Genomic DNA, 70,881 nt, shown 5'->3' with positions numbered 1-70,881 from the left:
GCTTCCTCATGACATAGGATGTTGAGCATCTTTTCATGTTCTTATTTCCCATAAGTACGTAAGTCTTCTTTGGTGAAGTGTGTGTTCAGGTCATTTGCCCATTTTTAAATTGGGTTGCTTGTTTCTTATTGTTGAGTTTTGAAAGTTCTTTGTGTATTTTGGATACTAGCCCATTATCAGATACGTGTTTTGCAAGTATTTTCTCCCAGTCTGTGGCTTATTGTTTCATTCTCTGAACAGTATCTTTTGCAGAACAGAAGTTTTTCATTTTAATGAAGTCCAACTTATCATTTTTTCCTTTCATGGATTGTGCTTTTGGTATTGTATCTAAAAGTCATCACTGAACCCAAGATCACCTAGATTTTTCTCCTGCGTTGCCTTCTAGGACTTTTACAGTGTTGCATTCTACATTTGGGACGATGATCCATTTTCAGTTAATTTTTGTGAAGGGTACAAGGTCTGTGTCTAGATTTTTTTTTTATTTTTTATTTTTTTTTGCATGTGTATATCCAGATGTCCCAACACCATTTATTGAAAAGACTATCCTTCCACAGCTGAATTACATTTGCTCCTTTGTCAAAGACCTGTTGACTCTATATACCCAGAAACCTGGGTATTTGGGGGTAGTTACCTCCCACCCCCAGGTGATTCTAATATGTAGCCAGTGTGTGCATTGTTAATATAAGTTCCTCTGGGAAGGTAATGTAAGCCCTGTATATAAAAGGGCAGCGGCTTAAGAAGAATCCACCTGCTTTCTTAATTCTGGAGGGGACAGTGTCACCAGCAGCTGCATGTCCTGTTAAAACCCCAGCTCCAAGGAAAAACCACCCCAAGGTGTGTTGCCTCTGCTCCTACATAAACTGCCTTCCTTGCTTTAAGAGGAAGATTCCTAATTAAATAGGTTGGGAATGTATAGTGTGTGTGTGTGTGTGTGTGTGTGTGTGTGTGTGTGTGTGTGTGTCTGCAGCCTCCTCCTTGCAATCCTTAAACACCTGAGATCGGCACAGGGGTTGAGTATGGCCAGGTGCTCTGCGGGGCATGTGGAAAGCTTAGGCTGGGAGCCAGAAGAGAAGGAGAGGAGGACACAACGTGGATGGAGGAGGGAGAGGATGCAAACTCTCCCAGACTAGAGAAAGTCCCCAGGGCTGTTTGCAGCTAAGGGCTTCATCAGTTCCTGTCAAATCCCCCCCCTTGGCAGGGATAACATGCAGAAGCAAGGCCCTGGTGGGGAGAATGAAGTCAGGGCTTCGAGCCTGGGAGGTTAGGAAGACAGAGCAGGAAGAACAGGGCTGGGGAAGCAAGGCAGCCTTGGTGCTGGTGGCAGAGCCGAGGGTCTGTAGCCGGAGGCCTGGTCCAGCCCTTGGGCCACCCAGGCAGGGAGGAGATTACACAGCAGAGAGGGAGCCAATGCCAGGGACTGGGCGAAACTGGGACCAAGGTAGGAGCCAGGTGGGAACCAAGAAAAACAGGTTGGTCCCTGGCGCCTGGGACACAGCTTTCAGTAAGTGTCTGTGGAAATAATGAGTGAAGAAGTGAATGACTTTGAAGATTTAATCACTTTAAATCACCCTTCCTGTGATCATCATCATATAATATCTCTCCTTTATGGGGTTCACATCCGTGCTAGCTGGTTGCCTATAGGGTAAATATTATTCCCATGTATTACGGGCTGAATCGTGTCCCCTCAAAAAGAGATGTTGATGTTCTAACCCCCAGGACCTCAGAATGTGAGCTGATTTGGAAACAGGGTCTTTGCAGAGGTCATCAAGTTAAAATGAGGTCATTAAGATGGGCCTTAATCCAATATGATTGGTGTCCTTGTAAAAAGAAGTTTGGTCACAGAAACTGATACACACAGAGGGAAGATGATGTGAAGACACACAGGCCATGTGAGTGGAGTGAAGCAGCTACAAGACAAGGAACCCCAAGGACAGCTAGCAACCTCCAGAAGCTGGGAGAGGCGAGGAAGGATTTTCCCTAGAGCCTTCGGAGGGAGCATCGCCCTGACACACCTTGATTTCAGACTTCCAGCCTCCAGAACTGTGAGACAATAAATTCTGTTGTCTTAAACCACCTACTTTTGGGTACTTTGTTACAGCAGCCCGCAGAAACTAATACACCATGTTAAGGTGAAAAAAATTGAGGTGGAGTGATATTCTGTAAATCGTCCAGGTTCACCCAGGCAGGAAGGGCCACTATTGCTATTTGAAATACAGTCTTATTTCTCCAAATCTTTCTTCCACTCTACTATGAAAGTGTGTTGTGGATCTCAAGAAAAAGATGTTTCCCAGCCATGTTTAACCAGGCCCATGTAGACCCACTTCATCATTCCCATCATGATTCTGCAGCCTAGCATAAAGAGGCCCTTCTCAGAGGTCAGTACCTCCATAGAGCTTATTCCCATCTGATGAGCCACTCCTTCCTGCTCATATAAAAGGAGATCTTCAGTATGACACTTGACCCAGTTTCATTTGGGAATGAAGTACAGAATCAGGACATTTACTGTAACAGTCATTCCAAGGGAATATTCTCTTAAAGACAAGGTCAAAATGGGGTTAAACTCAGAACTTAAAAACCAAGTCAACAATGTTCCCTGCAAATCACTAGCCTCCAGGGCCACCCCTAGGGGGACAAGCATGGAATTTGGTCCTAAAAAAGGGATTGACAAATACACACTACTACATGTAAAATAGATAACTAATAAGGACCTACTGTATAGCACAGGGAACTCTACTCAATACTCTGTAATGACCTATATGGGAAAAGAACCTTAAAAAAGTGGATATTTGAAAAAAAAAAAAAGTGGATATTTGTATAGGTACAACTGACTCACTTTGCTGTACAGCAGAAAGTAACACAACATTGTAACTCAACTATACTCCAATAAAAATTTTAAAAATAAATAAATAAATAAATGATAAAATACTCCTAAAGAAAAGAAGTAGAGCTGTGTACAGGAGCTCCCCTGAAGTGATGAGGAAGGGGCATGTCTAAAGAGTGAGCTCATGGGAAAGTGTTTTTTTTTCCAAATACAGAAACCAAGAGTGGGGTGAAATGAGGATAGAGTCAGGTGGAGTGGGGATTGGACTGGGACCCCACAAAGGCAAGGGCAGGAGGGTCCTCAGCCGTCCCTGCCAGCTGCTGGGCGTCTGCGCTGGCTTTAACAGCCATGCCCATGCTGGGTGGCTGCCCTGGGGGACAATCCCGGCGGCCACTTCCTCACCATCCAAGAGGACTTCCCTCTGGCAAGAGCTGTAAACACCTCCTCCCCATCTGTCCTCACCTGCCCTGACTTCCCTGCGGAGGGGAAGAGCACTGAGCAGGCAGGCGCACAGCAGGCATTCACTGAATGGATGATGGCGTGCAATTTGCAAACCATCTAGAATGCGAAAACCACAAAAGCACCAAAATGGCACATCCATCAACGGAGTCTTCCCAGGCTATGTTCCTTTTCACTTGAAGGTGTGAGCAGACAACCACTGTATCCAAAGGGAAAATGAATGAATGGTGAGCATCATGTAGAGTTTATTGATCAAGTAAAACATAACCAAGAAAATGGCATGTTGCCGCCTCTATATAAGTGTTATTATATTGCAGGGTGAATGAGCTGCAATGGTCAGTCATGCTCATAGATGACTTCTATTGGTAATGTTCTTACCCAGAACACCAAGTTTCAGAGTTTTGTTTGCTTGCTGTTCTGCATTACTTATAATTGACATCAATGATGACTCGTTTCTCTGTATTTCCCAGCTCTCATTTAATCAAATATCCGTAGCATCTTGAAGTAGAACTGGAAAATTAGAAGTGTTCTATTTGAGCGTCTACTTAACACAGAAAATTAAACCCCACAATACACACACACACACACACACACACACACACACACTGTCATCAAGCAGCTGCCACCAGCTCACTTCCCCCAGGTTAGATGCCCTAGGAGAGAGCCCAGATGTCAGAAACTCCAGGTCTCTGGCTGTGGGTACCTGCTCCCAAGGTCATGCTCACTTTATCTAGTTTCAGGACTAGAGTAAAACACAAGGATTCGAAATAGAGTCACAGATGTAGAAAACAAACTTATGGTTACCAGGGGGGGAAAGTGGGGAGGGGAGAGGGATAAATTGGGAGATTGGGATTGACATATACACAACACTACATATAAAATAGATTACTAATCAGGACCTACTGTATAGCACAGGGAACTCTACTCAGTACTCTGTAATGACCTGTATGGGAAAAGAATCTAAAACAGAGTGGATTATATGTATATGTATAACTGATTCACTTTGCTGTACACCCGGAACTAACACAACATTGTAAATCAACTATACGCCAATAAAAATTTTAAAAAACACACACAAGGATTCTCCAAAGATCTTATGTTTGGACCTGATTCCTAGATCTTCTTCTGGGAATTGGGGGTGGGAGGAGAGAGAGTAAAGGAAACAGTGGGGTGGGGCGGGGGGACGTGCATAGGGAAATGAGCGCTTCATGGTGGAAGCACTGAAGCACCACAAAAGGAGTTGCATCGATCCTGGAGAAATCCCCTCAAGTCCCCTCCAGGAAAACTTCAAAACTCAGGACTGTCGATTCAGCGCACCTGAAAAAAACAGAGCAGATGGACGTCAGGACCCCGTTGGGATCCTGCAGCTCCATGGCTGCGGCCCCAGCAGTTTTGAGGGCAAACAGCTCACTCCAGAGTTATTGATCCAGCCACAGCAAGGTGCAATCTGCTTAAAAAAAAAAAAAAGAAGTCTGTTTGAGAAATAGACCCACAGACACAGAAAAGAAAATTTCGGTTACCGAAGGGGAAAGGGTGAGGGGAGGGATAAATTAGGAGTGTGGGATTAACAGAGACACACAGATATATGATATATGTAAAATAGATGAACAACAGGGTCCTACTGTAGAGCACAGTATTACTGTGCTCAATATTACTCAATATCTTGCAATAAACGATAATGAAAAAGAATCTGGAAAAGAATATATATATGTATGTATGTATACGTATGTATGTGTGTATGCATAACTGAATCACTTTGATGTACACCTGAAACCACCAACAATGTAAATCAACCATTCTTCAGTTTAAAAAAATTTAAAAATAATTTTAAAGTCTGTGTATGTACAGCAACCCTACCCCGTCAAGCCGGGAAGACGAACAGCAGTTAAGTGTAGCCAGAGGCAACCCACCACATTGTCCCCAGCACGCAACTCCAGACATGGTCAGAAGCCTTTTACTGCCTGAGAGTTTTAGCACATGAGGGGGAAGCTTTTCAACTCAATTACCATTCAATGGTCCTGATGCTCAATCACAGGGATTAGCTGTGAAGTTACTAAAGCCATTACCAGGGGCTGGAGTCGCCAGTTGAGTTTGAAACGTCAGTGCCTTTCCCCTGACACCACCTCCCCTCTTCCCACTGTCCCTCCCAATCAGAGGTCCTGATAATTTGGTAACCTTTCACAACAGCAGGGAGTCATCCTTCAGTCTTGGGATCAGGGACTTTGAAATGCCCAAGGAGTCAATTACAGCTTGGCTCTGTCCCTGGGAAAAGAAAGCAGCATCCGAGAGGTGGAAGGAATTGGGGTCCTGGGCAACGCGGGCATGTGAGTTCCGAGGCGCCTTCTCCCAGATGGTGCCTGCATCCCACCAAAGCTTCCGAGGAGACCACAGCCTGTAGGGGTAGAAAGAAGAGCCTGGGAAGACCCAGCTCAAGGTTGCTCTAAGCAAAAGAGAATATGAATGGAGAATTGTCTCGAATTAGAGGAGGATTGCAGGAATGTAACCCTTTGTATTCTAAAGATCTGACAGTGAATTGGTAGGTAGGTAGGACCTTGGCTAGTTGTTAATCAATACCCATTGGCCCTTTCTCTTTGCTGCATCCAGATTCCCTTCGACAGCCCCCTTGCCTCTGGGTGGGGCCCTGGGACGAGCCCTGACCAGTGGACCATGCGCAGAAGTGGCTCTGTCCTCTCTGGGCAGAAGAGGCCAAGAGCGTGCGTGCCTTCTCCAAGCTCCCTGCTTCCAGCGCGGGGCTCTGAGGACCTGAGGAAGGTGACGCCACAATGTTGAAGGACCCTGAGTCCCTCACATCTGCAAAGAGCAGAGTCTCCCACTCCAACCCTAGCCAGTAAATCGAGCAAGAAAGAAAACTTGAACCTGTATGGATGAAGAATGTCGCCTGCCCTGTCAGTCAACAGAGTGTTGCAGCCGTCAGCCATCATCAGCCATGGCAGCCATCCCCGATGGTGCACCCGGAGGGGACTCAGGATGGAGAAAAGCAGGATGCTGGCTCTAGATAGTTCAAATGCACATCAAAGGAAGGATTCCAATGAGCCCAGACTCCTGCCTCTTCCCATACATAGAAGAATGCTACATTCATTAACTTGAGATGTCTGGTTTTTCTTTAATTAACAGTAATCTTTTCATGTTCCGACTACCTGGTTGTTTTGGGGTTTTATGTTTTGTTTTGTTTTGTTTTTGCAAAACTCCTATATGTCCTGGTTCCTCCCTTCCCTCTTCAGTGCAATCTCTCAGAGCGATCTGACACTTCCTCCCGGGCTTAAGTCCTCAGCAAGTCCACCAAAAAAAAGATGATTCTCAACTTTTAGTTGTGCATTTTTTTCAGTCAACACCTGCTAAGCCACTGAGGTTTTAGGTTGTTTGTTAGTACAGCTACCATCAATTATCCTGACTGACAAAATGACATAATCAGAATTACAAACAAAAATATCCACCATATATATATATATATAGATAGATAGATTTATATCTATATCTATATCTATATCTATATATATAGATATAGATATATATATATAAAAACAACAAAATAACTGAATTAACTGTCCAAAAAAGGGAGCTGGTTAAATAAAGGACGGTACACGATACAGCCATTAAGACACGTCTTTAAAATGATGCTAATGACATGGGGATACGATAAAAAGTGAACTTATTGTTTTTTATACTGCAGAGTAGTAACCAAAAAGTAATTGTAAAATCATTTAAGTACTTTGCTTAGAGTCTTTGAAGGGGATTTATGGATCACAGATTTTTTTTTTTAATTCTCCCTTTCCCGTCTTACCACAGCACTTGCTCCCACACTTCCTCCTTCAAATATTCTTGCACAAAATCCCCACCACTAGCCTACTTACCTCTAGCCTCCCCTTCGTTTTTTCCCCAATACTGTACCCCCAAAACTAAAGGACAGTCCACCATGCAGAAAAGGAAGAATAGGTGGAAGGAGGGCAAGACTACTAATAGTCACACATCAACAATGCTCACCCAGAACCTCTGGCAAAAGGAACTTCATTTTTCTACATCTTTCCAGAATCAGAATCTTGCTCACCTCTGGCCCAGGCTCAAAGGGAGCTCTTGTCATCAGAGAAAAATTAAGGAGTTCTCCACTGCCTGTGAAGGTAACTGAGGATGCTTTCTGCTACATTGCAGGCACGGAGAGAGAGCATGTTTAGCTTAGTCAAGGCCTCTTTCATGACATGGAAAGAAAAGAGGTCAAAGTTACATGAAAATGAAGAATCAAAGAGTTCTTTGATTTTTGAAAGAAATCATTAATTGCATGACTTTTGATCAGACTGCATGTCTTATCAAATCTGGAGCTCATACTTGCACGTGGATGAATAATACAAGAGTCCCCACAAGATCCCTCTTCCTCTGCAGCCCCATGTTTTTCTCCCTTTGGCTGGTGACAGTGGTTTTTTTCCTCTACGTGAGTTGGATGGGTTGGGAATGTGTCACTTTGAAAAGAAGATGCCCTAACACCTGTCCATAAAAAAGGCAGAGTTCTGGTTACCTCAGCCCTCCCGTCCATTCTGGGCACCCACTCAGGGCTCCAAAATGATCTTGTTGGCTGGGCCTCCACAGTAGATAGGTGTGAATTAAATGACGAAGCTCTGGGCTGCGTCAGACAGAGGGGGCAAATCATAGTGTCTGATAGGACAGGTATTTTGCCTGTTTTTAAATTTCTACACAATGGGGGATCCTTTTCTAGGCTGACCCATCTGGAAGTTGCTTCCCCCACCCCCGCCCAGGTATCAAATTTAGCCTCAACAGAACATGGGCCCTCAGAGATGCCACAAACATAGAGACCCCAGAATGAGAAAAAGGAGAGCGCTGTAAACCTGGATCTCAAGGAGGACAGAAACAGGCATTTTGCAGACAGCATGAAAGGAAAGCACAGAAAATGACTCCACTTAAAACAGAATTTTGAGCTACAACAGCTCCGGGGACTTGAATTCTCTCCAGTTAGTAAATACATAGTTTGCACCATCTTACCACAGAATAATCTGAGATAAGACGAGAGACAGGAGACTAAAGATCGACAAAACCTAGATTTTGAGTGAGGAGGACTCTGAAATGGGCAAGAATAGAGACATTTGCACTCAATACAAAAAGCTGAGAGTTTTGTCCACCCTTGTGAGGAAGGTGAGTATTAAGAACCTCAGTAAAGGGGCTTCCCTGGTGGCGCAGTGGTTGAGAATCTGCCTGCCAATGCAGGGGACACGGGTTCGAACCCTGGTCTGGGAAGATCCCACATGCCGCGGAGCAACTGGGCCCGTGAGCCACAACTACTGAGCCTGAGCGTCTGGAGCCTCTGCTCCGCAACAAGAGAGGCCGCGATAGTGAGAGGCCCGCGCACCGCGATGAAGAGTGGCCCCCACTCGCCGCAACTGGAGAAAGCCCTCACACAGAAACGAAGACCCAACACAGCCAAAAATAAAAATAATAAATAAATAATAAATAAAAAATTTTTTAAAAAACCAAAAACATACAATCTGGAAAAAAGTTGAACACCTATATATCCACTGCAAACTTTACAATTAGTATTTTGAAAAAAATAATAATAATAACCTCAGTAAAAATGACTTAGAGTCTTCAATTAATCCTTTTCTTAGTAAAAGTGGAGGGAGATAAACAACCTTAGTAATCGTTACGGATAATATCCGGACTATGGATGTGTCATTGGCAATGATATTATAACCATTCCTGGAGTATTACAATGGGCTGGTCATTGTCAAGGGCACTTTCAAATATTGTGCTGCTCTGCCCGAGCGCACTGCAGTGTAGATGTGATGAGTCCCACTTCACAGAACATAAACTGAGACTCCGAGAGGATATATGATGCTTTATAACACCAAATACAGAAAAATTTAAAGAAAAAAATGTCCCGTAGTCAAATCAGTACTGTTATTTTAATCACTTTTTCTGCACTTGTATTATTAAAATTTTAACAAAATGAAATACTCCATCTAGTATTTTGTGCCCTGCTTTTACACTACATCTTCCCACCATTAAATATTCTTGGAGAAAATCATTTTTAAGGAATGAACTGTTTTCCATCCTTTTTTTAAAAAAACATCTTTATTGGAGTATAATTGCTTTACAATGGTGTGTTAGTTTCTGCTTTATAACAATGTGAATCAGCTATACATACACATATATCCCCATATCTCCTGCCTCTTGCGTCTCCCTCCTACCCTCCTTATCCCACCCCTCTAGGTGGTCACAAAGCACCAAGCTGATCTCCCTGTGCTACGCGGCTGCTTCCCACTAGCTACCTATTTTACATTTGGTAGTATATATAAGTCCATGCCACTCTCTCACTTCGTCCCAGCTTCCCCTTCCCCTTCCCTGTGTCCTCAAGTCCACTTTCTACGTCTGCGTCTTTATTCTCCATTCTTAAGTTGGGCCATCCGTTATTTAACCAACCCCCTATTGTGGGATTTTTAGGTAGCTTCTAATATTTTGTCCATTACACTACTGGCTGAGATGAATATTCTTGAACATAAGTCTTGTACATAAATTTGACTTTCACCTTAGGATAAGATCCTAAAAGCAAAATTACTGGCTCAAAGTGTATGAACATTTTAAGGCTGTTGATACACAAATTGCCAAATTACCCTCCAGAGGGTTCGCACTCATTTCCATCCCCATCAGCAGCAACAGACGAAAACGGTCTTTTCCTTACATCCTTAGCAGCAAATTTTGTGCATTCTTAAAACTTTCTACCAATTAGATGAGCAAAAAAGAAATAGATTTATAACTTGCGTTTCTTTGTTAGGTAGTGAAGTTGAACATCTTTCCATATTTATTGGGGATAAGCTTCTGTTCTATGGTGAATGCCCTGTCGCATCTTCTACCCGTTTATCTATCACTGTGTTGGGAGATGCTGGGATGCAGAACCTTCTTCGGTGCCTGGCGTGGTTCTGCTCCTGCTGACACAGAGTCCTCTCTCAGTGGAAGACGGCTGCTCCTTAGCACTGAGAAAAGTCAGCACCCCTACAGCCTGCCATGGGCCTGGAAGGGATGTCTCAGTGGCTCTGGAGGAATTACATTCAGGTCTCTGGATTTAGCAACTCACCAGCAACCAGAACTGGTACTTCAGGACTAAATGACTCTGCAGTGTATCAGTTCTCATGAACTTGACCTTCTTCCCACCTTTTCACCCAGTGACTGAATCAGGCCAAGCTGCGGTGGAGACACAGCTTCGTCTCTCTTCTCCCGGGAGTGGGACTGAAAAGCCAGTACAGAGCAGATCATCCCTGCAGACACTCGCTGGGTGACCCTGGGGCACAGCAGGAGGAAAGAAGGGTGATCATCCTCACCCTTCTTGGAGGGTGGAGCCACGTTCCAAAAACAGATGCAGTAAGCACGAACCACACAACCACCCAGATGAACTTGAACTCAGCAGTTGGAATGAATACCCCCTCCTTTCTGCAAGTCACTGCTCACCCTGTGCCTCTCTCCATTGGTGAGTGGTTCCTTCTGGCTTGAAATCACTACTGGTGACTTACCACTGCTGGTGCTTTACATTGTTGTTTCCCCCACGAGAATGTCAAGTTCAGGGCATCCAGTTCCTCCGCGTGAAACCCTTTGTAGTTGCTATGGGTGAACGGACGAGTGAGAGATAAATGAACAAAACAATTTTTCCCTAGCACTTCCATGCTGTTTCTAAATGACAGATTTCCACAGCTCCCTCCCCCATACAACCACAGACTCTTTGAAGACATTTCTCTCTCTCCCCGCATGCCTGGCACAAAGGGGGATAAATGCTAATCGAGGGAATGAATGAACCAAACCTTATCTGGACCACAATAACGCCTACTTGAGCTCATCTTTCTTTTGTTTTTTTTTTTTGATGTTTTAGTTTAAATTTTATTTCCTGCCCCCAAACATCCATTAAGCGCCCAGGAGAAGGAAAAGGGGATGTGACTAGCAATAGAGAGAAATGTTCTTCACAACAATGGCCATGGCAAGCTTAGGCACTTTTGGTGAGATCTCTCTGGGAAGTACTGGCAGAGGAATAAAAGGCAAACTGACACAGAAGTATCGCTTGGTGTGCATTTCCAGGCTCTGCCTTCTTTCTCATCTCTTGGTGGCAGGCGGAGGAAGAGAAGAAAAGGTTAAATTTTTTTATAAACCGGCAGAATAAGCTTATCACATCCTCTCACTATCTCTGCATAGGTTCTAGTCTCTGCAGCATTATATAAGCTTTGCCCAAAGTAATGAACAGTTGAAAGTCAAATGTAATACTTCACCAAACAACTTAAAAATGCTTGCGCACCGGAAAGGATTAAGTTGCAGAGAACACAAATGGACCCAGAGCAACCTTTGCCAAAAGAGAATATTGTGCTAAGTGTACAGCCATAGCTCTTTTCCATATGAAGAAACAGTCAGAAGGATAAAAGAACTTGGTCAAAATCACACAAGTAAGTAGGACAGAATCTGGTCTGTCTGTCCCAAGGGTTGTGTTCTTTAACCACCAGGCTAGCTTTCCTCAAATCTGATTCATGCATAGAATAACTCTACCCCTCTGTTTGCCTTGACTATTCCCTGTTTATACGTATGCCTGCTGCAGTTTTTCACTATTGCCCACTTTGACTTCCAAAAGCAACCGAGAATACACAATACTTTGGTCACTCTATCCATGGACCACTGTGGTGGGACTGCCCAGGAAGCTTATTAAAAGTGCAGCTTCCAGAGCCCTACTCCAGATCTAGATAAGTTTTCTGAGGGTTGGCTCAAGAATCCAGGTACAAGTCTTTTGAAGTGGTTTTGTAGAACCCCCCAGGTGAGTCTCTCGCTCTCCTAAGTTAATAAACCATTTCTTCTGCCTCCCGCAGTTGCCCAGCCAGGTCCTGTTAAGGTAGGAGTCCCCGCACCACATCAGAGGGATGCTCCCAGCCAAGTCATCTCTGGAGCCTTGGAGAATCTGGATGGTCTCGTGCTGGCCCACCTGCCATGACAAACCTCCTCCAGAGCATTCCCCTTCCCATTTTACCTTCTACCACTCCCAAAGGCAGTCTGCTCCAGTGAGGCCTGACTTCGTCTGTCCTAACGTGCACCCGCTCATTCAAGCAGTTTAGGAATACAAGGTGCTGTGGTTCTCAACCAGGGTGGCCCAACCTCTAAAATAGTAGTCCAAGCAGTCTCTACCTCCTGGGCACATCCCCTCTGCAACAGCCCCAGTAAACGAATGTCCCATCCTTGCTTTTTCAAGGTCGGCAACAGGGAGTCCCCTCCTAAAGAAGGTTCTCTCGCATTGCCACACTCTCAAAGGCTGCCCCCAGTGTGCTTCCTTCCTGTGGGCCTGATCAGGCTAAGGGCAGAGTTGTCTCTTTCCTTCTCTGAGTCGGACCAAATCGTCTTAGTAACACCTCTTCACAGTGGTGACCGTGTGTTTCACGGGGGCTGCTGCTGAGCCTTTATCTCATCCTTTCATGGTGGAGAGAGGGAGGATTATAATGATTTTTACTTCTAGGGGAGAGGGGAGTGTAATGATTATGTTGTCATTTTGTATTATGTCCTTTGGTCATGAACTTGTTTTGAATTTCATATGAAAATGGGCCCACCATTCCCACTTTGTGAGGTCATTCAGCACCCTCATTTTGCACCTTTAACATCTCTCTCAGTATCCCTTGGAAATGTTTGAAATGGCATGAGCTTGTCCTCACATTCCTATCAGCTGTAAATCCGGAGCCCCAACATGAACCTAACCATTGAGCAGAACACCTCTCCACTACCTGTGTAACACTGGGTAGGCCCCTTCACCTCTTGCTTTTCTTCAGTCCTCAGTTGTGAAAATGTGAGGGTTCTATGAATTTATATTTGGGGCAGGACAAGGGCGAGGAGAGTGTGTCTTTGCTTTTATTCTTCCCAACTGGAACGTCTTCCCTCTCTTCCCCATGGGTCCAAATCTCACTTGTCCTTCAGGCCCACTGCCAAGGAGCCTTCCCTGATTCCCCAGTCCACACAAATCTCTGCCTCTTAGGGTCAGTGCCGTACAACCTAGCTGTCTCTTACGTTAATCTTGCCTCTCAAGCCAATCTCAGAATGTGGGTCTCTCTTGCCCTCCTGGGGCCCCTGGGGCTGTGCCAGCCCACCGGCACGCCCCACGTGGGATGTCTGCTAGACTAGGGCATGGGTGGGGAGGCCCAGGTGTGAGGGGCCAGGCAGAGTCCCTCTGCTCTCCCCCTGCTCTCCTGCACAAAACACTTTTAGAACCAGTGTCCCTTCTCTAGGGACTCATAGAGGCGATGGGCCAAGGCTGTGTTCTGGATGTCAAGTAGATTAAAGGTCTTCAGCCAGAAACTGGGAGAGACATGAGAGGGAAATTCTGGCAGGAGACTGTGTACAGCAGAAGTGACTGATCAGTTCTGATTTTCTTTGCAGCAGCAGTTCCTTTGGCCACGCCAGCAAAGGTGGAAGCAGAGAAGCCAGTCCCCAAACGTGCTCCCAAGAGAAAGCGCGCTCCGGAAGAGTCAGACAAAGATCTGGGTTGCCCCAGACCCAAAATCCGGCGATTGGAGCACGGTGCCAGGAGGTAGACCCCACAGAATCCTGCTGGCTGAGCCATTCTGAAGAGAGAGCAATGGTGTAACTGCCTAAGGCAGCGAATGCCTCTTCCTGCTGTGACCCACCCCGTCCCCCTACTGCCCACTGCCACAGATCACAACCTGCGGCGTTCTGTTTGAGCCTTCCTCAGCCAGGAGCCTCCTTCCACACTAAATGGCCATAAGCAAGGAGCCTCAGAAACTGACGTTTGAAATGAGAGTCTGCCCTGAACATCCCAGGGCTGAAGCTGGCCTGGAAGAAAACGTGACGTTCCTCTGCTCAATCTTCAGGGGCCCCTTTGTCAGCTGAAGACAGAAAAGTCTGCACTCTGCGAGCCGAGGAGGATGCAGGAGCAGAGACAGGGTGCAGAGAAGCCTTAGCAGTCTACAACATGGGCTCCTGCCCTGAGCCATTGTCAGCGGCCACCACCACAAACCAGGGGGGAGCTGGGTTTTTTGAACCTGAAAGCAGCAATCTGTGGCTTCCCAAAGAGCCTCCTGCCTGGGGTCTCAGGAGGCAGGATAGAGAGACCCAGGAAGACCTGCTCCCTGAAGCAAGAACAGGATGGAGAGTCAAGCAGCACGCACCCTGCCCCGAGGTTCACATGCTCCTTTATTCCCAGCCCTTTCTGCCCCAGGGGGGTCCCTTACTGCTCAATGTTTTTCTGTAACAGACTTCTAGGGTCGCCAGTGCTCACACTTAGGTCACTACCCCTGTGCTAGGCACTCCTGCTACCCAGGAAAGCTTCCAAAGGTGGAACAGCTCCAGGGGGTGCCAGGGATCAGAGCAAAAACTTGAGAGGCTGGGGATGAAGGATTTGGGGCACAGTCCCTAAAGCATCTCAGTGGTTGAGCTTCTGTGAGAAGGCACATCCCCTCTAGGTGTGTGTGTGTGTGTGTGTGTGTATGTTGGGGGGAGGGGGTCCCCAGAGGAGGCAGCTAGGGGGAGGGCCTGAGGCTGGAAATGAGGAATGGCGTGCGGCCTCTGAGCAAGCACAGGCACTTAGCCCTTGAGGTTTCTGGGAAAGCTAGAGCCACAAGGGCCACGAGATAAGGCAAGTGTAGCAGCAGAACCCAGGTGTCAGGTCTTTCCTCAGAACCTATACTTCTCCACGAGGCCAGGCCTTACATGCTGAGGTAGGAGGGATCCTGGCCAGAAGGTCGGCCAGCAGCTCTGGGAGGAAGGTTGCTGCGATGGGGGCTCTGCTGCCATGGAAATGACTTCATTTCCTTCCACTCAAATAGCCTACTGACTGGGTTCCTGCTCTGTTGAGGAAAAGGGTCGGTGACTCTCCCCAGAAGGTGTTCAGTTCACATCCCAAAAGTCCCTCTCTTCAGGCCCTGGGGAGGTGTAGCAGCTCCTGAGGGCGCTCTTTCCTGAGGCTGGCTGACAGAAGTGGGGGGGGTTCCTGAGAGTTCCCGGGTGCTGGTTGAAGTCCCCAGAGAATGGTCATGCAGGCTGGGGAGTCAAGTAGGTGGAGAGAGAAGGTCGGGGGCAGGGGGCCCCTTCCTGAATCCAGAGCTCACAAGGTTACCCCCCCATTTCCAGAAACTCTCTCTTCCCCCACACCAGCCCACAGGGCCCCGTACCGGGACACCGGGAGCCCAGAGCACGTGTGGCCGCAGAGATGCTCGCACGCAGCCCTCGGAGTGCGCGGGGCCGGCTGCAGGGAGATGGGGACGAGGTGTGCTCCCGGGAGGCCTCGGGCTGAGGGTGGTCCTCTGAGAGAAGCGGCCCAGCTTGGCCAGGAAGGTGAGAGGCGGGGGAGAGCAACCTAGGGCGCCCCCTCGGAGCAGCGGGAGTGGGAAGAGGCGCAGGGGCGGAGGGAACCCGCGACGGGAGGCGAGTGGGCTCTCAGCAGAGGCCAGCTTAGCCCGCGGGAGCTGCCTCTGCGCAGGGGGCGGGAGGGCAGTGCCGCCCCGGAGCTGCCGGGCTTCGCGGATCGCGGCTCTCCGCACACGGCTCGCAGGGCCCTGTGACTCTGTATCCCCTCCCTCACCCCGCCCCCCTCGCGAGGCCGCGCCGCTGGGTGGCCTGTGTCGACGGGCACAACCCCATCGCCCGCCCCTCTCACACCCGCCTCTGCCCACCTGCCTGGCCTTGCGCAGCTTGCGGCCCGGGGGCCTCGAAGGTCCCCGCGCACTCCGCCAGCGGCCTCTGCTGTGTCTGCTGCTGCGGCCGGGAACCCGCGTCCAGACCACGCCGGGCACCTCCAGCACCCCAAGTCCGCGGGAGCGCACGCGGGCCCTGAGGCGGGACTTCCCGCTTGTGGACAGGGGGCTGCAGTGTGTGCGGGCTGGTGGGGGCCGGTGGGGGCCTAGCCTGGCCCTGGGCAGGGGAGGAGGTCCAGAGCACGCAGAGCTAGTGGGGAGGCTCCCTCACACCACCCCTGGATGTCCTCTCCATCATCTCTGCATGCCCTTCCCCTTCTCTGTCATCCCCTCCCTGGTGGGAAGCCCTCAGCCCAGGCCTCAGCTGCTCCTAGTATAGTCTGTGTGACAGTGGGAGGTGGGGGACCCCCCGGCTGGCCCAGGCCAGGCAATGTGTCCTGCCTGATCCCAAGACCTAAGGAGCCCACCCATTTGCCTTGACCTCCCTCCAGCCACAACGACATGCCCCTGGTCCTGTGGCAGTTTTACCACAATGGGCTACAGGATGTTAATCTGTGCAATTTCAGCCATGGCCAGACCAGCTTGGACAGGCTGAAAGACGGTCTCGTGGGTGCCCAGGTACCAAAGGGACACACAAGGTGCCACCATGGCTGCTGGGGAATGTGGGGCAGTTTGGGGGCCTCAGAGACCACAGGTTAGTCACATTGGAACTAAGTTACCATAGTGACCTAGAAAGTGCCATGCCATGGATGCTGGGGGCTACAGGGGTCACAGTAAGCCAACCTGACGGGCATCCAAGTACCACAGGAAAAGCAACGCATGACATGTGACTTCTGGGCACAGTGAGTGCTGGGCCAGCTGAGGAGGCTATGAGAAGCCCAAGGAGTTCCAAAGCCCAAACCAAGCCCTGGCCTTTCCTCAGTTCTGGTCAGCCTACGTCCCATGCCAGACCCACGAACGGGATGCTGTGCGCCTCACCCTGCAGCAAACTGACCTCATCCGCCTCATGTGCGCCTCCTATTCTGAGCTGGAGCTTGTGACCTCAGTTAAAGGTAGACGGGGGACTTCCCTGGTAGTCCAGAGGTTAAGACTCCATGCTTCCACTGCAGGGGGCTCAGGTTTGATCCCCGGTGGGGGAACTAAGAGCCCTCATGCTGCGCGGCACGGCCAAAAACAAAAAGAAAAGGTAAACAGACTGGTGGTGGTAGGTGCTAGGGACTTCAGTAAGCTACCCCTGCCTCTGAAAATGATCATCTGACCTACCTGCCCCCAGCTCGCAACAATACCTGGAAGTTGGCTTGCCTCATTGGTGTGGAGGGCGGCCACTCACTGGACAGTAGCCTCTCCATCTTGCGTACCTTCTGTGCGCTGGGTGTGCGCTACGTGACACTCACCCACACCTGGAACACGCCCTGGTGAGCGCAGTGCAGATGGTAAGGGCCCAGTGAGGCAGGGATCTGCCCAAGATCACGCTGGGGCCCAAAGCAAGTTTACCCCTGGGATCCGGCCCTGAACCTGGGGTGGGGAGGGGAATGGAGGTTTGCAGAACAAGACTGAATCCCCAGAAGGGCCCTCCTACTGCCAGGCACAGCCCAGTTTGGGTCCCTCCTCTTGCACTAGGGAGTTGCAGGTGTAGACGGTTCGACAGAACCTCTTTCTAGGCTCTTGTAGCCAAGTCATGGCCACCAGTCAGACTGCCTCCTGGCCATCCTGCAGGGCACAGAGCTCAGCAAAGGGTATCCACCCCTTCTACAGCAATGTCAGTCGGCTGACCGGCTTGGGCGAGGTAAGGACCCGGGTTCCATACCCTGCCCCACATGAATGTCCAGCCCCGCCTGTTCCCTACAGATAAATGCACACAAGGTAAATGCAGCCCTGATGCCCTCTCCCCATCCTGTCCCTGCAGAAGGTGGTGGCAGAAATGAACCGCCTGGGCATGATGGTGGACTTGTCCCACGTCTCGATGCTGTGGCACGGTGAGCCCTAGAAGTGTCACAGGCAGCTGTCACCTTCTCCCACTCAGCTGCCCGGGGTGTGTGCAAGAACACTCGGAATGTTCCTGATGATATCCTGCAGCTTCTGGTGAGAGACTGCCCTGGCCCTCAAACCTAAAGCAAGAGGTTCAAACCGGGAGCCCTTGAACCTGAGCCTCTTCTCCCTCAATTTCCTCAAACCCCAGGTTAAATATCTTCTGCCCCCAAAACCCACGGTCCACAGCCCCTGAACTCTTGAGCCCTAGGTGGGGGTCGAGGTGGTAAGATACTCCTCCAAACCCGGAAACCCAGGGCCAAGACACCACCCAGACCAGGGCTGCGGCTCCTCCATTCACACAAACCCAGAGAGGAGACGACTCTGACCTCAACACCTTCCTCACAGGGGCCGAGAGCGTGAACAGGCAGGTGGCTGTGCTGGGGGCCAAGCTGACTGTCCACCGGTCCGCCCCTGCAGAAGAAGAACGGTGGCATCGTGATGGTGCCCTTGTCCGTGCGGGTGCTGCAGTGCAACCCGTTAGCCAACGTGCCTACTGTGGCAGGTGAGCCTCACCCTGGGCTCTCTGAAAACTCTGATTTGGAGCTGAAGCTGGGTCCAAATTTGGGGAGGACTTCAGAAGAGCCCCAGTGGTTTGACCCACCTGTTGGCAATAGGTACAGCTCCCAAAAACCCAATAATGGACGGTACACAGCACCTTGGTGCCATGTGGAACTGGAGCCACGGAATCAGAACTGCGATACTGATGGGTATCAGGGAGGCTGTCAGACACAGAGCCCGGGTGCTGCCCATCTGTGCCTCTGCAGGGGCTCCTAAAGCCCACTGTCCCTACCTCTGGCCAAGGGACTGGACAGTTCCTTAGGTCTCTGGGGTCTCCATCAGTTGTACTCTTGTTCCTCTCTCATCCTCCACACCCGGGGAAAGGAGCCCCCACAGGTTCTCAAGGAGACTGGGAGGCAGGGTGAATCTTGGGTGGGAAATGGCCCAAACAGGGGGCTCTGGGTTCCACTCCAAATCTGAAGTCCAGTCTAGAGCCAGCTGGGATCACTTCAGATCAAACCTCAGGGCCCTCGAGTTGATACTCTCGGTGCCAGGCCACGAAGGAACTGGCCTGTTTGGCCTACAGGCTGCAAAAAGGGGAATCAGCAGAGGCCAGTCATCACCCCCACCCCTGCCCTGGAAGCCCCACACTGCTGACTTCCCATTCTTCAGATCACTTCGATCACATCAGGGCAGTCACTGGATGCAAGTTCATCGGGACTGGCGGAGGTTATGACGGGGCTGGCCGGTGAGTGCTTCCCCGTGGCTTGTCTCGGGCTGGCTGGGCAGCAGTGGGGCTTTCACAGCCACCGTGCCCACCACACTGTGGTCCTCATGGCCTTGACCATAGTCTCAGGTGTGCTGGCCCAACTGCTATCTCCCCTCTCCCAGGGTCTGCTTCCTGGGCTCTCCTGTCTGTTTGGCCCTACTCTAGGTCATCATATTTGTCTAAAACACCACACAGAGCTCATCTGCCCAGCATCTGCACCCATCCAGTGCCAGCAGACCCACGGCCTCTGAGCAGACTCTTAGCAAGGTCTGGGCTGGGCTGACCATCTTCTCTGCCTGCAGCTGGGTCTGTGCATGCAGGGGGGTCAACCCAGTTCTTAAAAAGCTTTTCTTCTCTTTATAAATGGAGGCAAAAATTGCATTCAGTGAAAGGCATAGATCTTAACAGTACAATCCAATGACTTTTGACGAATAGTCGAGGCGCTTTGGGGGCCTTCCTCTGAAGGATGAAGAGCAGGAGTGAATCATTTACTCTCTCCAAGTCTCCATTTTCCATATCTGACCAGGGCTGGGGTTCAGTGGATCCTGGACACACAGGGCTTTGGTTCTGACTCAGGACCAGGGAACAGGTCTGAGGCCCAATAGCTGGCTGGCTGGCGGCCACACAGGTTCCCGCAGGGGCTGGAGGACGTGTCCATATACCCGGTACTGATAGAGGAGTTGCTGAGGCATGGCTGGAATGAGGAAGAGCTCTGGGGTGTGCTTCGAGGAAACGTGCGGCGGGTCTTCAGACAGGTGGAACAGGTATGCTGGGCTGGGCAAAAGAGGAGCTCTGAGCAGGTGGTCTGAGCAGGTGTACGTGGGGGTGCTGTGAGAGGTGCTGCCCGCTGACTGCCGCCTCCAGGTAAGGGAGGAGAACGAGGGACAGAGTCCCTTGGAGGATGACTTCCCAGATGAGCAGCTGGGCAGCTCTTGCCGCTCCGTCCTCCCACGTCTGCATCAGAGAGAGGATCTGGCTCCAGACCAGAAACTAACCAGAGCTGCGGTTCGTGGGAATCCCATTTTGTCACTTAAGTGGTCATTCTCAAAATCTTGCCCCCACATGGGCCCAGGCCTCACAGTTATTGCTGCCTTCCCAGTCCTCATTGTTTGGCTCTGGTGATCCAGTTAATCCTGCCAGATGTCACTTTGGCAGCCACAGATACCCCACAAAGTTTCCTTGCATGCGAGCACAAACATTTCCTGAAAATAAGTGTTTTTGAAATGGAATCAGCACGAGTGTCCTTCTCCGTGGTGGGGTCTGTGGTGCAGGCTCCCAATACTGGGGTTTGGTGGGGGACCCTGCAGTTTAGACACCGGACACTCAAGGAAGACCTGTTGGCAGTGGCCTGAGGAAACCCAGGTGGCTTGGCTCAGCACTGGAAGAAGACAGTGGGTGGCTCTGACTGCGGGAGTGTGGACCTTACTCGGTTCCCTCTGTGTAGTTCACCTCAATCCACATCCTGACCCACTGAGCACACCTGGGGATCTTTCAGGGAATTCTGGTTCAGATGCCCAAGAAGAGAACATGCCTAGATCACAAATGATCTTTGTACCTATTTGCACAGAGCCCAGAATCTCAGGCTACTTAATGGGCCATGGACCTCCAATGGCTAGACTGCTCTGGATGTGGGCACACCTCCTCCCCTGTTCCTCAGGGACTTCCTCTCTAATCGGTTCAGGCTACTTAGACAACCACCGCATCTTCCCCCAGTTCATTAATGATAATAGCAACTGCACTAATTATAGCCAAGATTGAGTTAATACATTGAGTTAATAATGAGATGTAGGGCTTCCCTGGTGGCGCAGTGGTTAAGAATCCACCTGCCAATGCAGGGGACATGGGTTCGAGCCCTGGTCCGGGAAGATCCCACATGCCGCGGAGCAACTAAGTCCGTGCGCCACAACTACTGAGCCTGCGCTCTAGAGCCCGTGTGCCACAACTACTGAGCCTACATGCCGCAACTACTGAAGCCCGTGCGCCTAGAGCCGGTGCTCCGCAACAAGAGAAGCCACCACAATGAGAAGCCTGCGCACCGCAACGAAGAAGAGCCCCCGCTCACCGCAACTAGAGAAAGCCCACGTGCAGCAACGAAGACCCGACACAGCCAAAAATAAACAAATAAATGCATAAATAAAATTTAAAAAGAAAAAAGATACAATACAGTATTGTTAACCATAGTTGCCATGCTGTACATTACATCCCAGAACGTATTTGTCTTGTAACTGGAAGTTTGTATCCTCTGACCACCTTCACCCATTTCCCCCCCACCTCATCCCCATAGGTTAAAATTTTAAAAGAGAAGCCCAGATAAGCTTCAATGAGAAGATGACATCTCAGCAGAGATTTGAGTTAGCCAAGTTGGTATCTAGTGGAAGAGTGCACAGGAGAGGAAAGGGCCAGTGCAAAGACCCTGGGGCAGGAGCTTGTCTGGTGTGTTAGAAGAACAGTAAGGAGGCCACTGTGGTTGCGGCACAGAAAGGAGAAGAGAGTAATGGAATTCAGATACACAATGGATGGAGAGCAGTAAGCAGATAGGACACAGTGGTCAGACCCCGAATGGCCCTGTAGGACGCTCTGCGGGCTTTGTTAGCTCTTCACGATAGGAGCCAGTGAAGGGTTTTAAGGAGAGGAGTGGCGTGACTGATCACATCCCCCATGATCACGGTGACTGCTGTACGAAAAACAGACTGTGGGGGCCACGGTAGACACAGGCAGATCAGTTAGAACGCTCTTCAGTCACCGATGTCAGAGATGATGGTGGCTCAGGACGGAGAGATATTAGGGGAGGTGGTGAGAAGTGGTCACATTCTAAAAATATTTTGAAGGTAGAGCAACAGGAGTAAAACGAAGAAAATCAAAATCCCATGTCCCAGAGATAACTGTTAATTTATTTACTCTAAGCAAACATGGTCCCCTCTAAAAACTACAAAGCTTGCCAAGGATGCTCTTCTCAGAGGTACTAACTTTTTACTCCTCAGCCTACTCCGTCCTGGCCTCCCCCCTCTGCCACTCTCCCAAAACTGCTCTGATTAAAGTCACCAATTACCTCGAAGTTGCTCAATCTACGAGACGCTGACCTGTCCTCAATCTTGTTTTGCTAGCAACACATGGCATGGTTGAGCCTCCCCTCTTCCTTGATCTCTCTCCTCCCTGGGTTCGTCGACCGCACACTCTCCCAGTTTTCCTCTCTACCCCTGCTTTTCAGTCTCTTTTGCTGGTTTCACCTCCTCCCCTCACATGTTGAGGTTGCTCCTTAGTCGTGGGCCCTCTTCCCTTCTAATTTCACACATCCTCCCTCACAAATTTATTCACTCCCATGGTTTAAAATATTGGCCATGATCATCTCCAAAGGCATCCCAACCTCACACCAACTGCTCAAAACACATCCCCACTCGGATGTCTTAAGGGCAACTTCTACTCAACATGTAGAAAATAAAGCCTTGATCTTCCCTCCTAAGCCTTGTCCTCTGTCTCCAATTATTTATTTAACATACGCTTACTGAGCCCCTAAGATATGCCAAGCACTGGTAGGCACTAGAGATAAAATGATGAGGCAGGAGGGAAAGGTTCAATAGAATGGAGGGTTATAGAAAGGGAACTTACAAATATGTGTGAAATTAAAACTGTGTATGGTGCTACGAAGGAGCAGTTACGTAAGGCTGTGGGAGTCTATGTCAGCAGGGAAGAGACTGATGGGGGTTGAGGAGGGTCTCCCTTAAGAAATAATCTCTGGGGACTTCCCTGGTGGCGCAGTGCTTCAGAATCCGCCTGCCAGCACTGTTTACAACAGCCAGGACATGGAAGCAACCTAAGTGTCCATCGACAGACGAATAGATAAAGAAGATGTGGCACATATATACAATGGAATATTACTCAGCCATAAAAAGAAACGAAACTGAATTATTTGTAGTGAGGTGGATAGACCTAGAGTCTGTCATACAGAGTGAAGTAAGTCAGAAAGAGAAAAACAAATACCGTATGCTAACACATATATATGGAATTTAAAAAAATAAAATGGTTCTGATGAACCTAGGGGCAGGGCAGGAATAAAGACGCAGACGTAGAGAATGGACTTGAGGACATGGGGAGGGGGAAGGGTAAGCTGGGACGAAGTAAGAGAGTAGCATTGACATATATACAATACCAAATGTAAAATAGCTAGCTAGTGGGAAGCAGCTGCATAGCACAGGGAGATCAGCTCAGTGCCTTGTGACCACCTAGAGGGGTGGGATCAGGAGGGTGGGAGGGAGACGCAAGAGGGAGGGGATATGGGGATATACGTATGCATATAGCTGATTCACTTTGTTATACAGCAGAAACTAACACACCATTGTAAAGCAATTATACTCCAATAAAGATGTTAAAAAAAAAAAAAAAAAAAAAGAATCCGCCTGCCAATGCAGGGGACACGGGTTTGCTCCCTGGTCCGGGAAGATCCCACATGCCACGGAGCAACTAAACCTGCGAGCCACCACTACTGAGCCCATGCGCCACAACTTCTGAAGCCCGTGCGCATAGAGCCCGTGCTCCGCGACAAAAGAAGCCACTGCAGTGAGAAGCCCGTGCACCGCAACGAAGAGTAGTCCCTGCTCGCCGCAACTACAGAAAGCCCACGCGCGGCAACGAAGACCCAACGCAACCAAAAATAAATAAATTAATTAATTGATCAATTAATTAAAACTTATATTAAAAAAAGAAAGAAAAGAAAAAATCTCTGCTGGGAATTCCCCGGTGGTCCAGTGGTTAGGACCCTGTGCCTCCAGTTCAGGGGGCCTGGGTTCAATCCCTGGTTGGGGAACTAAGATTCTGCAAGCTGGCATCGCAGCCCAAATAAAAATGAAATAAAATAAAATATAATGAAATAAAAAAAGAAAGAATCTCTGATTCAAGGTCTAAAGGGTGAGAAGGTGTTTATCAGGCCAATATGTGGGGAGAAAAATTTTCCCATTTCAGTAAGTAGCACCTCCATTTACCCAATTACACATCCTTAACCCACAATCCCCACATCCAATTCATCACTAACTCCTATTCACCTCCAAGCCATCACTAACCTTCCAAATATGACTCTAACCTGCCTGCTTTACTCCATCTCCAAGGCCACCACTGTGCACAAAGCCAGTCTCCTAATGAGTCTCCCCAAATCTACTCCTGCCCCCTCCTATCTATTCTCTTACAATAGCCAGTATGGTGTCTGAAAAAGGCATCTCTGCTGACACCACTTCTCTGTTTATACCCTGCAATGGCTTCCCACCAAGTTTAGGATAAATCCCAAAGAGATGATGGACTGGAGGTTGAAAGACAAGAAGGAGGTAGGGGGCTTCCCTGGTGGCGCAGTGGTTGAGAATCTGCCTGCCAATGCAGGGGACACGGGTTCGAGCCCTGGTCTGGGAAGATCCCACATGCCGCGGAGCAACTAGGCCCGTGAGCCACAACTACTGAGCCTGCGCGTCTGGAGCCTGTGCTCCGCAACGAGAGAGAGAGGCCGCGATAGTGAGAGGCCCGCGCACCGCGATGAAGAGTGGCCCCCACTTGCCGCAACTAGAGAAAGCCCTAGCACAGAAACGAAGACCCAACACAGCTAAAAATAAATAAATAAATAGATAAATAAATAAATAAATAAGAAACGAAAATTCTCAGGCTCCACTGCAAGACCTAGAATCAGAAACTCAGGGGGTTCCACCCAGCAACCTGTGTCTTACCAAGCCCTCCAGGTCATTCTGACGCCCTCTAAAGTTGAGAAGCGCTGGGACTTCCCTGGTGCTCCAGTGGTTAAGACTCTGCGCTTCCACTGCAAGGGGTGCAGGCTCGACACCTGGTCGGGGAACTAAGATCCCACAGGCCGTGTGGTGGGGCCCAGAAAAACTTGAAAAGCGCTGATGTGGCAGGGTGATGAGGAGGGACAGTGTTGGAAGCTCAGGTCCCATCCTGAGTGCTACGAGGGCATGGACCTACTGATGCTGGTACCAATTCCAGTGTGTGGGGAGAGGGTTTCCCCCATACCACCAAGCAATTCTCAGGATGACCTACAATTTAATTCTGACACTGTCTACCTGGAGATGGCATCAGCTCCCGCAGGTTAGGGTCTCAGTCCTACAAGACTGTCCCTCCTCCCTCACTTCAGAAGCCAATAGCAAGTCCACGTTGTCACCCGTGCCTCTGACCAACTGGGTAGAGATCAGAGGTTCCCACGCCCCGCACCCGACTCGGGTTCCATTGATTTGCCAGAGCAGCTGACGGAGCTCAGAGAAATAGTTTACTTCCAGATGGAAGGGATGCATAGGGCAAGGTGTGGGGAGAGGGTGCAGCGCTTCCGTGCTGTCTCACAGCACCCCACTCTCTCCACATCTCCACGTGCACACCAGCAAGGAAGCTCTCTGAACCCGCTCCTTCTGGGTTTTTGATGGAGACTTCATTACATAGGCATGATTGATTAATCACTGACCACTGGTGATTGAGTTCAGCCTCCAGCCCCTCTCCCCTCTCAGGTCACGGGTGGGACCGAAAGTTCCAACCTTCTAATCATGTGATTGGCTCCCCCGGTGACCTGTGCCCGGCATCTTTAGATTTCACAAAGTCACCTCGTTAACTTACCAGTAGACACTTGTATTAACTCTCATCACAGGAAATTCCAAGGGTCTTAGGAGCTCTGCCTTAGGACTGGGACGAAGATTATTTATTTATTTATGCCGCACAGCGTGGATTGAGGGACACCCTCACTTCACTGCCCTCGGCAGTGAAGGCACTAAGTCCTAACCACTGGACCACCAGGGAACTCCCCATATTTATTTAAATCACAGCATGCAAACAAGATGCATCCCTCCTCCTCCCGTTCTTCCGGGAGCTTGTGATAGAGCCTGTTTAGAATGCATGGGTTAGGCCCTAGGGAGTTTCTCTGGGGAGTCCCCATGGAGAGCTTTCTGTGGGCAGGGAAAGAGTGAGGGTAAATTTTCCCTTGCTCTGGTCTTATCAAGTCCTAACCAGGCTGTGGTAGGTGGTTGTTCTGTTGGAATTGCAGGGGATGAACTGTAGTGAGGAGCTGGGTGTAAAGGAAGCTGTGTGGTACAGGAACCCCCAACCATCTGGGGAAGGTCAAGAGGACAGCAGTTATCTGAGGAGACTCAAAGTAGGGGACACCTGAGAGTGAGCTTGCCTCATTCAGGTGTAGGAAGAGACGAAATCTTTTTTTGGCACGGCTTGTAGGATTTTAGTTCCCCGACCAGGGATCGAACCGGGGCCACAGCAGTGAAAGTGCAGAATCCTAACCACCGGACCACCAGGGAATTCCCTTTTTTTAATCCTTTTTTTTTTGGCCCACACGGCTTGCGGGATCTCAGTTCCCAGACAAGGGATCGAACCCATGCCCCCTGCAGTAGAAGTGCGGAGTCCTAACCCCTGGACCGCCAGGGAAGTCCCAAGAGACAAAATCTTGACCTCCTTTCTTTCCCCTCCTGGACAAAAGGAAGGTTCTGAGTGAACCATCAACTTTCACGCAGTTACTCCAGGATTTAAGTGTTCACAATGCAGGCCCAAGAGCCAGGGTCCTCTGCTATCCCCTCCACACTGAACCCAAATACCCCTCTGGTCACACACACGGTGTGTGGCACCCATATGTGAGTGTCACACACGCAGGCCAGCTGTCTCACGGGTCAGGATCAACAGCTCTCCCTCCTGTTTCCGATGGCCCATCCTCAACCCTGCAGGAACGTGAAGGAAGCTGTAAGTCCGGAGCAAGGAAGAAGAAGCTGGAGTCCCCAGGAGGCACAGAGGAGCCTGAAGGTTCTGTTTGGAGGTGCTAAATAGGACATTCTGGCAACGGAGGGACTATCCACTCACTGTTGAGTGGTATTTCCAATAAAATTTTTTTTTTGGCTGCATCACACGGTTTGCCGGGATCTTACCTCCCCGACCTGGGATCGAACCCGTGCCCCCTGCAGTGGAAGTGTGGAGTCTTAACCACTGAACCACCAAGGAAGTCCCCAGTTAAATCGTGACTACAGCGAAGAATGGTGCTGCCATCATGTCCTCTGCGGTTGGAGCGCTTCCATACCTAGGGCTGAACAGGTGGAGGGGATGAACCACAGGACACACACTCTACAAAGTGCCCGCACACAAAGATCTCTTTTGCCCCTGGGCAGCGGGATGGCCCCTTGCCCGGAAAAGGCCAATCTAGGCTGCCATATACGCAGGTTCGGAGAGAGAAAGTCATACTACCCTCTCCCCAGATCAGACCAGGTCCACTGGCATAACTGGTCAGTGAATTGAGTAAAGGCGTAGCAAGTTCATCAGGTTGCAGGGTTTTGGGTGTCAACGCCCCTCTTGTCAGACATCAGAGCTTTCTAGCTTGCTGTAGAGGTCCCTCGTCTGTTAGAGGCTCAGCTTGGGAGCCAGGAGACACAGATCTGGGTGGGCTTCCGGTGATTCTTGGAGGGCTCAGAAGCAGAAACTGTCCCAGGAGTTGGGGGATTGCCTGAGTGACAAGTACACTTATACCCAGGATTCCAATGCAAATCGGAACCTCTCCTACAGAGGCTCGGAAGCTTTTAACACTTCCAAGTCCTGCCTGTCCTTTTGGAGGGCAGTCTTGCTTCTCCCAGGTTGGGGTGGAGGGACTAGGAGAAGTTTGAACCCAAGCACCACCCTTCGCTTTTCTTCACCTAAGGGAATGAATGGAATGGAGTCACTTTGAGAGGGATGCTCCCTTCCTTGTTTTAACGGAGTCTTCCAGCAGGAGGCAGCACTGAGTTGAATATCGTAACTGGAAACTAAAAACCTTCATTCCTCTTCAGAACAAAATGACAGCTCAAAGTCTTCCTTTTAAAACTGTCTCCCTGTGCTCTGGCCTCTGAACAGTTGGGGGGAGGAGGGATGCACCTCTACTTTGGTCATGGGACCTCCTCTCTGCCACTCTCCCTGCAGGACACATTCAAGTCATACTCTTCAGAATGTGTGCATTCAAGAAAACCTTTTTTTTTTTTTTTTTTTTTAAATTTCGGCTGCACCGGGTCTTAGTTGCGGCAGGCACACTTCTTAGTTGCGGCATGCGTGTGGGATCTAGTTCCCTGACCAGGGATCCAACCCGGGCCCCCTGCACTGGGAGCGTGGAGTCTTGCCCACTGGACCACCAGGGAAGTCCCAAGAAAACCTAATCTTTAAGAGCCACACTTTTCTCCAATTAATCTGCAGTTTCCTTACCTTCTCACACTCCTTTAACCGGCTGCAGAGAGGAGAGAGGCTTTGTTCTAGTTAATTCCAGAAACTGAGGCGTCTCTTGCCTGTCGCTGGGGTGCTGGCTCTTCCACACGGGATTCATTGTCCTGAAGCAAGGGGCGCGTGTCCTCTAAGGGGGTCAGGGAGGCCTGGACGCGCTAAGTCCTGAAGCTTATTTTGAGGAGGCCAGGTTTGTGATTTCAGCAATGAAAGCCGGATGCACAAAGCAAGAATCACACTTGCCTCAATTGCTAAAGGCATGTTGCCTCGCGAGGTCGGCTCTGGAAAGCAGGGCTTTGCTTTGCTCTCCAGTGCCTAAAACGGTGCCTGCACATAGGCACATGGTAGGCACTCGATAAATAACCTTTGCACAAATGAGAAAATGCTACCAATCTCCTAAAGCCCAGACCTCAGTTCCAACCAATATGGTACAAAGGGCATGGGTTTTGGGCTTCCCTGGTGGCGCAGTGGTTAAGAATCTGCCTGCCAATGCAGGGGACACGGGTTCGAGCCCTGGTCTGGGAAGATCCCACATGCCATGGAGCAACTAAGCCCGTGCACCACAACTACTGAGCCTGCGCTCTAAAGCCAGTGAGCCACAACTACTGAGCCCTCATGCCACAACTACTGAAGCCCATGCACCTAGAGCCCGTGCTCTGCAACAAGAGAAGCCACCGCAATGAGAAGCCCGTGCACCGCAACGAAGAGTAGCCCCCGCTCGCCGCAACTAGAGAAAGCCCACACACAGCAAGGAAGACCCAATGCAGCCAAAACATAAATAAATAAATTTATTTTTTTTAAAAAAACCGAAAACATGGGTTTTGGAGCTGGACAGAGTTGGAATCCTAATTCTGACACACACTAGCCATGGACATGTGTGAAATGGAAATAAAAACACCCACCTTATGTTATTGGGACCATAAATAAGATTGTAGTAAATCTCCAGACATAGAGAAGGCATTCAACCAGTTTTTCCCCTCAATAATCTAATCCTGTGCTACCTCAGTTTACCTGGTGCTACCCAACACACTTCAGCCTCACATGACATCCTTACACACACCATGTCCATCCCAGACACACCCACGCTCACTGGGTCCCCTCTACGGCCTCCATGTCCTCTGCACTCTTCACCTGCTCCTGTCCCACTGGCCTGTCACTCTCACTCATTGGCACTTAATCGTGCCTCCTGGGATTATTTCATACTTTCTCAGGTGTTTGTCTTGAAATTCTCTTGTATTGCCTCAAGGCCTGGCATCATGCTGCATGTGCATGAGGTTTAGCAAAGGCTCGTTAAATCAGAACGAGGGTGGACTTAGCTGGAAAAGACCCCATGCTGGATCTGTCGATGAAGCCCGCCCTTCCTGAAGTACTGGTTTCAGACCATGGGACCTCGTGCTTGGCCCTGTGTCCTTGGGCCTTTTTTTGAGTCCTTTAGCGGTGACCATCACACTAGAGGGTACCAGTAGAAAGACGGCCTACGATGGAACCTCAGTCTGGCTACCTGGGAGTTGGAGGGATGCCCACAGCTGTGCCAACAGCAGTGGAGATTGGAAAAATCATTTGATCAGGCCCCTACGCTCTGCTTATGCTTGCTGGGAACATTCCCCAAGGTTCTGTTTTGGCCTTCTCACTGCTTACTCTGTGCCACCCCTAAACTGGCATTCCTTTCTGGGTCACTCAGACCATGATTTCCTCCACCTCACCAAGTGGTCAGAGGCTATACCTCTTCCCATCTGCACTACCCTGGGGTAGCCTCTTCATTCACGTTCGGAAAACCCAACAGCTTTGACATTCCTCCAGCTAACATGCTCTCCTGGCCCCTGTACCTCAGGCCATCCATGATCCAGGAAGGCCCCCCCCACATTAAAACCCTACCTGTCGGGCTTCCCTGGTGGCTCAGTTGTTAAGAATCCGCCAGCCAATGCAGGGGACACGGGTTCGAGCCCTGGTCCGGGAAGATACCACATGCCGCGGAGCAACTAAGGCTGTGCGCCACAGCTACTGAGCCTGCGCTCTAGAGCCCGCGAGCCACAACTACTGAGCCCACGCGCCACAACTTCTGAAGCCTGTGCACCTACAGCCCGTGCTCCGCAACAAGAGAAGCCACCGCAATGAGAAGCCCGTGCACCACAACGAAGAGTAGCTCCCGCTCGCTGCAACTAGAGAAAGCCCACGCGCAGCAACGAAGAGCCAACGCAGCCAAAGATAAAATAAATAAAATTTAAAAAATAAATTTATTTTTAAAAAAAACCCCTACCTGTCCGACAAAATCCCTTCTTCTCCGTGAAGGTTCTCCGATTCCCTTAACCCATGGCATCGACACAGCCTCCGCGCATTGGACAATCATGTAAATGTTGCTTTATGACATTTCCTGGTGTCCTTTTACCACTCACAGTACCCCTCACCTCTGGATCAGGTTGTAAGCTCCTTGGGAAACACACAGTGTAGCTTAATAGTTGTATTTTCCTGGTTCATAGCATGCGGCATCTGCCCCACAGTTGGCACTGGGTCCCCCGACTGCAAAAACAGAGCTTTGGGTGATGCCCGAGGGTGGGCAGGCCCAACTATGGAGATTTCCTTGAATACCTCAGTGGATGTTGAATTTCCTAGATTATCTCAGTGGATGTTAAATCGGACCACGGGGGCCTTACCTCCCCAACAAGATTTTAACTTCCTCGAGGACAAGGACTGTTTCACAGACCTTTGCCACTCCACGGCACCCAGCCAGGATGACGCTCAAGAAATACCTGGGTTTTCTGGAAGAGATACTTTTGTCCTGTGGGAAAGGCTCACAACTTGTGAAGAATTTTCTTATTGTCAGAGAGGCCAACTTTTATACCCTGTCCCTTGGATCCTGAGAGGTAGGACCAAGAAGGGGAATGGACTTGTGATCATGTAGACTCGTGAGCAAGGCCTCTGGTTGGATGTCAGAAGGGGAGAAAGGGAGACGCTTCTAGGGGAAAGCTGAGGGATGGGGAAGACGGGGCTAGTCTCTAGTCTGATCCTGGTTGGGGCTTTAGCTGTTGCCTTTGCTCTGGTGGTGGTTCCTCCACCGTCTTACCCCCTAGCCACGGGAAAAGGATGTGCTGCACGCCTGGAGTCCACGTGTCCCCACGGCCGGGTCCTCCTGCACACTGTCACCAGGCACAGGGATTCCAGCTGCCGTCACAGTCTTTGCCGGGAGACGAGACTCCAACTCAGCTATAGAAGAAAACCAGGCAAGGGACTTGGCCACTAAGGCTTTCTGTTCCCCAAACGGCAGGTTGACAAGTGCTGAGTCCAGAGCTGGTGAGGTCCAGGTCAGCCATGCCCTCTTGGTCAAAGGCCATCCACCCCCCCAGCATACCCTGTGATGAGAAACACCTGCTGCTTCTCAGCAGGGACCTCTACCCGGCATTCAAGGCCCTTAGAAATCTGGCCCCCCTTTTTTGGTCATTTGTAAGCCACCCCTACCCTCACAAATTGCCTGCTCTGGTCAAAGCGGGGAACTTGATGTCTTGTCCTTGTACAGCCTGGTTCCCCAAGACCACCTGCCCTTGGCAACGTGGGCCCCTGCCTCCCCCCAGCCAGTCGTTCTCAGGACCCGGCTGTAGCATCACCTCCAAGAAGCCTCCCCTTGCATGGACCACTCGCTGGTTACCAACTCTATACAACCTCTTTTATGCTACCTTTTCTCATGGGCAAATCTTACATTTCAGTGAAATCCCCAAGAGAGCTTCTCGCGTCCGTGTTCCCCTGGCAGCTCATACAAAGGGACACTTGACAGACACCAGGGGCACATGTGGATCAATAAATCGATGTCAGCGGGGGGGTCAGGCTCTCCTTCCCTTTGATGCTTGCAGGGGAGGGCCCGCAGAGCTAAGGTGACTGAGCCACTGGACACGTTTGGGGGGGGACACAGCCTAGAAAAGAGGTAGCACCTAGCACCGAAAAACAAGAGATGGAGAGTAGTACAGCTCCAACCCTGCCCCGATGACATGTGTCCTGGACCAGCGTGCGCTGTCACCTTCCCGAGCTGGACGGTGAGGCCAGCACGTGTTCTACTCACCCCACGGGATCCGTGTGCCAGTCAAGTGAGATACTGTGTAGAAAGTGCTTGACAAGCATGGCACACACAGGAGTGGGCATTAGCTATCCACATGGAGTTGAAAAGAGCTCAGACAGGGGGCCAACTCTTGGCCCTAGGGCGAAGGTGGCTTTTATTTCCTTTCTTGGGAAGGGATGGGGAGGGGAGCTTTCCCACGCACCAACCTAAGGAAGGGGTGGGTGCGCCCCCCAGAGGAGGGGGCTGGGAGAGCCGGAGGACTCCTTCGTGTCCACTTGCTGGCCCTGGGCTGCAGGGTGTGCGTGAGGTCACTGCCCTGGGGGTGACAGCTCCTGCAGGGCTGGAGGCACACGGAGGTATCTGCTGGTGTCCACGAAGGGGGAGGGGGAGCAGGTGCCCTGAGTGAGGAAGCAGCGGGCTGGGCTGACGGCTCCACACCCGACGCCTGCCCAGGATGGTAACTTTCATAAGGCCTGGCTGGTGTGACTCTTCTCCCGAGACGGGCCTCTGGGGCCCAGCGGCATTGCGCACTCCGACGGCTGGCCTTTTAAATGTCCATCTCAAATTGTGACTCTTCACCTGGGGAGAGAAGGGACAGAGGGCCAGGTGAGCCATGGGCATGTGGTAGCGCTGACATTCTAGAGGCCAAGAAGAGGCGTGGTTTCCCATTCTGCTGTTCCCACAAGGAGAGCAGGGCCCAGGTTTGTGCTTCCAAGGAGAATGGAGGGAGAGCAGGAACTCCTGGAAACACACGTCCAGCTGTGTTCCCTCCCCCAATCCCAAATGAGGCACAGAGATCACGTATCCCCACAGGAGAGGTGACAGCCCTGAATTTTGTATAATTTGTATTATCTTTAATAAGAGTGAATGGCTCCTTGTGATTTGAAATAAATACAACTTCCCAAATATTTCTTAAACATAAATCCTTTCTGAGCACATGTCCCAATTTCTGGTTTAGAAAGTGGTACCCTAACCTACTAGGCATACATCCGATTCCCCACAGAATAGCCTGACCCTGTGATACAGAAGTTATTTGGGTAATTCAGCCACTCACTGCCCTTGTCCAACTCTTACCATTAAAATTTTCAAGTAATTCATGCTGCGGCAGCTTGTTTTCTTTTTTCTTTTTTTAAAAATTAATTAATTAATTACTTTATTGGCTGTGCGTGGTCTTAGTTGCAGCCCTCAGGATCCTCGTTGCCGTGTGAGGGATCTTTTAGTTGTGGCTTGCGGGATCTAGTTCCCTGACCAGGGATTGAACCCGGGACCCCTGCATTGGGAGCGTGGAGTCTTAACCACTGGACCGCCAGGGAATTCCCTTGTTTTCCTTTTTAATGGAACTGCCTCCTTCACAGTCTCCTGGCCAACGCTGCTCCAAGGTTCCACAGGGCAGGATGCCTGCTGTGAGCCCCAAGGGGAACAACTACCCTCGTCTACCCACAAATATGTGGGTCCAAGGGCAGGAGCCTTGGCGTCTCATAGCCAGTTAAGCAAAATGGAAAATCATGTCCCCCTCCTCCACTATACCCCATCCCAACAGTCATGCAGACCACTAGGCTGTTACTGTGGGGTCAGAGCTGTTGGCCTGGGGCACTGCTGGGCTAACCCGCATTTGTTATGGGCCAGAGCAGTTCTAGAAACTGGGAGGGAAGAGGGTGTGCAAGTGCAGGCGATGGACAGCCTTCAGGTAGTGGTGACGCAACCATTTCAGGTGTTGACAACCTCCATCCTCAACTACCAGTCTTTGGTTTAAGCGGGGGACTGACCACGTGACTCTATCCCTCCTTCTGTCCAGCCTGTAACAGAGGGCAGGGAACTGCGCTGCCTGGGGCCGTCCTTCCTACTGCACTCTCTGTGCCCGAGTCCACCTCCCTTCCCTCCACAGCTCTCCAAGCCCGAAGGCAAGGCAACTGGGGCCCGTCTTGGGAGGTGGGGTTCCCGAGTTAATAATGAACCACATCCTGCAGGCGATGGGTTCTGGGGAGATGGATTCTCTGCTGCTGTCAGCAGAGCCAGCCCAGCCTGAGGTCCCAGCTGCTTCCTGTCTGGGCTTGGTGTACCGCCTCTGGGTGAAGGGCCAGCGGCCTCCAGGCTGACTCAGGTTGTCTGCGAGTGCTTATGCTGTGTCCTCCACGTAGCGGGAGCGCTCAGATGCTCCGGCCCGCCGGTCCCGATGCCACAAAGAGGGCATTCACACACCTCTGCCGGCGTGGCTGCTCTGATCGCTTGGCAGGGGGTGTGGGGAATGGACACCAGGAAGGACCCAGCTACCCCATGTGGAACCTGCAGAAACAACTGGTTGCACTGTTTCTACCGTCTCCAGAATCCACTACGGACACCCTAACAGAAGGCAGCCCGGATGCCTTTCTGATCCCACAGACATGTAATTTCCTAGAGGACGAGGACGCTGTGGCTTTGATAAGTCACCTCCTGCCCACAAATACCGTGGGTGGGTTCCGAGTATCACAGACACACGGAAACGCTTCAGGGACGATTACACAAAGGTTATCAAAGCTCTGATCAAAGTGGCTGCGTGATCCCCTGGCGTTTCAAGCAAGCTCCCCACTAATGAGATTATTTGAGGCCAAATCGCCTTTCCTCCGGTTCCTGGGCCCCTTTCCCGGGAAAGTTGGTTCCGATGAAAGTTCTACACTCCAGTCCCTACGCGCACCCTCTGGACTCTGGGCTGTTCCACGCAGGGGCATCGTTCCCCTCCCTGGAACTCCCCCTGAGCGGATGGGACCACACGCATTCCCCTCCCCAGGGAGAGCCTGGCCGAGCCCGGCCACTCACCACCCGCCGGCTTGTCCTCTGGGCTGCTGCTCAGGTGGTCCTGACCGGCTTCTGTAGGGGGCTCACCACCCACAGGGCTAGTGACCCCGGGAATGGTGGGCAGGTCCCGCGGGGGCGTTTTGGTCACAGGTGAGTTCCGACACTCCATTAGGAACTTCCGGTCGTAGATGATCCTGGTACCTGGCAGGGGGCGGGGACATTGATAAAGCCATGGCGCACCCCCCAGCTCCCCCACAGCCTGCTGTTTTCCCCCATGTCTTTGAGGTGTGGCTGCAGCACAGGTGGCAGGTTTTCCTGCAAAAGCCCGGACGGAGGAGTGAGGTTTACTCATGCCTGGCTGCAGCCCAGGACCCTGATGCCACCAAACTGCCCCGGCTCCCCGTCCCGCGGGCGATCCTCTGGCCACCTGACCGCACCCTTCCTCCCCTGAGCTTGCTGCTCAAAGCCCACCAACTCACTCCCCGACTCTGTGCTCGGTGTCGCCACTCACGACAATCACATCCGACAGCGGAGAAAGTGCGTTTTTTATGCATTTTTCAATTCTGTCCTTACAGCACCCTCGTGGGATATCCAGAATATTTAACTCCATTTTACAGAGGGGCAAAGAGAAAAATCAAGTGATCCCCCCAACCAGTAAAAAATGAGAACGCTGCCTGTCTGGACTCAAGCCCTCCCGCCCCACGCCTCTCTTTACTCAGCCCATCTCCCCTGAGATACCCCCCGCCCCCAGCATCCTTTACCTATCCGCTCCAATGCGTCCCTGCACTTCGGGGCTTCTACACAGGAGACAGGGTGACTCTCCTTTCTCAAGTGTCACCCTAGGGTGAGGGGCCGTGCCTTATGATTCACTATCCTTAAAGCACCCAGGACCCCTCCTATGAGGGCAGCTGCCTGGGAGACCCCTTAAAAAGGGAGTGTTTTCTCAAGCAGAGGACCCAGGAGCCTGGTGGGAGGCCAGCTGATTCCTGAAACAAGAGAGAAGACTGAGACGGTTACTCCCGTTGGGCCCTTGTTTAATCCTGATTATCTCTGAAGCGCCAGCGTGGTCCTAGTAACATAACACCTCCCGAACATTGCTGATGGCTCCCTTCTCAACAAGGAGCAGGCCCCAGGCTCCTAGCCATCAGCAGGCAGAGGAATTTAAAACTGCCTTGTTGTCATTATGTTTCTTTTTATAGCTACCCTCTATTTACGGCAAGTGAGTCTGGTTTTTCCATATGCAGTTGTGATATCAAGCTTCCTTTTAATATATACAATAGGATATAATTGAATATGGTAATAGTACATGTTATATATTACATGATATATGTAAGAATAAAAACGAAATTTAAAAGAGAAGGTGATATAAAGGGAAATATTAAATATATGTACAAGTAGAATGCGAAGTATGATAAAGACCGCAGATGAGGGACTTCCCTGGTGGTGCAGTGGTTAAGAATCCGTCTGCCAGTGCAGGGGACATGGGTTCGAGCCCTGGTCCGGGAAGATCCCACATGCTGTGGAGCAATTAAGCCTGTGTGCCACAGCTACTGAGCCTGCGCTCTAGAGCCCGGGAGCCACAACTACTGGGCCCGTGTGCCACAACTACTGAAGCCCGCATGCCTAGAGACCGTGCTCCGCAACAGGAGAAGCCACCGCAATGAGAAGCCCGCGCACTGCAATGAAGGGTAGCCCCCGCTCGCTACAACTAGAGAAAAGCCTGCGTGCAGCAACGAAAACCCAATGCAGCCTAAATAAATAAATAAATAAATAAATAAATAGACTGCAGATGAGGGAGAGGGATAAGTTAGGAGTTTGGGATTAACATATACATACTACTATATATAAAATAGATAACCAACAAGGGCCTACTGTATAGCACAGGGAACTATATTCAATATCTTGTAATAACCTGTAATGGAAGAGAATCTGAAAAAGAATAGATTTATATATATATATATGTATTGTATAACTGAATCACTGGGCTGTACACTCGAAACTAACACAACACTGTAAATCAACTCTATTCCAATGAAAAAATAAATAAATAAAGACTGCAGATGGATGGTGAATGGCCCCAGTTTAGAAACCAGGATGCAAGGACTTCAGGAACGCCCTTCCTTATCAATAGCCCTGAAATACGTCCCTCACTTAATGGCTCTGCTGAGCAACATTCCAACAGCTGAGATCCATTTCTCGATGTTGAGCACTGCCTCTCTGTTAACCCTTGGAGCCAGGAGAGGGACCGGTTTGCATCTGAGCTCTGATGTGAGTTAGTAAGACTGCGCTCCAGTGCCGAGGACAACCCGGGCTGCTGGAGAGCAGAGGATGGTGAGAGACACCCAAGCTGAACTTTGCCTCCTTGCTGAGTTGGCCCAGTCGGACTCGGGCCTGTCTAGGCGGCTGCCCTGTCTTGCTCTCCTCTTCTGAGAGGCAGTATTGCTGAGGTTGACGGCCCTGCTCCTCATCACCAGCAGGACAAAAGTTCAGAGCTCACGTTTCCCAGGGGGAGGCGTGGACAGCGAAGCACACAGAACGGGGCTGTACGTTAGGCTCTGCTATCAACCAGCCGGGGGGCCCTGTGCACCTCGCCCTCTGTGCCTGCCCCCGGCCCCCCGCCGTTCGGGCCTCACCTGTACCATGAAGGGCTGTGTGCCTATGAGCCCAGTGGGCTACAAATGGAGAACAACGGAGCCCTCTCCTTGAGGGAGGACGTCCTGGCTTCAGAGATGGGACCATTTTTCTGCTTCTTAGTTCTCACAGCCTGGCACTTTACTGCACGGCACGTGGAACTTCCCTGACCAGGGATCGAACCCGCGCCCCCTGCGGTGGAAGGGTGGAATCTTAACCACTGGACTACCAGGGAAGTCCATCATTTCTTTCTTTATTTTTATTGAAGTATAGTTGATTTACAGTAGTGTGTTAGTTTCTGATGTACAGCAAAGTGATTCAGTTACATATATATATACACACATACACATATACATAGATACATATATATATATATTCTTTTCATATTCTTTTCCTTTATGGTTTATCACAGGATATTGAATACAGTTCCTTGTGCTATACAGTAGGACCTTTTAAATCTATTTTATGTATAAGAGTTTATATCTGCTAATCCCAAACTCCTTAATACCACCTTGGCTTTTTTTGTTGGTTTGTTCACCACAGAGTAGGGAACTGACCCCATCGAAGTTGAACCTAAGAGCTGGAGATTCAATCGTCTCAAAAAAGAACTTGGAGGTCAGCAGCTTCTGGGGAGGTTCTTTAAAGGTCACTAGCCCTCAGCAATTTTTTAAACAAGTGTGGTAAAACAGAAATAACATAAAACTGACCATCTGAACTAATTTTAAAATGTACAGTTGAGTAGTGTAAGTACATCCTTATGGCTGTACAACCCATCTCCAGCACTGTTTTCATCCTGCCAAACTGAAACTCTATCCAGGAAACAACTCCCCCTCCCCCAGCCCCTGGCAACCCCCACTCCACTTTCTGTCTCTCTGAGCTGGACTGCTCTAGGTGCCTCATATAAGTGGAATCATACAGCATTTGTCTTTTTGCAACTGGCTCGTTTCACTTAGCATAATGTCCTCAAGGTTCATCTACATGGCTGGACTCCATGTGGGAATTTCCTTCCAGTTAAGGTTGAATAATATTCAATTGTATGGCTATACCAATTTTGTTTATCCACAGACATTCAGGCTGCATCTACCTTTTGGTTATTGTGAATAATGCTACTAGGAACATGGGTGTGCAAATATCTTGACACCTTCCTTTCAATTCTTCAGGGTACATACTCAGGAGTAGCTCCCAGCATTTGAAAAGTCAGTAATTACACTTAAAAGAGAAAAAGAAATAAACAATGTGCCCTTTATCCTATGGCTAGTGCACTTATTTAAAAATAAAAATCCTCATTTCAGTTAATAAAATCCATAATCTAAATGCCAGCAGAGGTGGCACCCGAGACAGCCACCAACAGAGTAATTCAGCCAGGGAGGGAGGCTGTAGGAGGGGAAACAGGGCGTTCAGAAAGTCAGCTGACAAGGCATGGAGCCTGGGAGGGGAGGAGACCACAAAGCCACCACTGACTAATTTGGGGCTGGTGAAGGATAGGAGCTGGAGATGAAGCTGCTTTGGCTTTTTAACCCTTTCTTCTTCCAACCCTTCATGGGATCCACCATCACACAGCTTCAGTGAACAGTGATCTTCTGGAAATTCCCTACGCCTCCCACAGAGGACGCAAACTTTACAAAACACACACAGTCCCATACTGTCAAAAATAGGAAGCCTTAGCTGACAAGGCTGCCGCGGTCTCCCGGAACTGGGGACGTGGTCTGCATAGGGGACAGGAAGTGGGAACCAGCAGGGGATGCCACAGTCCCCGCGAGGCTGAGCAGCAGTGGCTGGAGGTGCTGGTCAAGTGTGACCCTCTGGCGCATGGGGGTGTCACACCAGCCGGTCCCCACGTGACACTCTTCAGCTGAGGGCCTACTTCCTCTCCGTGTAAGGGAAAACGACCCACCTCCACTAGGTTTCTACAGACAAAAGCTTTTGAGGATCTAGGCAGCTTCCAGCTGGTAGAGCCAAAACTGTGTTCCCTGCTGCTTCTCTCACAAGTCGTGCAAAACACCAAGAACATGTAGAAGCACATGCTCCCACCTGGATGCAAAAGGGGTTCCAACTGTTCTCCAAATCACGATATATGAGGACAGAAAGTGAATGGAGGAGTGGTTCTAACAGAGAGAGGGAAAGGGTGACAACTAAATGCAGGAGGTGGCAGTGGAGGTTACAACAGGAAGCGAGCGGGGTCAGAACCTAGGAGGGTTCAGGAATTAGAGGCATCAAGGAAAATGGAGATGGGGGCTGAGAACAGGGAGAGGTGCCACACATTCCTCACCCAGGAGGAGGGGACACAGGGAAAATAAGTAAGGCTGACCTCCTAAACGGTGGCCTCAAACCCCCAGCCCTGCCCTGCTTCCGGATCAAGAGTAAAGATAAAGATCTGTAGAAACGGATTTGGGGAGGGGGGTATCCCAAATGCAAAAAACCAACTAGCCACTAGATTGAGTCCACCAGTCTCCACAACTCACAAGGGGCTTCCGGTCAGCGCTTAAGCACCTCACTCTTAAATACAAACAGTCAAATATCTCCATGCATTTCTGAAAATAGCTCACAACATTTAATGAGAGATTCAAATAAACCAACAGGGACTTCCCTGGTGGTGCAGTGGTTAAGAATCCGCCTGCCAACGCAGGGGACATGGGTTCAAGCCCCGGTCTGGGAAGATCCCACATGCCGAGGAGCAACTAAGCCCGTGCGCCACAACTACTGAGCCTGTGCTGTAGAGCCCGTGAACCACAACTACTGAGCCTGCATGCCACAACTACTGAAGCCCTCTGCCTAGAGCCCGTGCTCCACAACAAGACAACCCACTGCAACAAGAAGTCTGCGCACCGCAATGAAGAGTAGCCCCTGCTCACCACAACTAGAGAAAGCCTGCACATAGCAACGAAGACCCATCGCAGCCAAAAACAAAACAAAACAAATCAAAACCAACAGGAGGAAACAGATAATAAAGAGAGCAGAAGACAAAAAGATAACCAATTAGAGATAGTACCCAAATCCTGGATAATAAGAAGTCAAGAAAGAGAGAAAAGAAAAATTGATCAAAAGAATTTACTTAAATAGAAAAAAAGAAAAGAGACTTTTCCCGAATGGAGAGATGAGTCATTTTTCTTTTTTTTTTTAAATCAGTTTACTGTTTTTATTTATTTAATTTTTTTAAATTTGTTTTTTGGCTGCATTGGGTCTTCGTTGCTGTGTGTGGGCTTTCTCTAGTTGCGGTGAGTGGCGGCTACTCTTCGTTGAGGTGTGCGGGCTTCTCACTGTGGTGGCTTCTCTTGTTGCGGAGCAAGGACTCTAGGTGCGCCGGCTTCAGTAGTTGTGGCACGCGGGCTTAGTAGTGGCTCGCGGGCTCTACAGCACAGGCTCAGTAGTTGTGGTGCACGGGCTTAGTTGCTCCGCGGCATGTGGGACCTTCCTGGACCAGGGCCAGAACCCGTGTCCCATGCCTTGGCAGGCGATTCTTAACCACTGCACCACCAGGGAAGTCCCTGTCTACTTTTTTAAAAATAAATTTATTTATTTATTTGTTTATCTATCTATCTACTTATTTTTGGCTACATTGGGTCTTCGTTGCTGCGTGCAGGGTTTCTCTAGTTGTGGCGAGCGGGGGCTACTCTTCCTTGCAGTGTGCAGGTTTCTCATTGTGGTGGCTTCTTGTTGCGGAGCACGGGCTCTGAGCGCACGGGCTTCAGTAGTTGTGGCACGTGGGCTCAATAGTTCTGGCGCACGGGCTTAGTCGCTCTGCAGCATGTGGGATCTTCCAGGACAGGGTTTGAACCTGTGCCCCCTGCATTGACAGGCGGATTCTTAACCACTGAGCCACCAGGGGAAGTCCTATAACTTTATATATATACAACTTTGATTTTTTTTTTAAAAACTAAGAGACAGGTTAAATAAGTTATGGATCAGACTTACAATACAATGCTGTGCAGGTACTATTTGGAATAAGAAAAGTGTACACTGTCCACAGTATTTCATGAAAAAGTCACAGAACTGTATTTTGTGTTTGGTTATCTCTGGGGGTGAGATAAGGATTAAGGCAAAGAAAACATCTTTTACACTGAACTTTTTTTAATACAAAACTGTAATAAGGATATAGGGATATTAAGCAAACAAATAAATAAGAATATAAGGTCAGAATCTCCTTTCCTAGTAAGTCAAGTTAAAACTGCCGTGGCTGGAACAAGATAGCCTCCCCACCCCATGAAAGCCCAGGGGGCTCTCTGCTGGGCTGGGGAAGGAGTGGTAAGCTCACCCCTCCAGCACCTCCAGGCCATGTGCACCAGCCCCATCCACGCTAGACTTTAACTCCAGAACTGTATTCAAGGATCAGGAGAAGTGTTAACACTCACCCACAAAACTGCCAGTCTTTGCTCAATCCCATGTCCTGAGAGTAGGTGTGTTGGGTCGGTCATGTATTCACTAACTGAACCCCTTTGTTTGTTTTTTGGCCGCGCCATGGGGCTTGCGGGGATCTTAGTTCCCCGACCAGGGATCAAACCTGTGCCCCCTGCAGTGGAAGTGCTGAGTCCTAACCACTGGACTGCCTGGGAAGTCCCTCACGGAACCCCTTTGGACCACAGCAGGGCAGGTGTGAGGGATGTAAGGGACCGTTAGATATAGGAACAGCTCCCTGATCTCAGACACACACTTAGTCGGAGGAGAAAGACCTGGAAACAAACGATTACTGTCAAGTGTGTGGAGTCTAAAAACGGAGGCGTAGGTGGGGATCACAGAGGGACAGGAAGAGATCTACCCCATGTGTACCGCTGGCGACAGAGAATCCAAGCCCCCTGACCCTAAACCCCTGAGCCAGAGAAGCATCCAAATCACCCCAGTTCTGCACTGCCCCAAACTGGGGAGTGGTCCGTGGGTGACTCAGATGGGAGGTACTGGAGGTGCAGAGCAGGGGAATCCAGAACCTGCCACCCTGCAGGGCTGGGGGGAGAAGAGAGGTGGACCACCCCCACCCCCATCACGCTTCCAACCATTTGTGTAGCTGGGATCCTGTTGGGTGCTGGGGGAGACTTCAAGGTTGAGTCTCGAACTACATGTAGAGAATAACTGAGGCTGCCTTCTAACTGAAAGCCCATTCAAATGCATCGCCGTAAGTCCAGCGGGCTGCCGGAGTTCCCAGCTATGGAGAGAAAGGGTGGGAACACTGGAGTAGGGGTTGGTGGGAGAATACAGTGCTGCTCTTCCTGCAGCCTAGTGGTCAGAGACCCAGCTCTCCCACTTGCTGGCTCTACCCACTCTGGGCGTTATTGCTCCATGTCTCTGTGCCTCGATTTCTTCCTCTGTAGAATGGGGATGATGGTGACGACGACAGTGCAACTTCACAGGGTCACTGCGTGGGGCAGCACAGTGGCTGACACAAAGTAAGCCCTAAACAAACAAACCCTAGCTATTACCACGGCCAGTGTGGCTTCAGCTGACATACTTTACCCTTTATTCCGTCCCATCCACACCAGGGATCAGTTATATGGGGGCCAAAACAAAGAAACAAACAAAAAACTGGGACAAATCAGAGGGGAGGCAAGCAACCTGCGAAGAGACTTGTGGGGAAAGGGCAGGGGTGGAGATGGGGGGGGGGGGGGAAGGGCGTCCTCCATCCTTTTTTGGTCCACAGAAACACGCTTCAAGAACCACCACAAGGCGACTTCCCTGGGGGCGCAGTGGGTAAGACTCCGCGCTCCCAACGCAGGCGGCTGGGGTTCGATCCCTGGTCAGGGAACTAGATCCCACACGCATGCCGCAACTAAGGGTTCGCAAGCCGCAACTAAGGAGCCCACCTGCCGCAACTAAGGAGCCCACGGGCCGCAACTAAGGAGGCCGACTGCCACAGCTAAGGAGCCCGCCTGCCATAACTAAGACCCAGCACAACCAAATAAATAAATAAATAATTTAATTTAAAAACAAAAACAAAAACAAAACCAAAAAACACCACAAGGGGACTTCCCTGGTGGTCCAGTGGTTAAGACTCTGCGCTTCCACTGCAGAGGGAGTGGGTTGGATCCTCGATGGGGGAACTAAGATCCCACATGCTGTACAGTGTGGCCAAAAAATTAAAAAGAACCATGGCATGTTTGATAACTGGTGTCATCTGGGACTTTAAACTCCAGATGTGCACCAAATGCAAGAATGGCATTTTTTCTCCAGGCAGGTTTCGGGGTGAGGACAGCTTGTTTGAACATATAAAGCAAGGCAGACCTTCCCTAGGGTCTGGTTTCCACACCTGTAAACAAGGGCTTGTTCTGGGCTCATTCAAACTATTTTTAAAGCACCAACCCCGTGCCAGGATTTAGAAGTAATCTCTCAGGTTTGTTCCAGCTCTGACACCAACCATTTATTTTTAGGACCTCCTTGTGGGCAGGTGCTTTTCAAGTGTAACTAGCCTGGGGCCGGGGACGCAGCAGTTCTGGGCTCAAACCGGGGTGCGCCACACACCAGCCCTCACCTCCCAGTCCCAGCTTCATTCCACAGCTCGGTGCCAACGAGACCCGCGCCTCGCAGGAGTGGCCTGAAGATCACATCACCACGTGAGCCCTGCCTGCCTGCGGGCAGGGCGGCGGCGCTCAGAGCCTGACCTGCTAGGTCTCCCGTGGCCCCCTCGACCCCCAGGAGGGAGACACATTGTCCTCGACTCGAAGACAGGAAACTGAGGCTCAGAAAGGCCGGCCCCTCGCAGCCATCCCGAGGCAGACCCAGCCCGTGTCGCCTCCGACCCTAAACACCAGCCTCTGTTTATAACGAGCAGGGCAGCGGGGCCACCGCACCTCAGCCAGCACCGGCCACGGGGGAAGTCGCAGGGGTCTCCAGACTTCTGCCTCCTTTCCCGCCCGTTTGGCCAGAACAGGATGTTCCCTGGGAGTGAGGCCTCCTAGATTCCTTCTTCATCCCCCGCCCCCGCTGCGGTTCCGCCCTCCCCTCGGGGCCAAGCGGCGTCTGGATACGGCTCCTGTAAGTTGAGACGCTGGTCCCTCGCTCTCCCCGGGCCTGCCTGGCAGGAGCGCTCCTCCCCAGGACGTGAGGCCCGACAAGAGTACAAGCGCGTAATTCCTAGAACTGCTGTTCCCCTTCCAGGGGCGGGAGAGCATTTCACAACACGGTCAGGCGGAGGGCGGCCGCCTGTGCTCGGACGCGGCCCAGCCGCCCGGGAGCCACGCACTCGGATGAGCTTACAGCCGGCTCACCGGCGGTGCCCCGACGACCGGTGCCCCGACGACCGGGAGGCACAGCGCGGCCGCGCGGGCCCGCAGAGCTCTCCCTCCCCGCCCTTGCCTGGGCGGCTGTTCTTGCTGGGCAGTCTGTTTGGCAAGCAGAGCCGACCGGTCCGGGAGAAAATCTTGGTAGAGAAGCAGAAGAGGACGCTCCCTCCAAGACTGCCCTTCACATCTGGCCCCGCCAGCTCTGCAGAGAGAACCAAGATGCCCACGTTCTCGGGGGCCAAGGGGTCTTATGAAGGTCCTGGAGTAACAAAGGTGCCACCAGAGAGTGGCAAAGGGCCCTCCCTTCAGGCCCCATGAGGGAATAGGCCGGTTGATTCGAAAATTAAGCAGAAGGGACAAGGCTTTTACAGGGACGTTCAGAACAAAATAGCTGAACGAATTCTTCTAGGGCCGGCCCAGCTCCTCCCTGTTCCCTGTGCACCTGGCAGAGCCAGGTAAGGCTGCCTCCGAAACTCACTACCAACACGGGAGTGCCCGTCTGAAATGCCCCACCCCTGTTGTTGCTGGAAAAGGGAGGGGCCCTGTTTTTTTGAATGGCAACCCCCAAATTCACATGCAGAAGCCCCAACCCCTAGTACCTCAGTGTAACCCTAATTGGAGAGAAGGTCTTTTAAACAGGCCATTATGTTAAAATGAGGCCATTGGGTAGGGGCCCTTAAACAACATGCTGGTGTCCTTGTAAGAGGAGAGAGAGATTGCACGGAGGAAGGACGACCACCAGGTGCAGAGGCAGCAAGAGGGTTGTGATCTGCAAGCCAAGGACAGGGCCTCAGGAGAAACCAAGCCTGCCGGCACTCTGATCTTGGACTCCCAGCTTCCAGACCAAGGAGAAAATAAACTCCTGTTGTTTAAACTACCCAGTCTGTGGATTTTGTTACGGGAGCCCTAGCAAATTAATATAGTCTCACTTTCCCCTTTCGTTCAGAAGAGCAGAAGAGAGAAGCCCACTTATACACACCCACTCTTTAAGGCAAGAGACCCAGTTCTTCACCTCCACACCGTGTGCCTCACCGGGCGTGTGCTGAGTGTGAACCCACCTGCACCCCCGGTGGTCTCCCTCCCACCCACCTCTGGACTGCTGGGCTCAGACACCTGACATCACCGTCTTGCCAGTATTCCAGAAAATCAAGGATGTTCAAATGCGAGTGCTGAGCAGGGCTGGGCAAGCACGGGCTCCTCTGAAGGGTGTACCCAAAGCCCGGCTGCTTGAAGGGGAAAGAGGCAGGCTGGGCGGCAGTTAGTAAGAGAAGGCATGACAGCAAGTGAATGCATGGCCCAGTGGCCTGGCACCATGGCCATCTGTATTGTTTGCTTTCTGGAGCTGGACAGAAGGGCTTGAAAATGGGGCATGGGATCTATGACTCAATATTTTCAGGAAGGTGTCCTCTGTTCTTAAACCAACGGTCAATTCACAGGCTTGTGATTCCTGTCTGCTTCTACACTTGGCCCTGGCTCTGCTGGCCACACAGCAGGACGGGCAGTTAAGTCTCCTTAAAGGACTGTTCTTTGAGGCTTGGCCCTTGTGGAACATCGTCTAAAAGCGTGGTCTGCATAAATCCTCCGATCCCTGTTTGCATATGCGGCTTCCCTCATTCAAAGGAGTTATTTTCCCCTCTCTTTGAATCTGGGCTAGCCCGCAGCTTGCCTTGACTGATAGAATACCATGTCAGTGACATTATGTGACTTCTGAGCCTAGGCCTTAAGAGGCCTTGCAAACTGCCATGTAAATAAGCTCACATTCTGAATGATGTGAGACCACAAGGACAGAAAGAGAGCCCAACCTTCCAGCTGTCCCCAGCAATGCCCAGACAGGTGGCTAAGGCCATCTTGGACCTTCTAGCCCAGGGCAATCCAGCTGCCAACTGTATGCAGCCAGATGAGTAGCTCAGGCAAGATGATCAAAAAATGCCCAACTGGGCCAAAGAATGAAGAGAAATAACGGATTGTTGTTGTTGTTGAAGTTACTAAGTTTGGGGATGGCTTGTTATACAGCAGTAGCTAACTGATACGGCCATTCTCATCAAGACAAGTATCTCTGGGTCTAGTATCTGAGCTCTCCCCATGAACCTTCATGGGCATAAGCAATGGGTTACAAGGCCCATGTCTTGAGCATCCAAATGCCATGGACACATGTCACCTATTTCCACCTAGTCAGCAATACTGGCTGCAAACAAGTAAATAAAGAGCAGCAATCCTAGTGTCTAAGACCTTGGCCCCAATACTGACTTGCTCAGTATAAAAAGTCACTTCCTTCCACTTTCTGCTCCATAATGATTGGGAATAATACTGGGATAAGTGGGAAAGTTCAGAGAAAGTTAGTTTCTGCGTCTGGGACTTTCCAAGATAAATAACTATACCTGTAACTGAAAGGACAGAAAAGAAAATTCTAAATATTCTTATTAAGCCAGCTCAGACCCAGGCCTGGTGGTAGAGACACTAGGTTACCCTGAGAATGCTTTCATTGCAGGAGTCTTTTCAACCCTTCACCTTCTAGACATCACATGTAGCTGGTGGCACTGCAAAATAAGCCATCTCTGAAAGAACTTCCTATCTAACCTAGGGAACAAACACGTAAACAAATACACGTGATTCACTGTTATGAATCATAAAGGAGGAAGAACACTGGCATGGATCTCAGTAAGATGAGAAAGTGACAGATTTTTCCTTTGTTTGTTTGAACACACAAGGATCTATGCACACAAATGAATACCTTTTGTCTGTTCCACCTTAAGAAGCAATCCTTTTTTCAGTAATGCTGCCCTTTCCTAATTCCTCTTCCAGGAATGACATCAAATATCGACCCGACAAGCAAACGCCTCACTACTTTATACCAAGAGAACAATATGGTACCATCCTGCTGGCCCTTTCACCAAATTTGGTAATGAAGGACTTCTTTGCTCTTTCAGGAAAAAACAAAAAAACTCCTTTTTCAAATAATGAGGCCCTGCCACCTTTGAGGAAAAAACTACGTAAGCTTCTGAAGGCAATTCAAATCCAACAGCTGTGTCTGCATTGTTAGAATGTAAGGCCTACCAGGCCGACTACGGGGAGCGGGCAGTTCTCACTTAGTATCATACAGGTTCTCGGGGGTGGCGTGGGGTGTCTATCTAATTGCTTCAGTCTATAGATAAAACTCTGATGCTTATAATTCTATTTCAGGTGTGACTTCATCTTTCTAACTTGCAACGCAAGCCCTCGAGGTCACACCGTCTTCCCATGCCATAAAGGCCTTAAGAACAGGGAGGCCATGGGCACTGGAGGGAGTCTGGTATGCTCTACACCAGGGTCCTCGTCAAAGTCTTTAATGAGGCACATAGTGTGGAATGTTCCAAATGCTTTAAAAGGAAGCTCAGGTCAGTGTAAAAAGAGGCCCATTATAGTTCCCTCCTTGCCTTAATGTCAAGTTCTTTTAACCTGTAATAAAGAGACAATGTGGACTTCCCTGGTGGTGCAGTGGTTAAGAATCCGCCTGCTAATGCAGGGAACATGGGTTCGATCCCTGATCCAGGAAGATCCCACATGCCGCGGAGCAACTAAGCCCGTGCGCCACAACTACTGAGCCTGCGCTCTAGAGCCCGTGAGCCACAACTACTGAGCCCACGTGCCACAACTACTGAAGCCCACGTGCCTAGAGCCTGTGCTCCGCAACAAAAGAAGCCACCGCAATGAGAAGCCCGCACACCGCAACGAAGAGTAGCCCCCGCTCGCCGCAACTAGAGAAAGCCTGCGCGCAGCAACGAAGACCCAACGCAGCCAAAAATAAATAAATAAAATAAATAAATTTATTAAAAAAAAAAAAAGAGACAATGTGACTAAGGCCTGGGGACACTGGCTGTATCCCGGCTTCAGTGCCCACTCCACCTCCCCGTCTTCCCGGCACTGTCTGTTCCACGGCCAGACCTGGGAGCTGCCCCAAGGTAAGCTTCCTGGGCACAGACTTTGTTTGTCTAACCAAATAGGGTGCCAGTAACACCTGTAGTCGTACCTGCGTACCTCTGATTAACCTTATCCAGGTCCAGGGCTTAGGTATGACTACCACCCAAGCAACAACCCCTATAGCTTTGGGGTCAAACATCCAATAAGGAACTGGGAACGTAGAGGTTGGTGGCGGAAGGGTGGATGAAGGTATCTGACCCACTCAATAGTTCTGCTGGTTTATGGTGTTACTGGAGATTTTTAAGACTTCACAGATATAGAGAACAGACTTGTTGCTAAGGGAAAGGGGTGGTGGGGAAGGGAAGGATTGGGAGTTTGGGATTAGCAGATGCAAACTATTCTAATATATATAGGATGGATAAACAACAAGGTCCTACTGTATAGCACAGGGAACTATATTCAATATGCTGTGATAAACCCTAATGGAGGAACTTCCCTGGTGGTCCAGTGAATAGGACTCTGTGCCTCCAAGGCAGGGGGCACAGGTTTGATCCCTGGTCAGGGAACTAAGGTCCCTCATGCAGCAGAGCGCAGCCAAAAACAAAAAAACAAAAACAAAAAAAAACAAAAAACCCTAATGGAAAAGAATATGAAAAGGAATATATATGTATAACTGAATCACTTTGCTGTACAGCAGAAATTAACACATTGTAAATCAACTATACTTCAATATAATTTTAAAAAAAAACAACCCACAAGACTCCACAGACTCAAATATTCATCTGTGACACTCCCTGAAGTAAATTTCTCTTAAGTTCTCCAGATACCTAACTTCAGATCAGTGGCTCAGCCTGTGTCGGGTTAATGACCATGGAAAGCAAAGTGAGTCATAGGAATGGAGATGGCTCAGATCATCTGCTCTCATTCTGCCCCAGGGACAAACACTGCAGTGCCGTTCCCAGCAAGAGTGACCAGCAGACACTTTACTCCAGTAGCTCCTGACACCTCCCACCCAGGAAGACTCTGTCAAAAGCCTGGCTCTCCAGAACCTGGTTTAAAGATGGATGCCAAACCCAACCTCAAGAGAAGTTTACCTGAATAGAAGAAGCATCACTTTTGGTCAGACCGCAGAGGACTGAAACGGTGAGGGCCGTCGCATTCCACCAATTCCTGGGTACTCAGAGTGTGGTACTTACACCAATCACTGGGAGCTAGGTAGAAATGCAGAATCTTAGGCCCTACCGCCAACCTACAGGATCAGAATCTGCATTGAAATGAGGTCCCCAGGTAATTCGTATGCACATCGAAGACTGAGAAACAGCACTCCAGACTGAAGCAGAAAGGGGCCAGGAATGACCTCTTCTCATCAGGTCAAGCTCCTCTGCCCTGGGCAAAGGGGCAGCAAAGGGTTGGGGTGAAGTGGGCTTTGGAGGAAGACTCTACGACTTGGCTGAGGCAGAGGCAAGCCTGGATCCTCCAGGTTATGGATTGTGAGCTGTGCCTCCCCGGCTGCACACCCCAGACAAGAAAGACCTGGCTTTAAGCTCCGGGCACTGCTAGCTTCCTTCCTGTTGGCCTCAGAAACTAAGTTACACTCTGATGCCCCTTCTTCTCTCTCTCAACTGAAGACCTTCAAAAGGAGGAAGATTGGCTGAGGTCTGCCCCAAACCCCTATTTCCCAGTGCAAAGTGAGAAGTGGGAGTTCCCTATAAACAGCACCCCTGGCTATTGCTTCCAATCTGACCCACCCCATCTAGCAACAAAGCTGCAAAATAGGGCCACCTGAGCCTTCAGGCCTGCCTCAGTGCCCACCCTGAACAGATCAAACACAGGTTCACGCCCTCATTTGAAGGAGCCCCAAAACTGTCCAGAAAGGTCCTGGTAGACACATCATGACACAGAAAAAGCAGAACAGCATGGACTATATAAGTTCCAGCATGGAAAGAGAATTTGAGTCAAAGAGTGGCAGGAGGGGTCGCTGGGAACTTTTCCTCGGATCATTTTTAATAGATGAGGCAGCATTTCTCCCCTCTATGCTCGGCTGCTATTTCTTCTTCAATCTCTGAAAACGGTGTGACACTTCACAGTGGGCACGTATTTAGGGCCTCAGTGCCGCGTTCCGTAGAATAAGACAGCACCGTTGTACAAGAACGTCTAAGATCGCTAACAGCTCTAACGTTGTATGTTTTGGAGCAAACAGCTCCGGGCCTCGGATCTGGCTGTTCTCGCTGGTGGCGGGACAGCTGCCTGAGAAAATAAGCATGTGGCCCAGACGCTGGCAGGCGACGAGGATGCAGCCCCGCCCGCGCGCGTGCGCCCCCACCCGTGGGTCTCAGCGGAGCGCCAGAATCTGCCGCGTTTTTCGAGTAGTTTGGGAAGGAGCGGTGGAAGAGGGTGTAAGGGGAGGGGAGAAGGGCAGAAGCGGGTGAGAACAGCGCGAGGACGGGAGGGAAGTGGTGAGCATGAGGGTTTCATCATGCAAACGCGTGGGCAGGTTTCATCAGCGCCCGTGCGCCGGGACTCCGGGGCTGGGAGGGAATGCCAGGCTCCCGAGGGCAGCCCAAGGCGGGCCCCCACCCGCGCCAGCTCAGCTTCCTCTTCCTCATCCATTCTCAGAGAGCTCACACGGTTCCCTCCCCTCCCCCCGGACAGAAGAACGTGTTTTTCTGCACAGCGCTGCCCGCGGCCCCAGGTCCCTTCGCTGAGAACCACACGCGTAATACGGCGATCTGCCACCCGTGTCGCCGAGGCACTGCTGGAGCAGGCGAGCACCCTCAGCCCAAAGCTGGGGGTGCCTCGGGAAGGAAAAAGGGCTCTGCAAGAGTCAGTGACGGCAACAACCTATCCCATAAAAACCCCAGGCCCGGCCTCTTCTTGGTTCGTGGGTCACCCTGACCCCACCCTATTCCGCCTCAGAACTGCCCCCAGCACCCAGAAGGGGCAGCACACCTTGGCATGTGGCAGTCCTGGAAGCGTGCGTTTGTTTGGGTGAGAGGACTCAGCTGTCTGTCCCAGAAAGAAGGAAACTAATGTGGTGGCATTTGCAGCCGCGGCTCTGGAGTTCGCACCCAGAGGGCGGGCTATGGAAGGTGGCCCCCCGCGCGCTCCCTGTGGCCACCTCCGTGACCGTCACCGCCTCCCTGATGCCCCGTATCCGTTCTTCCCAATCGCCGCGCCCCGGAGCCCGGTCGCCACGTCCAGCTGGCGGTTCCCGAGCCCTCCAGCTCTGCCCAGTCCGTTCTCCACACCGCCCGCACCCGGAGCGGGAGCGCGGCGACCCCCGAGCCCGTGCCTACCTCCCGGGGTGGTGCTGAAGAGCGTGCCGCCGGGGGTGGTGCTGTAGTCCCCGGGAGGCAGGTGCACGCCGTCGCCGAGGACCACCCGGCGAGTGGCGGGGATGGCCCGGCTTGGGGTCTGGCTACAGCTGCTGCCGCTGGACATGGTCTCCTGCGCGCTCCGCCCGCAGCCGGAGCGTGGCCCTCGCACCCCTCTGGCCTTGCTCAGCCTCGCTCGGGCCCGTCCCGCCCGAGACCGCCCCTTCCGCCTCTCGGGGTGACGCCCCCTGGGATTTGTAGTCCTGCCGCGCCGCCGCCACGCCCACCTCCCCCGGGCCGAGGGCTCTGCGGTTCCTCCCCCGCGCTCGGTCGGAGGCCTGTTACCCACCCGCTCCTGCGCGCCGAAGCCTGCGCCCCGCCCCTGTTCCTTTCGGGTACCTCGCGGCCACGCCCCTATTCCTTTCGGGTCCCCAGTGGCCACGCCCCTGTTCCTTTCGGATCCCCCCGCTGACACCCCCCTATTCCTTTCGTGTCCCCCGCTGACACGGCGGCCCGGACGGGTCGGGTGGGGTTGGTGGTCGGGAAGCTTGCCTAGGTTAATGCCTTGCTGGGTCGGGGGCGCATCTCAGGCTGTGCGGGGATCCTAGCCCATCCGACCCCCTGTGGGAAGGCTAGTTTCAATACTGGGACATCAGGCCTGAAGGTCCCCTCAGCCCTCCCTGTTTCGTGCTCTAGTTCCTCAGATGAGAAAGTGGGGATTGGTTGGTTGGTCATTCATCGGTTTATTGAACATTCGTGATATGGCAGGCGTGGAAGAGAGCGCCAAGAAAGCACATTCCTTGCCCTGGAGGCTGTGGGAGAAGGACGTGGGGACAAACCACCCAGCTGGGTGACGACGAGGGGTAAACCTGGAGCGAGGTGGGGCTTCGAGAGATTGGACCTCGGTGGGGCGGACGTGTGGGGAGGGGTAAGAGTCGGTCAGAGAAGGTGCCTTACACCCTTGAGTTGGGTCCGTCTCCCCCGACGCTGCCTGACGTTTAGTAGGTGCTTCTTGAATGAACGAAGGAAGAAATGAATCCTCAAGGAGATCCCCAAGTGGAGGACAGAAAAGCCTGGGGTGGCCACCTGTTGGAAGGGAAGAGGAGAGAGAAAAGTTTAAAAGGGAAATTAGGGCCGGATTGTGAAGGGTCTTCTATTACGCATTTCTTTTTAAAAAAAAATAAATTTATTTATTATTTTTGGCTGCGTTAGGTCTTGGTTGCTGCGCATGGGCTTTCTCTAGTTGCGGCGAGCGGGGGCTACTCTTCAATGCGGTGCGCGGGCTTCTCATTGCGGTGGCTTCTCTTCTTGTGGAGCATGGGTTCTAGGCACACGGGCTTCAGTAGTTGTGGCTCGCGGGCTCTAGAGCGCAGGCTCAGTAGTTGTGGCGCCCGGGCTTACTTGCTCCGCGGCATGTGGGATCTTCCCAGACCAGGGCTCAAACCCGTGTCCCCTGCATTGGCAGGCGGATTCTTAACCACTGCACCACCAGGGAAGCCCATGGAGGGTCTTTTAAATCATGACAGGGGTGCAGACCTTGTCCTCCAAGAGCAGGAGATATCAGAGATCTTTTAAGCTGGGGAGTGACAGGATGATCTTTTTATGATGGACTACAGGAGGGTGAGGCCCGAGGTAGGAAGACTGGTTGGGTTTGGTCACTCCTGAGCTAAACCCTAGGCCTATGCTGTCCAGCATGGTAGCCAGTGGCCACAAGTGCCCACTGAGCACTTGGAGTGTGGTTAGTCCACAATCACAAATACACACTGGATTTCAAAGACTTAGTATGTAAAAAATAATGTAATATATCTCAATAATTTGTTTTGTACTAATTACATGATGAAATAATATTTTGAATATATCGGGCTAAGTAAGATCTATTATTAAAATTAATTTCACCAGCTTTTTATTTTTTTTGATGAGACTAGAAGAAATATATATGTATATATATACACACACACACATACATATATGGCTCATAGTATGTTTCTATTGGGTAGTGCTGCTCTAGAATGAGGTGGTGTGAAAGCAATACTAAAGATCTCAAAACTGCCCTCCCGGGCTTCCCTGGTGGCGCAGTGGTTGAGAATCTGCCTGCCAATGCAGGGGACACGGGTTCGAGCTCTGGTCCGGGAAGATCCCACATGCTGCGGAGCAACTAGGCCCGTGAGCCACAATTGCTGAGCCTGCGCATCTGGAGCCTGTGCTGCGCAACAAGAGAGGCCACGATAGCGAGAGGCCCGCGCACCGCGATGAAGAGTGGCCCCCACTTGCCGCAACTCGAGAAAGCTCTCGCACAGAAAGGAAGACCCAACACAGCCATAAATAAATAAATAAATAAAATTTAAAAAAAAACAAAAAACTGTCCTCCCAGAAAACTATGGAATCATCAAATGTTAGCTCTGGCCAGGTACTTTATAGGTCATCCAGGACAATAGTTATCTCCATCTTATTAAAAAACAAAACAAACCAACAAACAAACAAAAAACGGAGGCCCAGAGAGGAACGGGGGTTTGCTTGAGATCACACAGCTGAGAAATGCCTGAGGCAGGACCAGGACTCAATCTTGCCTCCCTTCCAGGCCAGCCCTGCTCTTACCACACAAGAAAACAAAGTGGCCCGTCCGCCCCCCCTTGGGTGGGACTGTTTTGAAAAGGTTTGTTTTGTTCCTTATCAGACCTGCATGTTTGGCTAGAGCAGAGTTTCTAGGGAAGGGGCCTGCTTAGAAAACTCCACACTCACAGTGACCTGAGCAAGAGGGCTGCCAAGGGCTGCTGGGGGGAGTGTGAGGACTGCAGGGGAGCCAAAGGGCGGGGGCCGTGGATGTGGGAAGAATACTAGCCTGGGCCTGGTGCTGCCACCACATAACTCTAGTCCTGGGCCAGACTGAAGAGCTATTTCCTTCTCTGGGCCTTTTTTTCAGCATCTTTGTTTCAGCATCTGTCAGATGAGGGGGGTGACCCTCAGCATTGACATTTTATGTCTTCGACAAACTGCTGAATTCTGTTTCCTGCCCAGACATTTCACCTATGGTGATTTCTGCCTCTTTACGGAGCAGGCACTCGTTCATAGGAAGCCTTGTAATCAAGTATCAGCTCCTACGGGCAGGGACCGTGGGTTTACTCTCACTCTTGACAAAGGCCACTGGAATACTTTTGGGTGCTGCTACTAAGAGCCAAACTTACTTATTTCTGTCTTCCCTTCGAGCAAGGGAAGGTCAAAAGAAAGCAAACAGAGTGAGCCAAGGATTGTTTAAGGAGGACATGGCGGGTAGGACACTTTCCATCCCATCTTGCTCTACTTGACCTGTAGGCAGGGAGGGGCAAGGGTCCCATCTTATCAGTTGAAGGAAGTGGAATTTCTCTGAGTAGCAAGCAGGCACACAGGCCCAGTCCCTGAAGTATGGAATGCTCTGTGAGGTTAACAAATAATGTCAGGGGAAATTAAGAATAGCCCTAAGTGGGCACTGGCCCTCCCTGGAGTCCATCTCAACAAGGCTGTGCCGAGCTGGACCAGGGTGGGGAAGCAGTGCTGGGAGAGGGTCCTGGGAGTGACTGCCTGGGGAGGATGGAGCAGGAGCCACAAGAGGAGAAAGGCTTCCAGAATCAGGGAGGAATCGCACTCCAGTGGAAGCCAGGGAGTGTAGGGGAGGCAGTGAGAGAGAGGTGAGCTGGTGTGTTTGTTTGTTTGAATCCACTCTTAATGTTATTTGATGCTGAAAATGCTCCCGGTTCACCACTGGGACTCCTTCCTATTAGCTAGCGTGTCCTGTTGCCAACCCCCCGTGGTCTTTGGAGGCTACTCTGCTTTCTTGTACAATAAGGGATTCTGGGCTCCTCTTCTGTACTTACCGCCCCAGATGTAGATGCAGCCTTTCTTCATGGAGCTGTGGTTTCCATTCCAGACACATCTGTAACATCACTGCCTGGTGGACTCTGTGAGTGGCTCTGTGGCCCTTGTCCATCCTGATCCTGGCTGGCCGTCTGTCTCCTCAATACTATGTCTCTCCTATTTCATTTTTGGATGGCCCTGCTTGCAAACCCGAGCTGATGGCTGACCGACGCACACCTTCATGCCGCGTCTCCGGGCCCCCCAGCATTCAGCCCTTTTGTGTACTCGTGACTCTTAGCGCTGCTTTGCCTCCGATAAACTCGACAGCAAGGCTACTTCTTACGCTAAGAGCTCTTTCTTTTCAACGATCCTCTGTTATCCTCTAGTCAGTGGAGAATCTCCCTGTTTTCTTTTGTATACTTTTTTTTTTTTTTTGGCCACACCGTGTGGCATGCAGGATCTTAGTTCCCCAACCAGGGATCCAACTCGTGCCCCCTGCAGTGGAAGTGTGGAGTCTTAACCAATGGACCGCCACAGAAGTCCTGCCTATTTTCTTTAACGTCTTTTTTTTTTGGTACCTTTGGACCTCCTTCACCCATTTCTCCTAATCCCCACCCCCTGCCTCTGATACCACCAATCTGTACTCTCTGTATCTATGAGCTTGTTTGTTCGTTTGTTTGTTTTTAAACAGCTCTTTTGTAAATGGTTGAATCTCCATCTGGGGCAGGAAGATTAGGAATCCCTTGTCGTATAAGAGGGCACAAGAGCCTCTAAAGAACACGAGGCCATGGTGACAGGACACATGAGCTGATGTGAAGGATTCCCAATGATGAATTTAATGTTTTAGTGTAGTTTCAGGGCTTAGAGTTTGCAAAAAATGTTTTAATGGCTCAGAGCAGGGTCTACAATCTTTACCTGGACTTCAAGAACAGATTGTTGGGCTTAATTCCTTGGGAGTCGTCATCTTCCCATTGTGGGAACAATGCAACGGTGCTGGGGGGGGGGGGTGTGTTGACTTCTAGGCGGGGCGGTTTGCCTGGCGGGCCCTCCTACGGATGACTCTGGGTGTGTCCACCTGAGATGGGGCCTCACAGGCTTAGAAGGTATTGTGTGTTGGCCAGGAGAGCGGAACAGCTGAGAGCCTTTGGCGGCATCTGAGGAAGAGTGGCACTGCGGTCACCATGGGCCAGCGGGAGGCCAGATCCTTGGACCTAACCAGCCTTCAGGGACGTGTCCGTCAGGGTCACTTAAATCAGGTAATTTGAGGAGAGTTTAGTAAAGGGATGATCTACAAAGTTGAGGGCAGGTGGTTGGAAAACCAAAAGGGAAATCGTGGTGCCTGGGGCCGGAACTGGGCCTGAAGGAGTGAAGAAGGTGTTCACTGGAATCCAGAGAGAGAGAGAGACAGAGAGAGGTGGAGAGGGAGAGGACTCACAGGAGCTGTCACCTGCCATCCTGGCTGGGCACAGGGAAAGAGCTGGAAGGTAGAAACTCACCCTCACTGGCCTCCTGCCCTCGGCTCTGCTGCCAGGCTCCTTGATGGTCCAGTCCAGCCGGAAGGCGGAGGACAAGGGAGCCCACTGATGCTGCCCTGTGGGCCAGCCTCCTGGGGCACCAAGCAGGGGCAACAGAAGATTCCAGCACGGCAAGTAGAGGGGAAATTGGGAGGGGTGTGTGTGTGGAGCAGCCCAGAGCGAATCCAGGTCCTGAGCAAGCGCGTGAGTTTGTGTGTGTATATGTGTGTTGAGCCTCACAATGCACTCTTCTTGCTTTGGGGTGAGAGCGGTGACCTGTGTCCCCAGTCCCCTTGAAACAGGAGGCAAGGGGGCAGGGCACAACCTTTAAAAGAATAACATAGCTCGAGGACATGGCATAAACTGATTAGAACCAAATAGGTCCAAGCCTTGAGCCTCAGTATATGCTCACTGTAACACATCAGCAAGCTAAATGACATACCCACAGGTGCCATGACAGTTCCAAGACTGACCATAAAGGTCAAAAGGTGGGTGGTGGGGGCTTCCGTGGTGGCGCAGTGGTTGAGAATCTGCCTGCCAATGCAGGGGACACGGGTTCGAGCCCTGGTCTGGGAAGATCCCACATGCCACGGAGCAACTGGGCCCGTGAGCCACAATTACTGAGCCTGCGCGTCTGGAGCCTGTGCTCCGCAACAAGAGAGGCCGCGATGGTGAGAGGCCCGCGCACCGCGATGAAGAGTGGTCCCCACTTGCCGCAACTAGAGAAAGCCCTCACACAGAAACGAAGACTCAACACAGTCATAAATAAGTAAATAAAAAAAAAAAAAAAAAGAAAAAAAAAAAAAGGTGGGCGGTGGCCCAATTTCTGGAAATCCCTGCCCCTTCCCCAAAATAGCTGGAACACTCCTCCCACTCATTGGCCTATGAAATTACTCACGCCTATAAAAACTGACAACCTCATACCCTGGGGCCGCTCTCACCTTCTGAGATGGCCCACACTCTGTCTGTGAAGTGTGTTTCTCTCCAAATAAATCCACTCCTTACCTATCACTTTGTCTCTCACTGAATTCTTCCTGCAATGAGACATCAAGACCCTGAGCTTCATTAAGTCCTGAGACCAGGTGTGTGATCTCAGTTTAAAGAACATGGGTTCAAGTCCCAATCTGAGTTGCACGGTTTCACCCTTATGCTCAAGATCCTCAGTCCCCAAATGTTCTCCGCCACCCCCAAATATCTCCTCCACTCACAGGTTGATGCCTGAAATCCCCTGTTTTTAAAAAGCTTTCTGTCCTGAGCTAAAGGTTCCGCTAACTGTAAAGTGATCTTCACATACATGACACCACAAGCAAGGAGGAAAGGAAACGGACACTTCCTGTGTTCTTACTCTGTGCCTGACCCGCATGTGAGAGGTCTGACATTGACAAGACTGATAAATGGCCCCAGGACCTTGTAGGACAAGTATAACAAGTATTCCTAATTCACACATGAGGCTTGCGGGTGGGGGGGGGGGGGCGGGTAGGGGGTTAGCCTGCCCATGCCACAGCCCGCATTTAGATATTTTTATAACCTGCTTGGTCCAAAGCCCATACATTTCATCACCACCCCTGTGATTCCCAAACCTCAGAGTGTTTCAGATGAGCTGAGAAGCTTGTGAAATAGGTGGGATCTTTATCTGGGAGCTGGTCTTGATGTGAGGAGAAGGGGAAGCCGTCCCAAAGCACAGGAAAGGATACCGTGGGGGCAAGGGTGGTGCCCAGCACCACAGACTGGCCGGCGTAAACAACAGACATTGATTTCTCAGTTCCGGAGGCTTGCGAGTCCAAGATCAAGGTGCTGGCAGATACGGTTCCTGGTGAGACCCCTCTTCCTGGTTTGCAGACAGCGCCTTCTCAGTCTGTCCTCACACGGTGGTGGGGAGAGAGAACTCTGGTCACTCCTCTCTTTTTATAAGGACACCAATCCCATGATGGGAGGGGAGCCCACCCTCATGACCCCATCTAAACCTAACTCTAACCTCCCAAAAGCCCCCATCTCTAAATACCATCCCAGGACCTCCCTGGTGATCCAGTAGTTAAGATTCTGCACTCCACCACAGGGGGCGCAGGTTTGATCCCTGGTTGGGCAACTAAGATGCCGCGGTGTGGCCAAAACCAAAAACCAAAAACCAAAAAAACCCCCAACCATCCCATTGCGGGGGTAACCATCATATAGGCATGAATCTGGGGCTAGACACAAACATTCAGTCCATAGCAGAAGGAACCTTGAAGATTTTTGCCAAGGATGGGTCCACCCCGCCCTTCTGAGTGCTGACCGTGCCTTCCTTCAGCTCCCCAGGAAGGGCTGCAACGTAACTCCCTCTCTTTCCCCTCCCCTGACTCCAACTGAGCCCCAACTTTCAGTCTCCAGCCTCACTGGATCCCACAGAAAGCAATGCCTTCAGTAGCGACATCTTTGAACTCAAAGCTGATGGCACAGTGTTAATTCCACGGGTTTTGTAAAGAAAACGTCCTGGGTTCACAATCCACTTATGATCTACGTAAACTTTGCCAATCACTCTGAAATGCAATTTTCTCATCTGTAAAATGGAGGTAACACTATCTACCTGGGTTAAAACGTGTAGCACAACCTTTGGGACCTGGTGGGCTTCCAGTGAGTGTAAAGATCTGTCTAGAAGCCCGCCTCCTGATTTCCCGGCCTGGGCTTCTGCCTGTGACTCTCCATTTCCTTTATTTGAGGCGCAAAATGTGGCATTTATTAAGCGTCCCGGGGCTGGGGGCCTTGCACTGCCCATAGATGGCTCGTCATCCTGACCTCGGGGTCAGCGGGTTGACTTGTACACACGAGAAAACGTTCAGTCGAATAAAAAGGAAAGGAAGACATGCGGGGTGATGGGAGGGGGTGGCGGGGTTTACTCTTCTGAAGCCACCCCAGAGCGTGGGAAGCGCTAGGGGACCCCCAAGAGCCTCCCCACCTTTGTTCCCAGGCCTCTTGGCTGCTGGGCTGGCGCGCCCTCTAGTGGTCCTCCCGCTGCAAACATTTCTTTTTAAGTAGATCAGTTCCTTTGACAGTCTGTCCTTGAGGACACTCAGCAAATTTTTACTGAGAGACTTCTTTGCCAGGGAATATTCTAGGCGTTGGAGATATACCAGTAAACAAAACAAAACAACCCCCTGCAGTGTTCTTTCTCTAAACTAACTCTATAGCCGGTTAGTAACTTCCATCTGGATCCCTGAAGCCTGTTATTTGCTCCTTCTTTTGTATTGCCAAAGGTGAATTTTTAAAAACTAGCATGCGTAGACCACCAAATAAAATGAAACCAGAGCATCGTGTAATATTGGTGCAAATTTGAGGAGTGAGGTTTTTAGCTCAATTTTAAGTGACTTGTCATATCTTAGTGCTTTTTCCTTTGTTATAGATTATGATTCTGCTTTTCCCCTGCTTTTTAGGTTTGTTCACGAGTGTATTTACAAAGAGAGGTTCCTCTAGATCTGCACTATCCACATATGACTATTTAAATTAAATTAATTACAATTTAATAAGACTAAAAATGTAGTTTCTTACTTGCACTACTCACACTACCCACATGTGACTGGTGGCTATCTTGTTGGAAAGCACAGATATATAATATATAATATTTCCATTGTAGAAGGTTCCACTGGACAACACTGTTGCAGTGGTGGGGATTCGGCTGTAGGAATGTCGAGTTATGTTAATGTGAAGGTGTAATCCCTCCCCTCCTTCCTTCTGCCTTCTTACCTGCAGTTTGGACAGTGGCCTCTGGCTGCAGGGAGCCAGAGGGGTGTAAGCTGGAAGGCTTAACTTCCTACTGTTTGCTGATCCAGTTAGGAGATGTGCCCACCTTCTCTGTTCCTCCTTTTTTTAAAAAATTTTATTTATTTATTAAAAACATTTTTTTTTGTCTGCGCTGCACGACTTGCAGCATCTTAGTTCCCCAACCAAGGATTGAACCCCTGCCACTGCAGTGAAAGGGCTGAGTCAGAAGCACTGGATTACCAGGGAATTTCCTCTGTTCCTCTTTGGTCCAAGTGCACATCAGACCAACCGAGGGAGCAGGTTCCCAGGCTGATCAGCCCTGTGGTTGCTTCTTTGCTGGGAGACTTCAGTTGCCAAAGCTTTGTCTCTCTGCCCACTTGGTCTTGGGGTGCCAGCTCTGCTCTTGACCTCTGCCCTTTCTGGTTCTAATTATGGGCTAGAAGGGACTTGGAGAACCCTCTTATCAAGCGCTTGTACACAGGGAAGCCTTTGATCTCCTCCTACAAGAGAGCAAGCGGGCAATGAATGCCAGGGTGTCTGAAAGTTGAAAGTCTCCACTTCTTGAGCCACTACCATTAACTTAGGAGCAGAGACAGCTGGACTGAGCATCCTGGTCCGCGGGCTCTTCCCGTTTCTTCTGCTAAAGTGCTCTGCGACTTTGGGCAAGTTAATCTCTCAGCCCAAGCCTCAGTGTCTTCATATGCAGTGAGGGATGTGGGACTTGATGTGTGCCAAGGTCTTCTGCAATTCTAGAGTTTGTAACTTGGCCAACGCCTTTGTGACTCCAGTGCACAAAGAAGTTATGATCAAGGTAAAGCAGATTCCCTTCCCAAAGAGTAATCTCCTGGCCCAGATGGTTTCACTCCAGTTTCAAACATCTGAAGAAGAATAAGCAGCAATTTTACACAAACTCTTCCAGAAAATAGAGGAGGGAACACTTCCCAACTTATTTTTAGGCCAGTATTATCTTGATATCAAAACCAGATGAAGACAGTACTAAAAAAACTATAAACCAATATCTCTCATGAGATATAGCAAATTGAATTCATTGTTCTAGAACAATTATAAATATCAGAAGAATTATATACTATGACCAAGTAGGATTTATTCCACATATATAGTCTGATTCAATATTCAAAATTCCACGATATCAAGTGCTCAATAAAGTTTAGATTAAAAATAATGTCCAGGGACTTCCCTGGTGGTCCAGTGGCTAAGACTCCACGCTCCCAATGCAGGGGGCCTGGGTTTGATCCCTGGTCAAGGAACTAGCTCCCACATTCCGTAACTAAGAGTTCGCATGCCTGCCACAACTAAAAAAAGATCCCACGTGCCGCAAGTAAAAAGAAAAAAAAAAAGATCCTGCATGCCACAACTAAAAGACCTGCATGCTGAAACTAAAGATCCCACATGCCGCAACGGAGATCCCGCACGTGGCAACAAAGATCCCGCGGGCAACTAAGACCCAGCGCAACCAAATAAATAAATAAATATTTTAAAAAAATGTCCATCATAGCAACAGGTTAATTAGAAAAATCATAATCTTATCAACTAGTACAGAAAAAGCATCTGACAAAATCCAACACCTATTTATGATTTAAAATTCTCAGCAAGTTAGGAAGAGAAGGGAACTACCTCAGTTTGATAAAGACATCTACAAAAAGTCTACAGCTAACATCATAGTTGATGGTGAAAGACTGAATGCTTTCTCCCTAAGACTGGGAACAAGGCAAGGATATCTCCTCTCACTACTCTTATTCAATACAGTACTGGAAGTTCTAGCCACTGCAAAAAAGCAAGAAAAAGAAATAAAAAGGCATACAGAGTGGAAAGAAAGAAAGAAAACTGTCCTTCTTTGCAGATGTTATGATTGTGTATGCAGAAAATCCCAAAGACTCTACAAAAAAGCTCCTATAACTGCTATGTGAGTTCTGCAATGTCACAGGATACAAGATCGATGCACGAAACAAATCACATTTCTATATACTAAGAACAAACAGGCAGAAACTGTAATTTAAAATGCTATACCATGTATAATTGTTACAAAGAAGATGAGACACCTAGTTACAAATTTAACAAAATATGTGTAGGATCTGTATGCCGAAAATTACTAAATGCTGATAAAGTCAATCAAAGAAGACCTAAATAAATGGAGACATACACTGTGGTCATGGATTGGGTGACTCAACATAGTAAATATGCCAATTCTTCCCAAATTCATTTATAGGTTTAATGTAATTCCTATCAAAATCCCAGCAAGATATTCTGTAGACATAGATAAGCTTATTCTAACACTTAGATGAGAAAGCGCAGGCCCTAACCTGCCTAAACCAATCTTTAAAAAAAAATAATAAATAAATTGGGAGGAATTACTCTACCCCATATGAGATACTGTAGGAGACCAGGATGAAATAAAAGGAGGCTCAAATCCTGGCCAGCCCTTTCCTGAACGTAGAGATGGAACCTCCTCCAAAAAGTCTTCCTGGATTAGCTCCTATACTTACTTAACTAGCCCCTGCATATGCCCTACTTGAATTGTATCAAATTATTTTGCCTTCATTAACATGAGAGTTGGTGAGTATTCCTATTTTTCAGCTGTGTATTCAATAATCCACAATACATGGGGCTTGGTGAGGGAATTATTGTGGCTTCTACCTTTTTGCATTTCTCACCAGGCCCAGGAAGGTGTTCCGGACCCAGCGGGTATTCAGTTATTTTGCAGAAAGAACAGACTAAGATGAATATTCTCGTCCTGCTCTTCTCAGGGCCTCCTGATCCCCACCAAGCATCTTGTCTCCACTGTGCATCAGGGACCAAGATCCCAGCTCAAGACCCCAGAGGCTTCATCACCTCCCAGCACCAGCTGCTGAGCCCATTACCCAGAGCTGGGCAGGAAAAGCCCGAGGTCTCCTGAAAAGTGATGACATCAGGATAGCCCTCCTTCCCCCTCTGCCAAGCTCTGCTCTGGAGCCCCTGAGGCCACCAGGCCCCCCATCCTGCTGACATTTCCTCTTCCGGTACTCAATGGCTCATTAGGAGTGGAGGGCTTGGGTGGGGGCCAGGAGAAATGGGAACAGTGGAATGAAAGGCAGGAGCGTGGACCCTTTGGTTTCTAGGCTGGAAGCATTTGGAAGGGGCAGCATTTCATTTTTACATTGAGGAGGTGGAGGAGGTCATGGCAAGATTACTTTGGAGGGACTTCCTTTCGGTAGCCTATAGAGAGGATTCCAGATGCTAGAAGTGGTTAAAAAGACAATCCCTCCATGGACCCCATGGTGTTTCCCTGGTGATCACAGATGATGTCTGAGTGCTCTTCCTGTTCCCTACAAGCCCAGGAATTCCTTATTCCCATCACACCATCCTGGAATGCCTCCTGGGGCTGCTGCCTTTTGTCTTAAATGGTATCATGACATTGGAATCACTTCCTAATCTGGGGGGAGATGTGTGTCCAGGCATGTGAGTGGAAAATAAGCCAAACCAAGCAAAGAAACTCAAGTAAGAAGTGAGCCCTGGGCTTCTCTAGTGGCGCAGTGGTTAAGAATCCGCCTGCCAATGCAGGGGACATGGGTTCGAGCCCTGGTCCAGGAAGATTCCACATGCTGCGGAGCAGCTAAGCCCGTGTGTCACAACTACTGAGCCTGCGCTCTAGAGCCCGCGAGCCACAGCTACTGAAGCCCGCGTGCCTAGAGCCCGTGCTCTGCAACAAGAGAAGCCACCACAATGAGAAGCCCGCGCACCGCAACAAAGAGTAGCCCCCGCTTGTCGCAAGTAGAGGAAGCCCGCGTGCAGCAACAAAGACCCAACACGGCCAAAATAAATAAATTAATTAATTAATTTTAAAAAAAAAGAAGAAGTGAGCCCTAAGTGATGCCTAATTGGTCAAGCAAGACCTGGGTGGATGTGCTTGCTGCCAGGGCCCAGCACAGCATGGGGCTGAGCAGCTCACTCCATCAGCGGTCTTCCCTCTGCGTGTGTTTTCCATGGCTCTTGCGCCTTGTGGCCCTACTAGGTCCCTAGGCTGTGCCTTCATGGTCCCTCCACACCTCCTACAAGCTGGGCAGCTTAGCCAGAGGCCCCCAGAAAAGGCTCCCTCTGCACATCTGGGCAGTTGCTGGCAGGGAAGACGGCTCCCTTCCACCCTTGCACACGCCAGCTTTCTCACAGCCCCCACACAGGCCTCCAGAGGAGGACGGGCCAGCTCACCCCTTGATTCTGTGCTCCCTTTCTACTCTCAGGGAGCCGAGGGAACCGAGAGGAGGGATGGTCCCTGGGGAAGACCTCCCCAGTAGGACGGAGGTCGGACACTGCTGTCTGCCGGTGTGTAATTCGGGAAGTGGTGGAGACATACCATGGGGCTGTCGGGGGGAAGTTTCTGTTCCTCGCTCTCTTTTTACAGAATGTACTTAGGACACTGGGACAAAGGGGGGAAGGGTCCAGACAGGAAGGAGAGGATTTGGAAGCAAGCAAGAAAACAGAACAGGCCGTTTGACTTGCTGCATTCCTAAGGTTGGACTCATTCTGGTCTGCTCCCTATACAACACATGTGAGATAATGCTGGCTGACTTGAAGACTCCAGAGCGACTATTCGGACGCGGGCCTCTTGGAGGTCCTGGTGCCAAGGGTGCTAAGGAACTCGGGAAAACTTGACTCATTACAGAGAACTCGGACACTCCCCAAGAGGCTCCCAGCTGCCCTAGATTTCCCTGGAGGGTCACTCCAAACAGGCCCCCCACCGGTCTACAATGAGTTTGGCACATAAGCACCAATGTAGCTGTAAGAGGAATTTAATACTCCATGAACAGCCCTGGTTGAATTAGCAGGTTAGTTTCATGGTTCAGATCAGTCTTGGGAACCTCCAAGCCCTACAGGGTTGTTTGGTGGCAAGCTCCTTTTTGCCTCTACTGCCATCTGTGAAAGCAGTCATAAGTCTGAGTGTGGCTCTATTCCAACCAAACTTTACATAAGGATACTTAAATTTGAATTTCACATAATTCTCATCTGTCACAAAACACTATTCTTCTTGCGATTTTTTTTTTTTAACTACGGTAAAAACACTTAACATGAAATCTATCTTCTTAACAAATTTTAAGTGTACAATACATTATTCTCAATTATAGGTCTTTTGATGGCTTTATTTAACTCTTTAAAAATGTAAAAACTACTCTTAGCTCTTAGGCCACACAAAAATGGGTGGTGGGCTAGAATTGGCCCGTGGGCTGTAGTTTGCCAGGCTCTGGTCTAGAAGACATGGACAAGGGTAGCCAGCTTTGAAGATTCTGTTTCAGCATTAACAACCCAGGACAGCAAAATCTGTGTCTTGTGAACCCAAGGGCCCCTAGAGAGGAATCCTTAGTCATTTCTGTTACTTCTCTTTCCGTCAATAAACTTCATTTTTTTGGTTCCACATAAAAACAGCCAATGAAGTTTCACTTTCGTTTGGTCTAAGAAAACAGTCTAAGTGCACCAGCAATTTTATCACAGGCAGAGTAGCACCAAAATGACAGACACTGGCAACCAGCCTCCTTGAAACTGTTCAAGGATAGAGTTGGGGTCCCCTTACTTTGCAAAATGCAGTTTCTCCATCTGTCATGGTGCTTAATGAGGCAGGCAGATGGGTCCTGACTCAGAAACGGGACTTGCACCTTGGTTTCCATACCTCCGCCAGGTCTTTAGGAAGTTATAGACTTGGAGCAATGCTCTGGTGTCCTCAACCCCACCGCTTCTGCCCCATGCAGGCACTGGGGGTTTCCAACATGGCTCCTTGAACCTTGAGTTCCTTTTTGGTGCACGTTTCCTGATCTCAGATCCTTGATTCCTTTTCTTTTCTCTTCAGAGAGATCAGTCCATCTGTTGCTGTCGAGGAAGCATATTTGAGATGGAAATCTCCCTTTATCTTTTCTACCGTGATCTGATGATTCCTCATCTCCCACTGGTTTCAGAAGGCTGGACTCCTTGAAACAGACCAACTAAATTGGTCAGTGCCTTGAGTAGATTTGCATTCCTGGATTCAGCTCTGTGATAAGGTTATCATTAGGGGTCTCTTTGGTTGGCTGGTCATCACTCAGCTGCTTGAATCGCCAGCATTTCCCTAGACTCTGACCATTGCTCATGGACTCAGGCAGAGAATCCTAACTGGTAGCAGGGTGGGCCCAGGAGTGCCAGGGGCTTGAGCTCCCTGTAACCCCCTCAGATGCTCTTCCACACTGAGGAACAGGTGTTCTTCTGGGGATAAACCTCGCATCTCAGTTCAGTTTGTTTGTTTCCTTAAGGTTTTTCCAGGCGAGCCCAGAGCAATTCCAACACAGCCACCCCTCCCCCAGCAAAAAAAAAAAAAGCTTTTAAGATCCTCTTCACCATCTTTACACTCAGCAATACTGAACAAATAGTTCTCTGAATCCACCAGCTGCTTCTTGCCTCTGGATCTCAACTCGTGCTGTTCCAGGCTATTCCATGCTGTTCCCTATGCCCAGAATGCCCTCCTTCCTTTCATCTGGCTGCCAGCATCACTTCACAGGAAAGCCTTGCCTTACCCTGTCCCCTCTCTCAGCAGAGCTAAACACCCTTCCTCTCTGCTCCCTCTGCGTATCTGAATTTATACTTCTCCCACACCCAGCACAAGCCTATCACTAGCCACATGACAAGGTGAAAAAACAAAAACGAAAACAAAAAAAACCCCCACTGTAATCTAATCACGGCTGACTTGAAGATGGACAAAAAAAAAGGCAACAATGATTAAGAAGTGCACTTGAAATAGGTCTTACATTCTTCCTCTCATCTTTTTCTTTCTTTTTTTTTTTTTGGCCTTGCCATGAGGCTTGTGGGATCTTAGTTTCTCAACCAGGGATTGAACCTGTGCCCTCGGCAATGAAAGCCCAGAGTCCTAACCACTGGACCACCAGGGAATTCCCCATCCTCTAGCCTTAATGATGAACTTTGCTATAGGTGTACAGCAGGCTTAAAAAAAGAGTAGCTAAAAATAGTTTGAGGTCACTACGATTAGCATGACCTTTGAAACACTAGTTTCCAGAACATTTTAGTTATAATATCTTGATAGCAGATACAAAACTAATTTTGGAATTATTGATAGATAAATAAAATTATTTTAAAATATTGTTTATATTTATCTTGTTCTTCTAAGACCTCACTTTTTGTGCCTGTCTTGTAATGAAGTAATATACGTAGAGCACTTTGAGCAATGCATTATAAGCAGTCAAATGTTATCTATTTTTTAAATAAAAGACACATTTATTCAGTGTCATGATCAGACTACTACATTTAACAATCAACAATCAACTGAATCAACTGAATACCCGCTGGGTCCGGAACCCCCCAAAAAAAAATCTACATTAAAAAAATGTAGATGCAAAAAAAAAAATCTACATTAAAACACTTTGTTGGAATGCTTTATACTTTTCACAGAACAGAAACTAAAATAAACTGTTATACAATTAGTCACAAATGCAGTCCTCAAATGTTATCTATTTTAAAATGCTCAACTATTATCTGTTTTAAAATGTACGTGCATAAAATTTATTTTTTACATATAGACATACACATATATATTGAGAGAGGATTCATACACAACAATTTTTTTTTAACTGGGATGAACATTAAAAAACACTTTTTGACATTCTAGACTGTGAGCCCAGTGAAGGTCAGAAAGCACATCTTAACTATCTTTTAGTTTCCTAAGCACATAGTCAAATGCCTGGCATACAGAAGACATTAAAAACACAGTGAACTGGAGGTCACCCTGAGCTTTCCATGGTGTGTAAGCCTGCCTCCTCGGTTTACCTGGAAGGCAAATGTAGGTCGACATAAACAGAGGACAGCTTTAGAAGTGAGAGAGAGTGAAATAAACAAACGCTTGCAGCCCTCCCCCGGGGCAGACAGAGAGGCGCTAGGTGGGTATGCCTTCTGTCAAAGGCATAAAGCTGGCAGGAAGCCGGTATTTCCACCTGTGGTAGAGGGTCCTGCACCTTTTCCTGTTTCTGAGGGGATCCCACCTTCTATCTGCCCAGCGTGGAGGAGCCGGGCATCTCTCCTGCACCACCTGCATCATGGCATTCCTACATAGAGCTGTTGGGCTGAAAAGAAACATCTTTTCCTTTTAAACTCAATTGTAACAACATGATGACTGGGGATTTTGTTTTCACTTTTTGTGGTGGAAGATTTCAAACGCACACTAAAGTAGAGAGAATAGTATTTCCCCACCCATGTACCCATCACCCAGTTTCCAGAATGGTCAATGCATGGCCAATCTTGTTTCATCTATACACCCACTGGATGATTTTGAAGCTAATCCCAGTGATCCTATCATTTCATCTGTAGTTATACAGTCTATATGACTAAAAGAGAAGGGTTTCTTATTTTAAAACACCACAATACCATCATCACACCTAAAAAAGTCAACAATAGCTCAATATTATCAAATATGCTGCCAGTGTTCAGATTTCTTGGATTGTATCTTTTTTTTTTTTTTCTCAAACCACAAAAATTTATTTTCTCACAGCTCTGGAGGCTGGGAGTCTGAGCTCATAATGTTGGCAGGGTTGGTTCCTCCTAAGGCCTCTCTCCTTGACTTGCAGACGGCTGTGTTCGCACTGTGTCCTCACTGTGTCCTACACTGGTCTTTTCTCTGAGGACACCTCCCTTGACATGTCTCCCTCGTCCTGTAAGGCCACAGTCTTACTGGATTAGGGTCCCACCCTTTGACCTCATTTAACCTTAATTTTACCTCTTTAAAGGCCCTATCTCCAAACAGTCACATTGGAGGAATTTTGAAGGAATATTAGTCCATTACACGTGTGATGATAAAATAAGGACATTTTTTGGTAAATTTATTTATTTATTTATTTATTTATTTTTGGCTGTGTTGGGTCTTCGTTTCTGTGCAAGGGCTTTCTCCAGTTGCGGCGAGTGGGGGCCACTCTTCATCGCGGTGCGCGGGCCTCTCACTGTCGCGGCCTCTCCCGTTGTGGAGCACAGGTTCCAGACGCGCAGGCTCAGTAGTTGTGGCTCACGGGCCTAGCCGCTCCACGGCATGTGGGATCTTCCCGGACCGGGGCACGAACCCGTGTCCCCTACATTGGCAGGCGGATTCCTAACCACTGCGCCACCAGGGAAGCCCTAAAATAAGGACATTTATATATGTCAAGGACTAAGACAGTTTGCCTCCTTCAAGAAAATAAAATAAAAATAAACCAAATGTGACGAACAATACTAGATCCAGGAAACAGGGAGCCCAATGTGGGAGACTGGTAAAGAGGGTTCCAGGGCAACGCTGTGTAGATTACACCAGCCGAAATGGACTGAGGTGATGGAGGGTCAGGAGCAAGTGTGCTGGGACAAAGCGAGTGTGCATCGAATGATGTAACATGGGCCAGTAGCACACGGATAAAAGAAAGATAATCATGAGAAAAACCACAAGACGTGCATAAATAAAAGGGCGCCATAATACTCTACCTATTTT

General features: G+C 49.9%; 2 protein-coding genes and 1 long non-coding RNA gene across 3 annotated transcripts; 1 reads left to right on the top strand and 2 right to left on the bottom strand.

Annotated features, from left to right (window-relative positions):
- Positions 1-4,358: 4,358 nt before the first annotated feature.
- On the bottom strand, positions 4,359-6,358 carry LOC118887900. Its single transcript, XR_005018197.1, has 2 exons — positions 5,456-6,358; positions 4,359-4,727 (listed from the first exon to the last, which is right to left on the bottom strand). It is a non-coding gene; the product is annotated as an uncharacterized LOC118887900 (long non-coding RNA).
- Positions 6,359-15,476: 9,118 nt separating this feature from the next.
- On the top strand, positions 15,477-20,456 carry LOC118887814 (dipeptidase 2-like). The gene is given in 12 exon segments (XM_036838633.1): positions 15,477-15,533; positions 15,581-16,128; positions 16,452-16,578; positions 16,883-17,012; positions 17,234-17,375; positions 17,677-17,746; positions 17,867-17,918; positions 17,921-18,042; positions 18,409-18,493; positions 19,162-19,237; positions 19,887-20,022; positions 20,123-20,456. Coding segments are annotated over 12 exon segments (1,803 nt in total). The 3' UTR covers positions 20,381-20,456.
- A 12,168-nt stretch (positions 20,457-32,624) lies between these two features.
- Positions 32,625-52,556, bottom strand: EIF4EBP1 (eukaryotic translation initiation factor 4E binding protein 1). The gene is made up of 3 exons (XM_036838943.1): positions 52,315-52,556; positions 35,307-35,486; positions 32,625-33,092 (listed from the first exon to the last, which is right to left on the bottom strand). Exons 1-3 carry the CDS (start codon positions 52,457-52,459, stop codon positions 33,061-33,063), a joined length of 357 nt encoding a protein of 118 aa, XP_036694838.1. The 5' UTR covers positions 52,460-52,556; the 3' UTR covers positions 32,625-33,060.
- Positions 52,557-70,881: the final 18,325 nt, after the last annotated feature.

The sequence above is a fragment of the Balaenoptera musculus genome, chromosome 21 (genome assembly GCF_009873245.2).
Source record: "Balaenoptera musculus isolate JJ_BM4_2016_0621 chromosome 21, mBalMus1.pri.v3, whole genome shotgun sequence".
In the NCBI taxonomy this organism is placed as follows: domain Eukaryota; kingdom Metazoa; phylum Chordata; class Mammalia; order Artiodactyla; family Balaenopteridae; genus Balaenoptera; species Balaenoptera musculus.
This window is presented reverse-complemented; position numbering and strand designations above follow the sequence as displayed.

Excerpts from the sequence above, each read along its gene's own strand:
- EIF4EBP1 (XM_036838943.1), bottom strand. The coding sequence starts at position 52,459 with ATGTCCAGCGGCAGCAGCTGTAGCCAGACCCCAAGCCGGGCCATCCCC. Across the intron at positions 35,487-52,314 it reads CTTCAGCACCACCCCGGGAG|GTACCAGGATCATCTACGAC; the intron begins GTAGGCACGGGC and ends GCCCCCTGCCAG. Across the intron at positions 33,093-35,306 it reads AGAGGACAAGCCGGCGGGTG|GTGAAGAGTCACAATTTGAG; the intron begins GTGAGTGGCCGG and ends TTCTCTCCCCAG.